General features: G+C 39.4%; 1 protein-coding gene and 1 long non-coding RNA gene across 4 annotated transcripts; one reads left to right on the top strand and one right to left on the bottom strand.

The window, feature by feature from the left end:
• Nucleotides 1-23,744: 23,744 nt before the first annotated feature.
• On the bottom strand, nt 23,745-44,594 carry LOC143882264 (uncharacterized). The gene is made up of 3 exons (XR_013252156.1): nt 44,222-44,594; nt 31,570-31,661; nt 23,745-24,698 (listed from the first exon to the last, which is right to left on the bottom strand). It is a non-coding gene; the product is annotated as an uncharacterized LOC143882264 (long non-coding RNA).
• Nucleotides 44,595-55,842: 11,248 nt separating this feature from the next.
• Nucleotides 55,843-60,562, top strand: LOC143881141 (putative protein phosphatase 2C 27). 3 transcript variants are annotated; one of them, XR_013251872.1, is made up of 5 exons: nt 55,843-55,990; nt 58,677-59,010; nt 59,208-59,408; nt 59,819-59,956; nt 60,367-60,562. XR_013251872.1 is itself a non-coding variant. In XM_077384137.1 (4 exons), the coding sequence occupies exons 2-4, from the start codon at nt 59,404-59,406 to the stop codon at nt 60,488-60,490; spliced, it is 267 nt and encodes an 88-aa protein (XP_077240252.1). In that variant the 5' UTR covers nt 55,843-55,990; nt 59,208-59,403; the 3' UTR covers nt 60,491-60,562. The 3 variants fall into 3 exon arrangements, 2 of the variants coding, with proteins under 2 accessions (XP_077240252.1, XP_077240251.1); XM_077384137.1 differs by lacking the exon at nt 58,677-59,010; XM_077384136.1 differs by lacking the exon at nt 60,367-60,562 and having other exon boundaries at nt 59,819-60,134.
• Nucleotides 60,563-72,089: the final 11,527 nt, after the last annotated feature.

The following is a 72,089-nucleotide window of genomic DNA, read 5'->3' as shown; positions in this document are numbered from 1 at the left end:
ATTGTGAAAAACTCACTCTTTAATGGTAAGAGGAGACATGTCAGGCTGAAACATGCCACGCTGATCTTCTAAAACAAGGTATTATCACTTTGGTTGATGTGAGATCACAGGATAATATGGCCGATGCTCTTACGAAGGGACTGAACAAAGATCGAATATTCAAAACTGTGGGGGAGATGGGGTTAAAGACTGTGTAGACGTGTCTTAACCTACATTCCTATTATTTTGAATTTTTCGAATCTCCCTATCTTGGCCAAGATAAGCACTTGATATGTTTCAATGATGTTTACAGTTATCTTTATGTCATTCCACATTTGATGACATGTCCTTCTTGGGAAAGGTTGTTTCATTCCAAACTTGATGATACAGCTTAACTCAATTTGGATATGATGCCTGTAACATTTCAAATGGAAACATGGAATGGTTCTTTGTAAAAGAAACTATTTAGGTCTTGTTCTTGATTGAAACTTGACATTGATGCTTATTGATATTAATATTTGTTTTTCAGCCATTATGAAATTGTACTAAGTTCTTCTGGTAGAACTAGATACTTTTAGTAAAATACACAAATGATTGGATTCATTTTTTAATGAAATTCATATTTGATAATTTACAGGAATTGGCGAAAATAGAGGAGATTGCCTCAATTTGGATCGTGATGAGGATGACTTACTTGATGAGTGAATCCTTATAGCGCGGTGGGAACTATTATTTTCTTTTCCGTTGATTAAATAGTTCACCTACATATGAAACTGCTTATGTTTGAGTTTAGATTATTTCTAAAACTTTTGGTTATTCTTTAAAGTATTTTGTTTTCAATTGGATTACAAATCTTTATTGATATGGTGATATGGGTGCTTCAATAATTTTGTTTGGACATCACATTATCTATCTATTGGATTGTGCTATATGTAGAACATAGGAGGAGATTGTTGGGTATATATAATATAATCCATGTATGTTCTAATATAAGCCCAATAGGTAATGGACCAGGTGTAGTGGGCCCATTTGGGCTGGAGCCCATTAACCTCTCATAACCCTAGTGTATCTCTATATATAGGGGCTGGAGGCAACAAACTTGGTATTCCAAACTAGATACCTTGGGTGTAATGCTTTAAGCATCCTTGCTTAAACCCTAATTGCTCTAACATGATGCCCCTGGATGCAACTTGGGTCGGGCTCACCCCGAACAGGCTGAACCCGAATTTTGAAAAGCGACTTTACACTTTCGTAAAGTGAAGAGCAAATGGCCATTACTTTGCAAACAGCCTCATGTTTTCATGGAGACTTTCGTTCTCATTATCTCCAAGGCTTCTTTTTTATTTTTGATGAACTTGGACAAAATCTGCAAATCATGGAAAAATTAAAATGGAAAGCCTTTTTCTTGGTTGAGCCTGAGAAATCAAGTTCACCACTGTCTTCTCTCTATCTAATTTGATATTCAACCTCTTTTTGTAATGTCTTTTGGTGAGAATCTGCAAATTTCTTCTGCTTCTTAATATCTTTTGGTGGGAATCTGCAAATTTATTCTGCTTTTTCTCCTTGTTTAGTTTCCTTTCCAGCAACTCATTCGGGTTGAGAAACTTTTTCCTCAGGTTGGGTCGGATTGAACATGAACTTCTTCAAGTTGAGCCCGTCTGGACAAAGCGTAGATCCTAATCCTAGGGATATACTTTTGTTCATTTCTACGTCCAAATTTCATTTAAGGGGAAGGCAAAAGCAGCATCAGGGAGCTCTTCCAAGAACAATAAGTGGAAGCCGGGGTATACAGATCCACCTATCCTATTGTGTCTGGTCGTCCGGCCAATCCATTTTATCTTTCAAAGCCTTGCCTACCGGGTCGAGAGATGGGTATTCCTGTCTTATAGGGAACAAGAAATTCGAAGCCTATAGAACCCTTTTTTCCCTTAATTCCTAACCCGCCTCATTTTAAAGATCGATTGGTTGAGACTCGGGTCGGGTCAGATTCGGGTAAGAGAAACTCCCTCAGGTTGGGTTTGGGTTTTCTGAAATCGAGCTAGCATGGAGGATGCATTCCACTGGGATAATGCTCCAAGTGCTAAGCCGGATTTCTGAAAATTGAGCCTGAAAAGGAGGAAAAAAAAAAAAAAAAAACCTCATCTCAAGTTAGGCAAAATAAATAAAGGGAATCGCTAGCTATTTACACCCCTTTTGATCACCAGGTACACCAAGAGGGACACCCAGAGCTAGACCTGGCAAACGGGTGGGTCGGGCCGGGTCAACCCGCGGGTGATGCAGGTGCGGGTCACACGGGTTGGGTGAGGAAATGACCGGCATTTTTGCGGGTCAGAATTTAGGTGACCCGGGCGGCCCCCAAGTGGGCCGGGTCAACCTGCGGGTCACCCGCAAATTCAAACAATTGCTTATTTTGGGAAATGTTATCACTGGATTTTGATGATGGCCGTATGGCCGGCTCCGTGGGATGATCCAAACCGTCCATTAGATGGCCCACAGGCTAAATAGGTGTTGCCCAAAAATCATGTTGATCCTAACCCTCCGATCTATAGAGGGTTAGGATCAAGTGATCAACCCTCTAACATTCAAATCGGAGGGTTGGGATCAACCTATGGTGCTAGCCATAACCTATTCAGGCATCAAACCCTTAAAAAATAGATTAGCATGACAAAATCACCATCCTTGGCATTAGAAAAAAAAAGCCATCTAACAAGATTGACATAACAAAATCACCACCCTTAAAAAAGTGGGTGCCCGCGGGTTGACCCGACCCGTGTTTTTGCGGGTCACCCGCGAGTTTTGACGGGTCACTAAAACTCAGACCTGTGCCCGCAAAATTTGCGGGTGGGTCGGGTTGACCTGCGGGCACGGGTCACGTTTGCCAGGTCTACCCAGAGCGCCATATGTGGCAATCAAACCCCCTTTAGTCATTGATACAGTGGAGGTGCTGGGTGTCCCTGGTGATCAAAAGAGCATAAATCACTTCCCGGAAATAAAACAGTAGATAAAATTTAAACATTATATATACCTTTTTTTTTTTTCCTATATCACGTATTCCATAAGCGAATGTAAGTCTGTAAAACAAAAACACACATATATATATAAGAAGAGCAAGCAATATGAAATAAAGTATTCCCACCTTATCTCTTAATCTAAATGGTAGCAAAAAAAACTTACTTAACTACAAGACCCTTATCAATGAGACGAGGTGGAGGTGGTCTGCAATTCTGCCAGTGGAGACAACAAACCATAAATCTTACATCATCGCCCTGCCTGTGGCAACAGCACAACATTGATGGAAATTACACTAACGAATAGATGCAACCTCTATCTACAGAAGTCCACATAAAAAATCACATATCAAAAAACCAAAACAAAAGAGGGAATAGATCTTCTTTAGAACACATCCAAAAAAATAAAAGATATTCTTTAGAACACAATAAGAGTAAGTAGAAATTAAAGGGAAAAAATGATTATTTCATAAAATTGGAACAGAAATCGCATAAGAAACGATTATTGCCTATGTACCAAATTCCAAATGGGTAGAAAAAACCATTTGGATTGTTGGAATTTTCTAGAAAAGTTAGGAAAGGAAAAATGTTTCCAAAATTTCCAACTTTTACTACACCCTAAAAAAGATAAAATGTTGCTGGAAACGTTCATGCAAAGTGGGAATCGTGAAAACACTAAGATCCATTCGAAGAACTAAAAAAAAAAAAGAGAAAATACCAAAAACTCACTTCATGTAGGCTTTCTTGGCCGTCTCAGCTTTCTTGGCCTGAAAGAGGTGTAACGAAGGAAGGAATAGGGCTGGCAATTTCACCCGAAAAAGCCGGGATCCGCCCCGCCCTGCCCCGTTTGGGGCGGGGATTCCCCGATTTGAGAGGGGAAGGGGAAGGGGATGGAGCTGTCCCCGCCCCGCCCCGTTAATCAATGCCATTTTTTTGTATATTTTTAAGTGTTTTTTTTTTAGGAAAACTACTAGAAACTCTTTGGCTCGGCTACAAGATTCCCCCAAACATAAACTTAGCTTGTCTTTTCCTTTTAATTAGCTTCTGAGAGCATTTTGGGAACTATAATAACCTTTTGACAGATGTTGAAATAATAAAGACAAGCTGAGTGTCTGCAATTATCAAAAAATCGTAGTGCCAACATCGGTAGCCAAAATAAATTGCATTTTTATTTTGGTTAGGGTTTCCTTAATTCCTTCCCACGAAAGAAACTCTATCGTTCCCTCTTTTTTTCGACCTCCTCTCTCGCAGAAGAGACCTTCGTCGAGCTCGAGCCCTCCATCGGCCTCTCCTCTCCGGCAACCACGCTATCTCTGGCAAGGTATGTGGTCTCTCTCTCTCTCTCTCTCTCTCTCTCTCTCTCTCTCTCTCTCTCTCTCTCTCTCTCTCTCTCTCTCTCTCTCCAATGATCTATTTGGGTTTGTAACGCCTGTTGGTGCAACTGCTACGAGGGCACTCAAGTCAGTACTTCAAGGGATTTTGCTATCTTCTGAAGAGTAAGAAATATATCTCCTTCGTCTATAAGTATGTTAGTTTATAACTAGGGGTGTAAACGGATCGAATTCGGAGCGGATATGGCTATATTCGAATTCGATTACAATATACACTATCTGAATTCGGATTCGGATTCAACGGATATTTAATATTTATTACCGAATTCGTATCCGCCGGATATTGTTCGAATTCGGATATTATCTGTATCCGTTTACCCGGTAAATTCGAACATTTTATTGCAGCACTTTATAGTTTTTCTCCTTCTTACTCGAATGAATTTTCCTAACCCTAAAACTAGACCTCTACATTCTCTTCACAAAATTAACTCTCAAACACTAAAATATATGAGATCATCTTCTTCCTTTTAAAACAAAGGCAGAGAGAAAGAGGGAGGCGGTGGGCATGGATGATAGTGTTGGTAGTGGTCTTTGGGTTTTTCCTTCTTTTTTTTGTATATGATGAAATGGGTTTGGGCTATTTATTTTTTTTCTTAAAAAGAAAATTCACTTTTCTTTTAGAAACAAAAGATAGTGTGTCATTACTAAAAATAAATATTAACGATATTATTAATAATAAATAAAAAGGATTTACTTATCGGATTCGGATGTTAAACGGATCGGATATACCATTTACCAGATTCGCATCCGCTAAGAGCCGGATATCTCATAAACGGATTCGGATAATATCCGCTTAAAACGGATTCGGATAATATTAACTTTAAACGGAGTCGGATGCGGACGGTAATCGAATTTCCGAATATCCATTTACACCCCTATTTATGACATTTTTATATATTGAAATTGCATCAAGTTGATTAGGGACACTCAGCATTAGTGTATCAATGGCTAAAGAGGGGGTGATGTTGGGGCAGGGCGGGGCGGGGATTTTGTCCCCGAAGGATGCGGGGAGGGGGGAGGGGAAGGGGATTAGATATTCCCCGCGGGGAGGGGAGGGGGATTCCAAACCATCCCCGCAGAGGGGAGGGGAAGGGGAGGGGGGAAATTCCCCGCAGAGGGGAAGGGGTAGGGGACCCCAACATCCGGCCCCGACCCGCCCCGTTGCCAGCCCTAGGAAGGAAAGGTACCTTGGGTTAGGGTTTGAAGGAAAAAAAGAGAAATGCTTCTTTGTTAGGTTGTGTGGAAATGAGGAGATAAAAAGAGCTTAAAAAGAACAGGAAAAGTAAACTCAATCGCGAAAGAAAATGAATTCCAGGTTTGGTGAGATTTGAAAATATATAATGCCACTGCCACGTCATCGATCCATGTGATTGAATCTCATTCGGTCTCTTCTCTCGTTGTGTTTTCCTTGAGTGCTTCTTTCGTAATTTCATTCTCTCCTCTTTTTCATTGAAGTGGGCCGAAGAAACGCTTCTTATGGGCCACCCTAACACAGGATGATACAGTGAGAAAAGACTAAGGTCATATTTCTTTTGGATTTTGAGAAGTGATTTTGATTTTTTATTTTTTTATTTTTTAAATTGATTATTGGACTAGAAGTTTCATTGAGTTGTGTCCAATAATCAGTTTTGGAGATGCAATCAATTCTCAAAATCCAAAACAAACAGGGCCTTGGTCCGATAATCAGTTTTGGACTCAAAATTGATTCTCAAAATCCAAAACAAACAAGGTCTAAGAGGGCGTTTGGATTTATGGAAAAATATACATGGAAAAAAATTGAGTGTCAAAGTAGGTTTGTAATTTGCATGTCTAATATTTAGGAGATTTTATATGGTGTAAGGGCTTACAACAATACGGTAGGGGCACCGCCCTTGATATTTGATCCAACAGCAGCTCACTTTTTGAGCTTTTGAGGAGCTGCTGTTGCATCAAATGTCAAGGGTGGTACTTCCACCTTACAAAGGCCTTATTGTGGTAAGCCCTTACACCATATAATTTCTCAATATTTAGTAGCTATAGAGTAGTTTACATGCTCTAGATATATAGAGATCTTATCTTATTATAGGTATTTTTGTCAGTTACTCCCTAGTTTGTATATTTTAGGGCTATGAAAACAACTTGGGTAGAAACAGTGAGGAAAGACTTGACGGTTAGGAACATAACAAAGAACATGACCTTGGATAAGATAGAATGGAAGAAAATGATCCATGTGGACGAACCCAATTAGTGTTAAGATTAGAGTTAGTCAATTTGAGTCAGGTAGATCCTTTCGCCTTCTTCATGAAAATATTCTAAAGGATTCATTAGCCGACCTTAACTAGTTTGGGACAAAGGCTTAGCTGAGTTGAGTTGACTCCCTAGTTTGTAAAATAATATCCAATTAGACAAAAATTTGCTATATTATCTAAAGAGTTAACATTTTAGATAATAATTTTCAAGGAATGATTTGGTAGACATTTTTGCGGAAATCCATTTCACGGTGAATGTGACCCGGCTTGCTTTCTTGAACTCTTGAAGCATTTTTTGTTTTTGTTTTTTGGAAGAGTGTGTTTCAGCTTTCCAACCCAATTTTTAAGAAACAAGTCAATTTTGTCTTGAAAAATATAGGTTCTTCAATTAATCTTACAGAAAATGTAACCAAAAAAAAAAAATCATCCATTTTCCTTGAATTATCGCCATAGATTCGAGTAAGAATCAAAATGGAGAATCTTGATTTACCCAATGTGAGGGAAGAGCGAAGAGGCTTTCCTGGAATTGTCGCTTAGATTCAAGTAGGAATCAAAATGTAGAATTCTGATTTACCTAATGTGAGAGAAGGGCAAAGAGGCGAAAGAGAATGAGAGATTTCAGGAGGCGGTCAGTGAGGAGAGTATGTGGTTGGGCTGAAAATAGGGGAAATAAAAACTTTATTCTAAAACGGAGTTTTTATTATCTTTGTTTTTCAGCCACTTCTCACCCTCTTCTCAGTCATGCACTCTCAATTCTGACCGCTGACCCTCCTTGCTTCTCTCCCACCAGTGGATATACTGATATTCTCAACTCAACTCAACAAAGCCTTTGTCCCAAACTAGTTGGATAAATTGATATTCCCTGGAAATATTTTTCATGGCTCCCAAATATGGTCTAGGTAAACAACTACCCCATGGATTTTTATTTTTTTTTCACGTTAGCCAAACTTGCCCTTAGGGACTCTTTGGATGAGAGTTTGAATCTTTATCTTTTTACACTGCAAGAATGACAGAGAGGAAGCACACAGATGGTGGGTTCACATGATATGAAAAGAACAAGAGAAGACAACAGGGTTTGAACTTGGAAGTCTTGTGGGGGCATTCTGCGTCAAATCATTTTATCGCCAAATTGCCTCTTTCTCCTATAGCTTTGTCTGTAGCTAGAGTGTGGGACATTCCAGCTACGCCTCGAGTACAAGCCTTTGGTTGGACAACCCTGCTAGATAAAATACCGATAGTGGATAACTTGAAATGTTGGAACATGTGGATTATATGTCATTGTGCTCTCTGCATCAAGTCAAGTGAGTCAATAGATTTGGAGTAAAGTTTTCTCTAGATTTGGCATCTTATGGGTCATGCCCTCTACCCTCTCAGATCTACTAGAGGGGTGGCAGTTAGGGCCATGGCACAAAAAAGGAAGGATCCTTTTGAAACTGATCCTCTTAGCAGTACTTTGGGTCATATAGAAGGAAATGAAGGTTAAGACCTTTAGGGGATTGGTTAGAGGTCTCCACTTCTTATTCTGCGAAATCTTAGCATCAAGAACATTGCCTTCATTTAGATTTGTAATATCCTATGATTTATGGCATGGATGGAGGGAGGTTTGTTGTAGCTCGGAAGTGGCTCCGTCCCCCTCCCCTGAGTGGGCACATCCGACTTCAGGTTGCTTAAAACTAAATTTTGATGCCTCCAATTTCGATAATCCAGGGCCGACAGAGATAGGAGGGTGATGTAGTTCTACAGTGCGGAAGCAACCATCACAACTCAGGTGGTATGAATGATAACTAGTTTGAATAGGGCATTGTCACTTTTGCATTTTAGATCTCCTAGAATCAAAGAATGTGATCAACTCTTTCAATGAAGGAGTATCAGATCCAATGTTCGGACATTGATCATAAACGATTATTATTTTGAGGGCTCAAGCAATTATCATAAGCAAATAAAGCAGTTGAACTTTCTTGCAAGGGGAAACCCGTTTTAAACTTGTGAATGTCCCAAATGCAAAATTGTGGTTCAGCCACTATTCACATTAACCACCTCTGAATGATGTAACTTATGAAATGAACCTTCTTCAAGTTGGATATTCCTAAGGCTAAGGTTTAGGGAAACTGAAATTTAATGTTGGCCTTCCTTCAAAATTGTTTCCAAATTGTAATCTAAGACCTCAATTTAATCCAGTAGGATTTCACGTTTTTTTTCTCTTTCGAATCACACCTTCTTACGATCAGCCACAACACAATTTGGCAATGAATTTGGACAGTATTCGAAGAGGAATTTCTTCCGATCTTGGCCTTTTCTTCGTGGCTTCTAATTCAGTCTAGAACTAGGTTAAATTCTTCATACAATTGTGCAAGGGTTTTATCTTAAAGGATCCGAACATGATAAGAAGAATTCAAAGAAATCTCATATTTCTATTATTTATTTATTTTATGAATATGTATAAGAATTTTCAATCAAACATGCATGGATAGAATAGAAATTCAGAAATCACACTCCAATCGATGGGACAAATGGAGCTGACCGATTCCCTACAGTTTATGAAGTCCTTGTCTACAACAAGGATACATAGATAATTTCTAAGAAGGTGAGGAGCTATGGTTTCCCTCCTCAACTAAGAAATTCACTGAACTAGAAGCTCCTTCCTCAGCTGGACAATGGAAATCCAAAAAATCGACATTTCGTTTGTCTATACCGAATTTCGGCTAAAATTTCTGTTTCGGCTAGGTCCGAAATTAACCCCGAAACCGAAATTTAAAACCTTGATTGTAACTACCACTCTTCTGACTCATCTGATACGATGATCCTACGGTTGTGATATCACGTCTAACAAGCAGGAAAGTGGGATTGGAGATTACACATTTGGAGCTTATATATTTAAGAGACTGAGAATTCTCCATAGGAAGAGGAATTTGCCTAATCTATCATCCAAACCGTTCGATTTGGTTAAAATGGACGGGTATAAACCTTCACAAATATGTCCATTTTTTACCTCCACAGTTCAAAGGGTCAGGATGATCCTAAGGAGCTGATTTTTTGGGCACACCCTATTTATGTGAGGGCCTATCAAATGAATGCTTTGGATCATCCAAACATTGTGGGCCCACTGTGTTTCTGGCCGACGGAGTAGATAAGTTATCTACACGATCGTGTAAATACACTTTTCTATTTTAACTTTTAATGATATCCCTAAAATTTATCATTTCTCTCTAAATTGTGAAAATCAAATACAAATTTTTAAGAAAAATATGTTTCCTACAATCCAAACAGGGCCTTACTTTTACAAAAATATTTTTCCTACAATCCAATCATGGCCTTACTTTTTTACAAGATAGAAATGGACCGAGAGCTTAAAAATATACAAGTCATTAGGATGCAAGGATTTTATATTCCAGGATTGTAGAAACCTGAATTTTACAAGCTAAAATCTGGATTTTATTAGGTTCTAGCTTGTAAAATTCAAGTTGTAGCTTATAATAGGTTTTAGCTTGTAAGATTAAAGTATTAGCTTATAAAATCTAGGTTTTAGCTTGTAAAAATCAGGGTTTTACAATCTTGGATTTAAACCCCATGTTTCCAAACAGCTAAATAAGGTATTCAATAGCTATTGAGAAATTTGTATGCATAAGAGATCCAATAATAACCATAAAGTACGGCCACAGAACATGTTTTGATAATGGGGCGAACTCACACTGTCATGTATATTCTAGTCGGTTGTCAAAGTCCTATAGCTTTTTAGGAAGCCTAACAGCTGCTTACAACATATATGACAGTGTGAGTTTGCACTGACCATAAAAACAGGTTCGTGCCAATATTAGTTGCCCAAAGAAATTACATTTTACAAGATTTTTTTTGTAGTAAAAAGAAATTTTAGACCATCGCATAAGGCATTTTGCGGGCCGGTTGTTGCATGAGAGAGCAGCCACTTCAGATGAATTAAATGAACAAGACAAAATCTGTTGAAAAGTGAGCCTATGTGGCTGCTCTCTCATGCAACAGCCGGCCCCGCAAAATGCCTTTTTCCGAACCCAAATTTGCTTACTCGAACACAAATTATGTTCGTCGAACCCAAATTTGCTTACACGAACCTAAATTATTTTCATATGAACTCAATTTTGCATACTCGAACCAAAATTATGTTAGTCAATTTTGCTTATTCGAACCAAAATTATGTTAGTCGAACCCAAAATTGCATTCCAAATTCTTTTTTCTGAACCAAAATTTGCTTACTCAAACCCAAATTATTTTAGTCCAACCCAAATTTACTTACTCGAACTCAAATTATTTTAGGTAGAGAGAGAGAGACTAACCAAGGGGCATTTCAGTCCTATATTTTCAATTTTTAGCTAAGGTAACATTTATATTTCAGTCCTATATTTTCAAATTTTAGCTAAAGTAACATTTACCAAGTTTTCTCAACAACCTACATTTTGACGTTATTTTTTCAACACTTCCAAATGCTTTTGTACTATAGCCTAAATCTTATAGAAAATGTAAAATTCCTCCATTTTTCTTGAATTGTTGCCTTAGATTCAAGAATCAAAATGGAGAATCCTGATCTACGCATTGTGACTTGTGAGAGAGGCAGAGGCAAAAAAGACATTTGATGGGGCAGAAAATAGGGAAAGTAAAAAATTTATTCTCAACAAGATTTTTTTCCTCTGATTTCTAGGCGACACACACTCACACAAGCTCTCCATGCCCTCTCTTACACTAGGGCCATGTTTGTCAACCATGAAACTTTTTTTTATGGAATATTAGGTTCTCAAGTGGTGAGAGAGATGTAGGGAAGAGTGGGAGGAGGAGAGAATTGAGAGGAGTAAGGAAATAGTCCCAAGTGGCTAAGAAATAGGGGAAAACAATCCATTTTTACTAGTTTTTCTTGTCCCTGTTATTCCACCACTTCTCACCCTCTTCTCACTGATGCACTCTCAATTTTCTCCTTCTACCGTCCTTGCCCCTCTCCCAAATATTTTTTGGCAATCTCCAAGAAGAATGCCAAAAACAAATCTGCCTCCCCTCCATGAATCTCCTCTCCTTTCTGCCCATACTATTGTTCTGTTCAACATATCCTTTCCCTATTCCTCCATAGATTTGCACCAGATACAAAACAATTTCAGAACTTCGTTTCTGGATTAGTGAGCACATTTGTTCAAGCTGATCACTAAATTCTTTTCTCTAACTTCTGAGCAATTAATTTTTTTTTGTGGAGATCTTTGCCTCTAATACAAATAAAACAAAAAAGGTAAAAAGGACATAGATTAACAATTCAATTCAATCCTTTTTGCAAATCCATAAATTGTTTCATGTGAACAATAACTCCACACACACAGGGGTGTCTTGAACTCAAACAAAGCATTTTTATTTTTTTTTGAAAATTGACAAATATATTTATACCACCAAAATTTACAATGGGGACTAGCAGTCCCACCAGATTTACATAGTATGAATTGCCCAGAAGCATTCTCCTTAGCCCAAAAGAGAAACGCATTCCCCCTTACATTACCCAATAGCCTCAATTGTATCAAATCAAACAGAAAGTGCCATATTTGTGGGCCCTACAAAGTCAAGATCGTGATCTGTCACGTCACACAGACTTCTCTACCACATTCCAGCTAGCGACTTCGATTTTCAAAAATCCCCCTCAAAGACCTAGAGCTATTGTGCGCCCCTAACCGTGCACGAAAGCAAACAAAGCATATATAAATGTAATAGAGATCAACAATTCAATTCAAACCCAAATGTAAATCCAGAAGCTGTATCATGTGGAGAAAAAATAATCTACATCCATATGATAGGTTACAACTTAGAGGGCAATTATAGATCCAGCAACTGCCATAAATTATCCACAAATCCTGCTATTGTTAGCACAAACATGTCAATGTTCCCACTTTTTAGTTTCTGCCACATAACAAAATCAGGCTCCTCAAGCAAAGGTCTATTACATAGTATGTTTCTAGTCGGAATGAAGTAGCCATGGCTACCACATATTTTTAAACCAGTAGACACTCAACTTCTTTATCCATGCTCTAATGGCATTTAAGGCCATGGCAATGAGAAAGATGAGGCATATAACGGTCAGTTAGCAGTGTTAAATGCTTATGGATACAATCTCAGTGACTTGTCACTTGTCTCCATCACTGGGCATATTATAGGCATATTCCATGTAGGGTATCCTCACCGTAGGGCTGGCAATTTCACCCGAAAAAGCGGGGATCCGCCCCGCCCCGCCCCGTTTGGGGAGGGGATTCCCCGATTTGAAAGGGGAAGGGGAAGGAGAAGGGGAATATAAAAATTCCCCGGTGCGGGGAGGGGAAGGGGAAGGGGATGGAGTTGTCCCCGCCCCGCCCCGCCCCGCCCCGCCCCGCTAATCAATGCCATTTTTTTGTAAATTTTTAAGTGTTTTTTTTAAGGAAAACTACTAGAAACTCTGTGGATCGGCTACAAGATTCCCCCAAACATAAACTTAGCTTGTCTTTTCCTTTTAATTAGCTTCTGAGAGCATTTTGGGAACTATAATAACCTTTTCACAAATGTTGAAATAATGAAGACAAGCTGAGAGCCTGAGACGCTGAGTGTATGCAATTATCAAAAAATCGTAGTGCCAACAGAATTTTAGGGTTGGATTGCAGGTTTTAATTTTCAACAAGAAAAATTTAGCTACTAGAAATTTGTTTCATGTCAGCACTAGACTGAATTGCAGTTAAAGAAATAAGTCATTTGTTGATTTTGTTCTCTTCTCCATTCTCATTTCTCATGCTCATCTGGGGTTAACATGCTATACAGAATGAACTAATGAACATTATTTGGCGTGTGTGAGCGCCCACTTATGGACTTTTAAAGTTCATTGTGACTACTGAAATAGTTACTTTTTGCACATTGGCTGCCTGTTAATGAAGGTAATCCTGGTGCTCATTTCCTATTTATCATTCCATAATTTATGCAGAAAATTGCTGAAAGATGAGGTCCTGTTGTTATTTATGTTTGTTGTCTCATCCATGCATTTCTGATTTTGTCCATCTGTTTGTTGATCACATGAATAGAATCATAGCATTCATCACAATATTGTCTGTAATGGACGTAGAAGAAAGAAGCTCTGTTTGCTGGTTTGGTTGGGTTCCAAAGAGGGGACGGGGCGGGGATTTTGTCCCCGAAGGATGCGGGGAGGGGAAGGGGATTAGATATTCCCCGCGGGGAGGGGAGGGGGATTCCCCACCATCCCCGCAGAGGGGAAGGGGAAGGGGAGGGGGAAAATTCCCCGCAGAGGGGAAGGGGAAGGGGACCCCAACATCCGGCCCCGACCCGCCCCGTTGCCACCCCTACCTCACCGTCCTAGCTACGCATATTCCATGTAAGGTACCCTCACTGTCCTAGCTGAATGTGGGATAATTATGGGTCTTTCATAACTGCTTTCGACCTCGAGTAGACTTTGGAAAGAGTATATACATGACTTGCATCTCCACAATTTGTATTCATTTCTCAAGTCATAGGCACACGTATGAGTTGCACCATTACACCACTAATGAAGACAATTATTATTTTGTATAGATACACATATGAGCTGCACCATTACAGTGCTACCGAAGACAATTATTATTTTGTACCCAATAGTTTATTTTAAAAAAAAAAACCTCATTTCTAATAACAACAATGGTTCAACAATGGTTCAATAAACAATAGTGTCGGGTCTATTGTAATCATTATCTTTTCTAGCTATGGTAAAGACCTTAAATTCAGCATATAGGGCTTGGACCCAGACACACGACAACCCCTAGGACAACACTCCTAGCTCATCCGGCTATGTCAGGAGAGGCTGGTAGTTGGAGGAGTATGGTCTTTTTCCACCCAAATTACTTAAGGCTCTGTTCACTTATTTTTTCGGAAAAAGAAAAGAAGTTTCCCGGGAATCTGACGTGGCATTAGGAAAAGAAATTCATGGCATTAGGAAAAGAAATCCAGGGAAACTGTGTAGGAAAAGGTTTCCCCCGCCTGGTCACGTGCGTAGGAACTTTGCAGGAAAAGGTTTCCTAAGAAATTGCTTGCCCACCTTTTTTCACTAGTTTTCCCGGGAAAGCAAATCCGACTAAAATAGTGGGATTTGGTTTCCCACACTTGTGAGAAAAGAGACATTTCCACATATTTTTGGCAATTTCCATGTCATTATTTGACATTTTCCACCTAGGCTTGTTACTTTCTCAGCAAAGCAAGTGAACACCAGAATTCTGTCTTGTCAAGGAAAAAAGATGTTGTTTTCCAGGGATTTGCTTTCCCGGGGACGCAAGTGAACATAGCCTAAGTTACTTAAGTTTAAGGGTATTTTTAATCAGCTCCACACATCTATTATGAAACTTTTAAGTGGGGAGAAAGTCTTTAAGTCATTAGAGGTATTTTTATCCGAACACCCTTGAACTTCAAAAGTTAAGAGACATGCCTCAAGGTGGCAACTGGGCCGTGCCGGCCCGCGGCACGCCCGGCACAGCACGCCACAATTGCTACAATGGGCCGTGGAGGGCTGAGGGTTTAGGCACGCGGCACGAAACGGCACGGCAAGGGCCACGGGCCGTGCCGTGCCTGGCCCAAGGGCCATGTGGGCTGCAAAATTTCGTGCCGTGCCGCGGCCCGTTTGCCACCTTGAGATATGCCTCTAAATATTATGAAAAACTCATTTGATCGAATATCTAATGCTGAGCTTCTTAAAGTGCAAGGTCAATACTTTAGCCAACATGCTAGTCTCATTTACCCCAACCTGTCCCATAACTTCAATATATTCTATCTGCTTTTGCCCATTGGTTGATGTGGCTGGCTTGACTTCTCCTCCATCAGGGGGAATAAATACTGAAAAAGATTACAAGTAGAAAAATACTGATGAGTTTGGCTGGAGATAGTAGGATCAACACATCAGAACGTGAGGTGTAAAATGGTTGGCCCGACCTGATAAAAGGATGCGGATTGAAATGGTAGGCCCAACACTATGCACTATTTGGACCCCATCCAATACAATCAAACAAATGGAAAGTGACATATTCACCCTCTTCTTTTTTTTCTCGCTAAATATATTTATGCCTCGTTTGGTTGCTAGTAAATTTTTTATCATAGGAGCTTTTTAATCCCAACAGTGAAGTCAACGGGATTTGCTAGGGTTTTTTTTCCCTACAATTTCTAAAATTCCCGCCAAAATTTAGGGGTGTCATTACCAGATATGGGAAGGGAGGAGAGAGAGAAAGAGAGAGGACAACATTCCCTAGGAAAGAAAAAGAGGGGATAAGGAGTCCATGCCATACTCATAAGCAATCGTTACAAGAGTGGGGTTAAAAAAATGCTAGTGCTAAAAGGCAACCAAACATGGGATGTGACGAAAATTTTACTGAAAACTTCTTTAGTTTTAAATTTTACTGGCAACCAAAGAGACCTGGATTCTCTCTTTCCTACTGGAATTAAACACTTGTTTATGTTTTGGGACGAAGATATTGACACCTGGTATATTCCCACCACATACAGAGTGATACATCCACTGATTCCAAATGCATCCTAAAACAAATGAATTCATGATACATCCACTGATTCGAAATGCATCCCTAAAACAAATGAATACAACCAATCTAATCTAAATCTAAAGAGGAAGCAAAATATAATTCTATTTAGCTACACTGCCAATTCATCATAAAATGTAAAGTAAACATGACGAATGATATCACTTCAGATTTTGAGCTTTCGACGTGATCTTCCGTGGTATAATGTTGCTCTCCTCTTTACTCCGCTCCCATAGGCACAACTGTAAAAAATTGAGCCCGAAAAAGAAAAGAAAAATAAACCTTATATCAAGTTCGCAAAACAAATAAAACAGTAGATAAAATTTAAACATTATATATACCTTATTTTTTTTCCTATATATCACCTGTTCCATAAGCCCATAAGCGTATGTAATTCTGTAAAACAAAAAAAACATGTACATAAGAAGCAACCAATATGGAATAAAATATTTCCACCCTTATCTCTTAATCTAGATGCCAACAAAAAAAAACTTACTTAACCACTACACCCTTATCAATGATACGAGGTGGAGGTGGTCTGAAATTCAGCCAGTGGAGACAACAAACCATAAATCTTACATCGTCGCCCTGCCTGTGGCAACAACACAACAACATTGAAGGATACATAAGTCTACATAAAAAAATCACATATCTATGAAAAACCAAAAAACAAAAGGGGGAATAGATATTCTTTAGAACACACCCAGGAAAAAAAGATATTCTTCAGAACGCAATAAGTGTGAGTAGAAATTAAAGGGAAAAAACGACTATTTCATAAAATTGGAACAGAAATCGAATAAGAAACGCTTGATACCTATACAGAGGGGAGGAAATGGTTTTGAACGGAGTAGGAAATCTGCTAGTGATTAGATGTTGTAGGGAGAGGTAATGAGGAACTAGGGTTTGTATTGCCTTGTGTACCAAATTCCAAATGGGTTTATAGGGCACTCGTTATGAAAAACCATTTGGATTCTAGGAATTTTCTAGAAAAATTTGGAAAGGAAAAATGTTTCCTTTCAAAATTTCCAACTTTCATTACACCCAAATTTTTTTAGGAAACGGCTATAAAAACACTAAGATCCATTCGAAACCGCTATAAAAACACCCTAAAAATTTTAAAACGGCTATAAAATTTTTGGCAAACACTAAGATACATTGAAGAACCCGGAAAAAAAAAACACTGATTTGATGTAAAAGATGAAAAAACAGCTAAGAAAACACACTTAATGGTTGCTGGGTTTTTTTTTTTCTAAGGATTTATGTGGGAGAATATTTAGTGGTCACATCATCTTTTTCTTGGTGACATTAGCAAAATCTTGTCTTGAAAATGGTGGTCTCTCTTTCTCTCTCTACCCTCTCTCTCCACTCATCATAATATTTTTCTCTAATTAATGCTTGTCCCTTCTTTTGTCTCCGACCTTTACCCACATAAATCCCAGGAAAAAAAAAAAACCCGGCAACCAAACGGAGCAAAAATGTCAGCTTTCTTGGATGTATCTGCCTTGAATTTGGCTCCTTTCATCTCAAGATCTGCCGAAAAATGATCTTGAAAACCGATAGAAAATGGGTCGGGAAGAGTGGAGAACGAATGAGGGAAACGCATCTAGGGTTTGGTGGGATTTATAAATATAATGCCACTGCCACGTCATTCGGTTTCTTTCTCTTCTCCATTGCCCTTTTGGGCTTTTGATAAGAGTGCAGAATAAACGCTTCTTATGGGCCCCCGGCAACACCATAGCAAGACGAGATGATAGATACCTTGGGGGGGCCTTCCTTGGATTTTGAGAATTGATTTTGAAGAAAAAAAACTGATTATTGGACAGACTAATAAAAAAAAGACTGATTATTGGATTTTGTGAAGTGATTTTGAGTAAAAAAAAAAAAAAAGACTGATTATTAGACTCGAAATTACATTGAGTTGAGTCCAATAATCAGTTTTGGAGATGCATTCAATTCTCAAAATCCAAAACAAACAGGGCCTTGGACCAATAATCAGTTTTGGACTCAAAATTGATTCTCAAAATTCAAAACAAACAAGGTCTAAGAGGGCGTTTGGATCTATGGAAAAAGAATTATGGAAAAATTTCCATGGAAAAGATTGAGGGTCTAAGTAGGTTTGCAATTTGCATCTATAGATATTTGGTGGCTATAGAGCAGTTTACATGCACTAGATATATAGAGATCTTATTTTAGGGAGTTTTGTCAGTTTGTCCCTAGTTTGTAATATAATATCAAATTAGCCACCAAATATCTAAAATGTTAACCTTCTAGATAATAATTTTCAAACAGCAATTTGCTCATTTTCGTGGAAAGCCATTTCACGGCGAATGGGGACCTTCATGGCTTGATTTCCTGCAGCATAATTTTTTTGGAAGAACTGTGTTTCAGCCTTCCAATCCATTTGTTAAGAAACAAGTCAATTTTGTCTTCTAAAAACACATTTCTTCAATAAATCTTACAAAAAATGTAAAAAAAATCCTCCATTTGCGCACACGGTCAGCTCCGTTCGACTCCTTACGGGGACGAGAATCCAATGAACCTAGTTACGTGCTTTGAAATGGTGTACGCAATTTTTGCTCGTTTTTTACTCAAAGCTAAGTTTAAGCGAAAGCTATGTAAAAACAAGTTTTTATGGTTGTGCTGTAAAAGGCGGGTGCCGTGTGAAAACAGGTTTTTGGGTTCTAACTTTGGGACAAGTCTTTTTTTTTAGGAGTGTTTCCTATTTCGCAAACCAGAGAGAGATCAAGAGAAAGAGACTAGGGGCCTTGGACTCGTCATAGGACTCATCCTCGCGACAACCTATGATTCGTACCACCTTGACAAAATTGGGTGTCTGCAGGGACTCTTTGGATGAGAGTTTGAATAGCACACAGATGTTGGGTTCACATAATGTTGGGTTCACATAATATAAAAAGAACATGAGAAGACAGGAGGGTTTGGATCTGGAACTCATCCAGGGCGCTCCGTGTCAAGTCATTTTATTGCCTCTTTCTCCTATCAATTCACCCGTAGCTAGAATGTGGGACATTTCAGCCCCGCCTCCGGTACAAGCTTTTGGTTGGACAACCCTCCCAGATAACTTGCAATGTCGGAACATATGGATTATAGATCATTGTGCTCCATGCATCAAGTCGCGTGAGTCAATAGATTCCATATTCCTACATTGCGGCCTAGCGATTTGGAGTCAAGTCTTCTTTAGATTCGGCATCTTATGCGTCATGTCCATTAGCCTCTCACATCTACTTAGAGGGACGGCAGTCAAGGCCATTGCACAAGGAAGGATCCTTTGGAAACCGATCCTGTTAGCAGTACTCTGGGTCATATGGAAAGCCACATCGGCTGTCCATTGGACATGTTTGACCTGCAGATTCATGTCGAGAAAAATCAAAAACATATTTTTAAAATCTGTAAGGGTGGCATTTGGAACTTGGAGTCTTAGATACAAATTAGAGATTTAGGGCATGTTTGGCAGCAATGAAAAAATATTCTATGGAATATTAGTGGGGCCAGTTGTGAGGTATGGACAGAAAAGGAGAGACTTAGAAATGGCCGTAGTGAAGGAGCATGAAAAGCCACCGAAAAAGCAGGAAAAATACTCAATTTGAAGTATGGTATTTTTTTCACTGTTCTTAAGGAATTCTCATGATCTTTCCACTCTTGCCCTCAAAAGTCTCTACCCCTTCCATCTTAGGTGCTATTTCATTGTTGGGCCCATGAATTGTTTTTTGAAAATGGTAGCCGAATTTATTAAAGCCAAAGCAACCAAGATGGTCGATACAAAGAGGGAAAAAGAAAATACAAAAAACTGAAGAAGCATAAGAAAAAAACAGAAGAATCAAGGCAGAAGCGGGTCAAAATGCGCTAAAGAATCCTTGAGGACTCTATCTCTAGCAAGACAATCTGCTACTTGATTATCAGAATGCCGAACATGCCGGAAAGTAAACGCGTAAGATCTCGCCCAATCAAACATCTTGTCAAGTCACCTATCAAACCTCTGAGGGAGACAGTGAGATTCATTGGACCAACAGATAACATTCAACGGATCTCCTTCTACCACCACATTATTATGGTGAAGTTGGGCCTATGAATATTGCATGAAACAATTTTTCACGGATGGTAAACATGCCCATTTTTATGCATGAATATCAAAGCAGATTCATTTTTTCTTCCTGGATTGCCATTTTGAAGCATGCCTGACAGTATGATACACATGGGTCGACTAAGTGGGAGATTGGCGGTTCAAAAGTAAAAAAGCCTATCCATTAGCTACTCTATGGGGCATTTTTACAAACAAAAGGTGAAATGGAAACAAGGGGGCAAAATCAATTTGGATTGGGCTTCACAGGATCCAACACAGCTTGATTTTAGATTTTATGTTTACTCATGTTTATACCAAATCACAAGATTTATATCAAATCACTGCAAAAGGAATCAGAAACTTCATTAGCCTAATCTGATGAAGAAATTGATTGGTCTATATGGTTAATTTATCTAATAATAGATTTTATCTTTGCTCATGTTTATAATGATGGATTGCATTAATTTGATTTATAGGAATTATTTTAAATTATCCGACCATTTTTTGACTGTTTTTTAGGGCATATCAAGTCAGATTGACTTGAAATTTTTTCTGTGAAATCTATCGATCATGATTGAATTTATGTGACTTATTTCATTTTAAAATTAGAGATGAGATCTAAGGAAATTTTTATACAGATTAGTGATGTGTTAGAATTTGACCTAAAGTGGTGCAATATTGACCATTCCATCTTTAGTTGTGCTCCAAGTCTAGGAGGATTTTTCTAGGTGGTGCATATTGATCATTCATCTAATATGTGTAGGCCACGTTTATTGCCCAGCGGAGCAACAAGGACATCAAGATCATGGTGCAGTAGAACCAAAACAAAGATGCATATGGTAATGAACATACTGAAGCAGCAATATCCCTAGGCATCAAAGTAAACGGTGGTGATGGCACTTTGACCTCCGAAGCTCGATTTGTTCTTTTGGTATAGATGCATATCTCTAGTGTAACTGTGTTTACTAAAAGCTTATAGAAATTCCCATATTAAATTCCTTCCATGAAACCAAGTCTTCTTTTATAACCAGCCTGACATTAGGGTTGCATTGTACCAGATCAAGTTAGCATACAAGGCTTGGACCAGGCACACAACAACCCCTAGGACTACACTCCTAGCTCATCCAACTATGGTCTTTTCCCCCCAAATCACTTAAGTTATTTAAGTTTAAGGGTGTTTTTAACTCAGCTCCACACATCTATTACGGAAATTTAAAGTGGGGAGCAAGTCTTTAAGTCATTAGAGGGTATTCTAGTCCGAGCACCCTTGAACTTCAGAAATTAAGAGATTTGCCTCTAAATATTATTAGAAACTCTTCAGTTGATCAAATATTCAATGCCGAGCCTTTTAAAAGAGAAGGTCAATACTTTGGCCAGCATACTAGTCTTATTTACCCCAACCTGTCCCATAACTTTAATATATTCCCTAACCTAGCAAGACCATATTTGACTCAACTTAAAAGGAATTTTTTTTGTTGGCTGTCCTATGTCAATTGGTATCAGTGGCACTTCCGCTATCCGCCTCTGCGTCATTTGGTATATGCAGGAGTTCCATCTACTTCTGAGCCCACGAGATGGCAGGAAGAACTTCGGATTTCTTTACCCCGTTTGCATATTCCATCTCCTTTTTGCCCCTTGGTTGATGTGGCTGGCTTGATTTATCATCCATCATAATTATTCTCTTCCACCTGCCACAGTCTTGAGTTTGAGTTTGGTCTCGCCTTTCGTGGTGGGATATATATTGATACAGATTACAGGTACAAAAATACAGATTGAAACAAATTGTTCTTACAGTCTAGAATCCTCATTATAAGAGTTTGTGAAGGTGAATAGTTTGTATCCATAAAACATAGCAGAAAATATTGAAAAAAAACTTAATATGGGAAGTCCAATTTTATTTTTTTTAAATACAATAATTTCAAACAAATGAAGAATTGATTTATCTACATCATCTTGCCCATTGTATTTCTAGTTTCAGATGCTAAGAAGTAATTAGGAGGTAAAGCATATCCAGCTAAGTGTGTTTGCTTCTTCCACATTTACTTCATCTGCGATAAAAAATGACTTCTCTAGATAATCTTGCCTTCATTTTCTTTTGTATTTCTAGTTTTTGGTGCTAAGAGTACGAGGGCGGGTTAGGATGTTATACCCATGGGAGATATAGCGGGTTAGGATGTTATACCCATGGGAGATATAGTGGGTTAGGATGTTATACCCATGGGAGATATAGTGGGCGCGTTTTAAATTTTGACCGAAATCCGAAATTTTGGGTTTCGTTTGAGACTGAAATCGAAATCACAGATGCTCAAAACAGTAACTTATTTCGATCGAAATGTCGTTTATCTCCTCGGTCGAAATTTAAGGGATTTCCTCAAAAAAATCTGGATTTCTATTAATATTTAATCTTATCCGAAATTAACGAAATTAACTTCAGTAATTTCGAACAAAATTTTGTACGTCTTACGATAAACATTGATAAGATTTCATCGGATTTCAAACGAAATTTCGGTTTCAGTGAGGACCGAAACGCATTCAGAAACTGAAATTTGAAACCATTCCCATGGGAGATGACGTGGGGAGGCTGCTGGAGTGTTGAATATGGTAATCCGAAAATTGAGCCTTAAAAAGAAGAGAAAAATAATGGGAGATGATATTTTCACTCCCCCCTGCATTACGCATGCGCCTCCCTTATGACATGATTTGACGTGAACAGTGGGCAACTTTAACGCTTTTTGACGTCAAATCACGTTATAAGGGCAGGTACTGCAGCGGGATAAAATATCATCACCCAAAAACCTATATCAAGTCAAGACAAATATTAATCTGGAATGTCTAAAAATTTTCAAAAAGAAACTACAATTTCAAACAAATGAACAATTGATCACTCTGTATAATCTCGCCTTCATATCCTTTTGTAGTTCTTATTTTTGGTGCTAAGAAGTAATGCTATTAGATCATGTTAATTCTTTCATGGGTGGGGAGGTTGCCGGAGTGTCGGGTCTTGATCACTTTCTATGTTAATTCAGTAGGGAGGCTACAAGAGGGGAGGCTGGCTATATTTGAGTACTTACAAACTCATGATACCAAAAATTGAGCCTTAAAAAGGGAAAAAAATAAAACTTATAACAACTATTCAGATGATCATATTAATTCTTTCATTACATTCTACCCATGGGTGGGGAGTGTCACGTAATCGAGACACTACAAGAAGCATTCCTTTATGTATCAACGTTCCAACAACTAAGTCTGTTTTTTCAGACAAATATAGTGAACAATATTCTGAAAATTGAATCACATCATAAATCAGTGGGATGGACAGGATTGTGAATAATAAGTTTTTGAAAACATGGGACAGGATTTTGGTTAAATCTTCTAAATAAATTAAGAAAAAGAATATCAAATAATCAGCAACATGGGGATGAAAACTATTAAGCTACCATTGATGTTTCGGCTTTCTTTAAGTGTTTTTCAGTACGTGTTATAGAGCCAGGCAAATATTTCTACAGTTGGTAATGTTGTAGTGGCTTACTATATTTAAGAAATTGCAACTTTGTTACCAATTTAGCTCTAAAAATATATGTTACATGTAATTATGGAATGAAAGAGCCGATCATATCCTTAACCTGTCTCAAACGTAAGAGCTGAAAAACAAATTCTTTTCTTTGTAATGAAAGTTACCTAGACAACCAATTGCATCAATAGTGGAAGAACGAGAAATTTTTTTCAAAGAAAAAACTTATTATTCACCATGGACAGGATTGTGAATAGTAAGTTTTAGAGAGACTGATATGCCATGTACAGTTGCCGCCATCTCTGCGCCTGTAATATCACTGCCTCTCAACGGTGAAGACAAAGGCAAATTAGGGCTGCCCAAGATAGTTTCAAGTCTCAACACTTCCCAATCCCATAACGTATCAGAAAATTTGAATGTATCTATCTCCCATATAGATGATCCAGTAATATCAGCACTCCCCAATCACACAACTTTGCTTCTTTGAAGCTGTAGCGCAATAGTCAGAAAATTTGAATGCATCTGTCTCTCCCATATAGATGATCCAGTAATATCAGCACTCCCCAATTCTACAACTTTGCTTCTTTGAAGCTGGAGCGCAATAGTCAGAAAATTTGAATACGTCTGTCTCCCATATAGATGATCCAGTAATATCAGTGCCTCTCCACCGTGAAGAAAAGGACTGCCCTAGACCCCCCTCGCACAACTTTGCTTCTTTGAAACTGTAGCACCATAGTCAGAAAATTTGAATGTATCTGTCTCCCATGTAGATGATCCACCAGTAATATCAGTGCCTCTCAACGGTGAAGAAAGGGGCTGCCCAAGACCAGTAGCAAAATTTGAATGTATCTGACTCCCATATACATGATCCATCAACGCTTAATTTAAATGTTCCCGAATCCAATGGTATCCAGTGCTCGTCCTGATTACAATATTCGACTACCAGTTGTTTGATTCTGTCAGGAATTTCGATAACCTGCAAATACCAATTTAGAATTAAAAGATCATGACACAACAAAACAAAACGTGTGGATATGCCAATTACTGAAATTACCAATTACTGAAAAATTCAAAATAACAAAGAAGGATAGAGATGAAATTGGGATATAAAGATGGAAAAGAAATTCATGTATCATCGAGCATATTTGTAAGCCCTAAAAGGAATTGGGATATAAGATACATAAGACACTTAATAGGAAGAATCCCTAAGAAGCCAAATAGCAGCCAAAATCTCAAGGTTCACAATCCTATCCATGATGAAATTTAGCTGTAGAGGACACCTCTTGGGAATTTTTATCCGATATGCAGGCTTTGTCTCCCCATTTCCACCTTGAGGTCAAGATGTGTTTTGGAGGGCAGGAAAATGATAGAGAGCTGATCCAAGGGGAGGCTACAATGAAGGATTCAACTCCACTTTACAAAGTTAAAAGAATAATAGTTGAAACAGACTGTTACGACGTGTACGTGTACGTCAATTTAACCGGAAAGCTTACTTCTAAAAGGTTCACAGGTATGATAGAGTTGTTATAGAGTTAGGAGAACTATGATTCTGTTGAAGTATATTTTGTCAATAAGAAAAAGGATTTTGTCGGTAAGAAAAAGGAGGAAATTGACTTGGCCGGTAAGAAAAACTTGGGTGATTCTCTCGCAGGACATGGACTTGTCATACTGATTTACACTCCTGTGTATTTTCATTACCATTAGCGGGCTTGGGTTTGATTCACTTGATATGTCTATGAACACGAAAATAGTATGAAAACTTCGATCCAACTATGAGGCTTGGCTGTGATTTTTTGGAGTATAGAAGAAGAGGAGAGTGGAGAGAGGTTGGATGTCAACCACAACTTCATTGGAGATTTGTTTTTTGGTTTTTGTTTTTGTTTGTGCTTGGTTTGTAGGATTGAAATGGAAGAAAGGGAGATGAAGGTAGAAATGTCAGAAGACAGTTTCATACATATCAGCTATGTCTGTTTATCTATACAGGCAAAAAAGGCAAATAAAGGGTCGTTGTCTGACTATCCTTGTCTTCTTTATAATTTATGATCTTACTATATAGTTACATTGTGTTTCGGGTGGTAAAAATGGTCAATCTAGAGGTATCCACTTGGATTGGTTGTCTGAATATGTATTTTTTCAGACAAATATAGTCTATTTTTTAATACATCATCAGCCTCTCTTCCACCTATTTTAGGTTTTTCATCCTTTCATCCTCCATTTTTGTTTTCTTCAAATCCACCCTAGATTCAACTCACAAAACCTCTCCAAATCCCCTTTTTCCTCCATTACTTCACTCCATTCTTTTTCTCTCCAAAACTATAATCATAATCTATTCACCTTCAAATCCTCTCTTTCCTCTTTTTTCCTTAAAAAACCCTAATAATCCCTATGCTAGGTTCTAATGGCTCCTCAGAATCCTCACTGCCTCGCATTTTTCCCTAGATTCTAATGGATTCTCGGAAGAGTCTCCCCCCACTGCCTCACATTGTTCCTCGTTTGTAAACACTATAAAGCCACTCTTAATGAATAAGAGTGCAGATGGTGCAGTCTTTCCTCTTTTTTCCTTAAAAAAACTCTAATAATCCCTTAACCCTAGGTTCTAATGGCTCCTTAGAATCCTCACTGCCTCGCATTTTTCCCTAGGTTCTAATGGATCCTCGGAAGAGTCTTCCCACTACCTTGCATTGTTATGACTACGACTCTAGATGGTGCAGCTCCTGTTGCTGGGAGTTCCAAAAATTGAGCTAGAAAAATAAAAGAAAAATAAAACTTATATCAAGTTGGAAAAATAAATAAAACAGTAGATAAATTTTAAACATTATATATACCTTTTTTTTTTCCCTAGGAGTTGGCCATGGACTGCTTGCCAAAGGACAAAGGAAGAGCTTTGCTTTTGGCATACATGGCAAATCCTATATTTGCTTTTCTCAATTTAAGTGAGACGGAAAGTGAGCATTGAGGTAGGATTGGGGATACTCATTTAGAGTTTATAGGTTTAAGAGACTAAGAATTCTCCATTGGAAGAGGAGTAATAGGAAGAGGAATTTGCCAGATTTCATGCAAAGTAGTTGCATTTCATCTCCCTGTGTTTAGTCTTTTACAAGTGCCAGTAAGACTGTCCCAGTATAAATAGTATAGACTAGATAGAGATGTTAATCACTAAAGGCTATATTTGTTTAGGATTTTGAGAATTGATCTTGGTTTAAAAAAAACACTGATTATTGTACTCAAAATAACGTTTAGTCCAATAATGCGTTTTTGAGACGCAAGACACAATCAGTTCTCAAAATTTTTAAAAAAAACACGGCCTTAATTATTAGTTTTGGATTCAAAAATCTATTCTCAAAATCGAAAACAAACAAGGTCTAACAGGGCCTTTGGGTACAGGGAAAAAAGAATTATGGAAAAATATAGATAAAAAAACAATCCATAGATGAAATCTAGGGTCTAGCAGGTTTGCAATTTTCATGTATAAATATTTGGTACACGCGCACGAAATTCCGGATTTGATGGGATTTGCTAGCATCCACCATGGGTTCGGCTAAAATTTCGGGCGAAATTTGGTACACGCGCACAAAATTCCGGATTTTTTTGCACGAATTTTTTTTCCGAAATTATTCATTCGAAATTCTGACGCTATAAATATTATTATTTTAATATCAATTTCTACGAAATTCCAGAAATGTCTTAAATTTTGAACGAAATTTGGTAAATTTTGGTTTCGGTACGTTTCGGTTTCGGTCCTCACCGAAATCCAAAATTTCGAATTTCGGTCTAAATTTAAAACCATAGGGTCCACCGCAAAAGGCATTTCGTATATGGGCTGTCACATGTTAGAGCAGGCAGGCGCAGAGGCTCACTTCACTCTGTGGCTGCTCTGACATGCGACATACCATCTGCGAAATGCCTTTTGCGATGGACACTAGCAAATCCCTTATTAGATATAAAGAAATCTTATTTTAGGGATTTTTGCCTTTTAGTCCCTAGTTTCTAAAATAATATCTATTTAGACAAATATCAGCTATATTAGCTAAAGGCTACTAATAGTTGAACTACCATGTTTTAATAATTGCACAAACTCATCTCATCTTTTATTATTTAAACAGCTCTCAAAGGTTATTACATTAGAAAAGTACGGAATGAGGGCATTAATTACCGAAAAATACGGATTTCTTGTACTAATTAGAACTATCATGAAACTCGGGTGATTTTCAAAAATCGGTGGAAAAAAGACCCCAATACCCTTCTGACATGATCAGAGTCCTCGTATGTTGCCCTTCCTGACACATTCACAGCCCAACGTCAATGATTATCTTTAAAATAATATTTTATTATTTATCAGGTCTCTTTTGGCTCAATTATCAAGTACGCCGCCAGATTCTGTAATATGTCGCCGGAATATTAAGTACGCCACCGGAATATCAAGTACGCTGCCGAATTTTCTAGGTTCAAATATGTGTTCTAAACGTATCGAGTACGAGCCGGATTCTGGAGTACTGCGCCAGAATATCAAGTATGCTGTCGGATTTTCTAGGTTCAAACATGTGTTCCAAATGTATCGAGTATGCCGCCGGATTCTAGAGTATGCCACCGAAATATCTGAAGTACACCGCCGGAATATCAAGTACGCTGTCGGATTTTCTTGGTTCAAACATGTGTTCCAAACGTATTGAGTACGCCTCCGGATTCTGGAGTACCTAGCCAGAATATCTGAAGTACTTAAAAATATTTTCACTTGTGAAGGATCCAACGGTCTCTGCTTATTGCATACAACAAAGATTAAAACGAACCCAAGTCTTTTTTTTTTGTTCAAACATATGTTCAAATGAACCAAATGAAAACATGTGTTCCAAACGTATCGAGTATGCCGCCAAAATAACTGAAGTACATAAAAATATCTCCACTTGTCAAGGATCCAACTGGTCTCTGCTTATTACAGACGACAAAAATTAAAACGAACCCAATGCTTTTTTGGGTTCAAACACATGTTCAAACGAACCAAATGATAACAGCTAAGGTCAAATGCATTAAATGCTACCCTAGTTTCTCTCAAAGATAATATTAAAATATAAAAAAAATGGTTACAAAGAGACGTGAGAAATAATAAAATATTCAAATCTAATTTTAAAGATAATAATTGACGTTGGATTGTGATCATGTCAGAAGGATATTGGGGTCTTTTTTCCACCGATTTTTTAAATCATCCGAGTTTCATGATTGTTTTAATTAGTACCCGAAATCCTTATTTTTTTAGTAATTAATGCTCGCATTCCGTACTTTTCTCATATTACATTTCCCAAACAGCTCTCAGAAGCCAATGAAAAAAGAAAAGCCGAGTTTGTGTCATTCTCAAAACATATTAGTGCCAACATTAGTAGCCTATCTAAAATGTTTAAAATCATAAATAATAATTTAAAAAAACAGATTTGATAGGCAATTTTGCGGAAAGTCATTTTGCATCTCACTGCTTGCAATAGAGGACAACCACCTCAGATGAATTAAATGAGAAACACAAAATCTGCCTGTGTGGTTGTCTCCTCTTGGAAAAGTGAGCCGCGACATAGCTGTCCGCGAAATTGCCTAGCAAATTCCTTTAAAAAATATCTTAAGACTAACTTCCATTACTTTAATGTGTGTTATTTCATTTTCAATGAAAATTTTATCCTAATTTAATAGTCTTAAACTCTTTAACTCGAGGCCTCTATTCTCATCATTCTGCTCACTCAAAACAAAACAAAACAAAATCCCAACTCTGCTCGTTTTCATGGAATCTAGGTGGTGCATGCAAGGTGACAACAAGTGTGGCTCAATTCTCAACGATGAATGTGATCTTCATGTATGTATTTCATGAAGAATAATTTTTTTGGAAGAACTGTGTTTTAGCCTTTCAACCCAACCATGCAATGTGCACTAACATTGCATTTGGGGGTTGATCACATAGCACTGACTGTGTTTTAGCCTTTCAACCCAACCGTAACACTAATTTACATTACATTGCATTGGGGGGCCGTGGCCCCCTACATGCTATACGTGGCCCCGCCCGTCTCGAGGTACTAGAGTACTTCACCGAGCCAAAGAGGTTCAAACACAAAATCACTAACGGAGCAGAGGAAAATTCCTCACTGAAATGAAGAGAATTAAACCTATAATATTAGAAAAAAATCAACAAGAAAGTTCTTAGCTAAGCTAACAATGGAATAGAAAACTGTGTTATTCATAGACGGTTAAAAAAGCAAAGAGTGACTAAGCAGGTATATAAAATGTGAAGCATGTAGAAATTAACCACAAGTCAGAGAATATGACAAAAGAATGCACGAACATTCATATGAGACACATGTCTTCGAACTCTCGTCACTGCGGAGCTCTGCCCATTTCTTCATTTCACTTTTATATATTCAAAATTACCCTTTTAACAAACTCATCCTAAAATTTAGTTTAAAAACACCATAATTCCCTATAAAAGAAGCAATTGAACCCCCAAAATTTTAAACTAAACAAAGCAGACTAGGCCCCTGTTCTTCTTAATGGGTGGTCTTGAACTTCTGATCAGCTTCTATAAAAGATTATCCCCAGTATTTCAAAAAAACTTGTCAAACATCTGTGAACACCACCTAATATCATGAAAATGAACCCTAAATCCAGTTCTCTCTCTCTCTCTCTCTCTCTCTCTCTCTCTCTCTCTCTCTCTCTCTCTCTATATATATATATATATATATATATATATATATATATATATATATATATATGTATGTGTGTGAGAAAATAAAGTATCTGCAGCTGCACAGATAAGCTATCTGTGCATGGGTGTAAAAATCAGCCCTATTGGTTCATTACTTGGGGATCCAAAGCATTCATTTGGAAGGCCCATCCATGGATAGGGTGTGTGCCAAAAATCAGCCCTATAGGATCATCCTAACCCCGCCATTTGTGGAGGGAAAAATGGGCAGAAACAGTATCTGTCCATTTTCCCCTCTAACTTTGATTGGGTTAGGATGGTCCTATAGGGCTGATTTTTGGTACACACCCTATCCAAGGAAGGGCCTTCCAAATGAATGCTTTGGATCCCAACGTAATGAACCAATAGGGCTGATTTTTACACCCATGCACAAATAACTTATCTGTGCAGCTGCACATACTTTATTCTCTCTCTCTCTCTCTCTCTCTCTCTCTCTCTCTCTCTCTCTCTCTCTCTCTCTCTCTCTCTCTCTCTCTCTCTCTCTCTCTCTATATATATATATATATATATATATATATATATATATTGAGGAAAGTGTAGCTACACGATCGAGTAGCTAAATTAGCTACTCCGTCGGCTTAAAATACAGTGGGGGCCCACATTGTTTGGGTGATGCAAATCATTCATTTGATGGGCCCTCACAAAGATAGGGTGTGCCCAAAAAATCAGCTCCATAGGATCATCCCAACCCTACGATTTGTGGAGGGAAAAATGGAAGTGTATAAACCTTCACAAATCTGTCCATTTTTGCCTCCACAGTTTGAAGGGTTGGGATGATCCAATGGAGCTGATTTTTTGGGCACACCCTATCTATGTGAGGGCTTATCAAATGAATGGTTTGGATCACCCAAACAATGTGGGCCCACCGTATTTTAAGCCGACAAAGTAGCTAAGTTAGCTACTCGATCGAGTAACTACACTTTCCTCATATATATTTTGAATGGTGAAATCTAGTTCATTATATCATAAAAGAAATGATAGTTCAGTTACATGTCATAGCTCATTTAATAAAAAAAATGATAGTTCAGTTACATGTCAGAGCTCATTTAATAAAAATAATGACTAAAGTAATCTCAAAGAAGGTGCACACTCTCAATATTAATAAGGAACTTACACTTTGGAAGGAGATGAAGATTTCTTATATTCTAGTATCTCAGAATATATCCATGCAATAAAGATGGGGGCAATTCCAAGCAAAAATGAAACCTGAAATGGAACAAAAAATTAAACTTGATGAAGATAACATACAGATTTTGATTTCAAGAAACAAGAACATGACAAGATGCAACACGGAAAAAATCAAACGCATTTGTATATGGCATCAAGTGATTTGCACATCAAAATCACATCAAAACTTATCTCAGGATCCAATGAGCCAATAAACAATAAACGGATATGGGAAAACATCAAAAGTGCTCATAAAATGATATGTGGAAAGCCAATCCAAAATGGGCTTGGCATCATAGGAGAAAAGGTATAATAAGCACTCACCAATCTAGCTTGTGAAAGACTAAGGGCCCTATATGAGCGTTTAACCACAGTTTCCGTTATTCATTTGTTTAATGATTTAGTTTATACAAATTTTATTCATTCTATTTCTCACCCTTTGTTGAGGATCGTAGGGTTTGGATTCCAGACCCTGCTGGTTCTCTTTCAATGCGATGTTTTTTTTCTTTTCTATAGGTTAGCATCTCTGAATAGGGAAGTCTCTCACTGCATAAGGATATGGAAAGCAGTGGCCCCACCTAGGGTGGTGGATTTCTCTTGAATAGTAGTCAGAAAGAGAATAAACACGTGTGACCGGCTAAAAAGAAGAAAGTACAGAAGGCTAGTTAGTGTATCTTCTGTTGCTGCAGTGAGGAGACGTTGGACCACCTTCTAGTTCAGAGTCCCTTCTCATTTGGACTATGAGAGTAATAAGCAGCTTTGGCATTCAGTGGGCACTCCAAAAGTCAATTAAAATGATTACTCTTGAAAGGAGTTCGGTGCCGTTTGGAGAGGTTGGTAGAGCCATGTGGAAATTTGTACCTTATGTGTTGATATGGCACCTCTGGAAGGAAAGAAACAATCGCATATTCAGAGATGTAAAGAGTAGCTGGGGGAGAATAGTATTTGACATTAACGCTGTATTATAGCTTGGAGTAGCATTGGGAAGGACGGACCAAGTTACAGCTTCGGGGAGATTTTAAGAAACTAGAAGACCGCCATTCATGAAAAGAAGAAGCAAATCGAAGCGCCAAGGTGGAGCCCCCCCCCCCCCCACCCCCACCTAACAGCCGGATTAAATTGAACTTTGATGGAAGCTCTAAAGGGAACCCAGGACGAGCGGGGGGATTGGTGTCTTATTCATGGACTAAAGCGGATCTACTCTCCTTTCATACTCCGGACCGATGGGGCATTGCAATTCAAATGAAGCAGAAGCGTGGGCATTACCATAGGGATTGAGGTGGTTTACAAATCATGGAAGTGATCAATTGATCATTGAAGGATATTCATCAAATGCAAAATTGTAGGCTACTAATAAGTCAGTAGGTCCTTGGGCACTAGAGGATATCATGTCGGAAATCAGGGATCTAGATACATCCATATCCCCAAAATTCCAACATAAGCGTCGGTCCACCAATGAAGGAGACGACAATTTAGCAAAAGAAGGTGTGGAAAGAGAAAATATTGTCATTTTTCAGATGGAACCCGAAATGGAGGTGAGAGGTGATTGAAGGGGCAATGAAGGACTACATCTTTAGGGCTGGAAAAATTATCAAATTGGGTCTCTTGGGTTGGGATGAATATGTATCAAGGGATGATGTAGTGGCTGTTACACCAGTGGGGCACCTTGTCCCTGCGATGTAATACGATTACAGTGTTGATAAAGGGAAATGTTATCAGCACTACCATTTTTTATGATCGCACTCCTCACTTTACTAAAAAGTAAGGTATGGCCCGCACCATAGGATGATCCAAACCGTCTATTAGATGATGGGCCACAGCCTAAATAGGTTGTGCCCCAAAAATCATTTCCATAGGTTGATCCTAAGCCTATGGAAATGATTCTCGCTTAGGGTGCGAGAGGTCCCGAGTTCAATTCTCCGAATGCCCCATTACATAACAATTTTAGCAGATTTTTTACCTATCAAAAAAAATATATAGGTTGATCCTAACCCTCCGATCTATAGAAGGACTGAATCTGAGAGGGTTGATCCTAACCCTCTACAGGTCGGAGGGTTAGGATCAACCTATGGAAATGATTTTTGGGGGACAACCTATTTAGGCTGTGGCCCATCCAATGGACGGTTTGGATCATCCTATGGTGCAGGCCATACCGTACTTTTTAATAAAGTGGGGAGTGCGATGGTAGTGCTGATAACATTTCCCTTGATAAATTTGTTACTTTTCCAAAATAAAAAATAAAAAAACATTGAGCGTATGCAAAAACATATTTATGAATAAACGTATGTGTGCATAAAAGTAAGCCAGTTAGAGGTATCATATTCCCAAACAGAATCATGAAAAATAACCAATATATTTATGAATAAACATTAAATGAATCACTTGCATCACCCAAACAACATAGGGCCCAAATATATTTCTGGTCGATCGAGCAGAAACACAGTGGGACCCATGTTGTTGGGTGATCCAAACCGTTAATTTGATGGGCCCTGACATAGATAGGGTGTGCCCAAAAAATCATCTCCATAGGATCATTCTAACCCTTGATTTGTGGAGGTTTAAAATGGACAGATTTTAAACCTCTACACATCCGTCCATTTTGAACCTCCACAAATCAAGGGTTAGGATGACTCCATGGAGATGATTTTTTAGGCACACGCTATCTATGTCAGGGCCCATCAAATGAATGGTTTGGATCACCCAAACAATGTGAGTCCCACTCTACTTCTTGATTGGATAATGTATACTTTAGTTACAATGCCCAGCTCATGTTTGGATCCCTATGCATATGCAAAATTGGAAATAAAAAATAATTCAAAAATTCTATATGGAAATGGACATGAAACAAAAGAAGCATCCGCTCCCCTCTTACATCATCTAATCACACTAAGAGATAGAAAACAAAGCAAGGTAAGCAAAATCAAAATTCATGCTTAATGGCCTCTGAGTCAATAGCTAAAGCATCTGTAACATCAATTGATATGCAAGCCTAACATGACCAAAACTAGGACCCATAAATCCAACTACCTTCATTTCTTACCATTGAAGTTGTGTTTACCGGAAAGGTGTAGCCGTGTTGGAAGGAAATATGAGCTAAAAGGTGATAATATGTAAAACTAGGCATTATAGGTGGTTAACTAGGCCATTGTAATCTTGCCAAAGCAAAGAAAAAGCCATGCTAACTCAGAGACATCCATCAGTTCCTTATAGATCAATCTTAAGAATCCATACCATTTCAACCATGAGGCTCTAAAACAGTCACTTCCACAAGATCAAAGTGTACAAAGAATATCAAGCATCAAAATGCCACCTTGATTCAACTAGAGAGCCCAATATCAAGCATCGAAATGCCATCTTGATTCAACTAAAGAGCCCAACATGCTCACATATTTCCTAAGGAAAGAACCATATATGCAAACAACAATTACCATACAAAATAAGAACTAGTGTCTCCTTTCCGAATCAAAATCGCATTGCTTCATAGTTCAAAACTATACCAGAGAATATCAACGATCACAACGAAACCTATGTTAACTAGAGAGGCCAGCATGTTTACACATTTGCAAAGGTGAATAAGTACGCCAGCATGTTCACATATTTGCAAAGTCTGCATAAGTACCATAAATGCAAAAGGAAAACTAAAATAGCCAAAAATAAGAACTATTATCTCCATTTCGAAACTTTGAAGTCTTGAAAATCATTATTATGACTCCTTAGCTTTACTAACCTTGCTATTGTTTTTATGTTATAGTGGTCCACGTAATTAGTATAAGCAATTCCTTTTGCCGCCCAAACTCATCGCATGACACTCCCTATGACCAGCCATATACAAAGTGAATCTCGCATATCATTTTCAAGTTGAGACAAGATATAGTGGTTCATCTTGTCAAATGTTCTTATATACTCCATGTTTGTCATCACCCTGGCTCTAGTAGTTTCCTGTCACATTTTTTTGAGTGGTGCAGTAACAGTTTTATTAAGGCATAGCCCAGGAGACCGAGATGGTCGAGAATTCGAGCTACAACAAAGATAAAAACCAACAAAAACAAGGCCCCAAGGAAGAAAATAGAACTCGGAAATTGGCAATCGCACACAACTGTGAGCTAGTTGATCTGATTCGCTATTAGAAACACCGTCGATCTTATTCACTATTAGCCAAGTGTCTAGCGTGTTGAAACACCATCTGGTGACACTCAACACAATCCAAGATCTCTTCTATAGCATCATCAAATCTTCAACAAGCAATGATCCCCATGGATCATCCATTTGATAATCTTCAACGAGTGTCCTTCAACTATTAGCTTGTTGAAGTCCCTCAGATCCACCTTAAAGCTTGCATTTCAGCCTAATTAGCATCCTCTTCACCTATAGGTCCAGAGAAAACACACTTGGTTTCTGCAACCTCGTCTTGAAGACCTCCCATTCCTGCTGGGCCCGGGTTCCCCATACTAGAACCATCAAAGCTCAACTTGATCTGACAAATAGAAAGAGTGGACCATCGAGGAGTTGGGGCTTGAACAGCGAGTTTGCTTGTGCAAACCTCTACACAGGATCGCCTCAAGGTAGCTTTCGAAATTCCATTAAACTAGGGAGAACTTAAGCCCAATGGATAATCATCGAAAGGACCTATTGGTAAATTGGATATGAATTTCTAACAATTGTCCTTTGAAGAAACGTATATTCCTTTCCTTCACAAATTACAGCAAGAAAGGCGGGTGTATGACTCCTCATAGGCCATGGGACAAAGTTCCACCTGTCAATAAGAACGTTAAAATTATTTGGGAAATCCCAAGAATGCCTAATAACCTCGGAATATAATACTAGATCACTTTCGTGAACCTGCAATGGATGAAAATATGATCGATTGATTTTCCCACCCCTATGCAAAGGGTGCAATGATCGACGATGATGACACGGCAGCTACAAAGATGATCAACCATCCGAATCTTGTTAAGGTACATAGTCCATCCAAAAGCACATACTCTTAGCGAAGCAGAATTCCTCCGAATAATATTTGTTGTTGGTTAATACATTGTCCCATCACAAGCTCACTTCCAAATCCTCTTATTATTACCCTCTTGTATGATAAAAACCGACTCCAATGTTTCCAAGAACAATGAAACCCTCTCTATTTCCATATTAAAGAAGTTTATGTGAAATTCAATCTTCTATCCTCTTTGTCAAAGGAATATGTAACATTAATATCTCTCTTCTAGGACACCAAGAATAGGTCAAGAAACATGTCTTTCAGTGGAGCCTCTTTGCACAATGGATCACATCAGAACTGATGATTTGTGGACACGGACACGAGTGTCACAGGTCGACAAGGACACAGAGTGTCGGACATGGCAAACCCCAAAAATTTTGAAACGGGGACACGGTTAAAAAAGAAAGTATATATGATCATGATTCGTACACACAGATATGAGGTGTCTTGACATGACAACTCCTAAAAATCTAGAAATGGTGACACGCTCATACCATACATATAAAATTACTTATTAAAAAAAAGGGCGGCCCAGTGCGCAAGGCTCCCGCCATTGCGGGGGTCTGGGGAGGGCTAGATGTATCATAAATTGCAACAATATAAATATGGTATTCATTTAGGGCACGTTTGGCTGCCATGAATTTCTTTTCATGATAAATCGGAATCTCCAAGTGGAGGTGAGGGTGAGATCGCTACAAAACCGGAAACAAGATCCCGGAACCTAGCGTCAACGTGGCTAAAAATTAGGAACAAAAAAACTCTACTCAAAATCGGGATGACCTTTTCCAGACTTTTAGCGCCCGGAGACACTAGTCGCCGGGATTTTGTTTCCTGATTTGTAGAGATGTCACCCTTATCTCCACTTGGAGATTCCGATTTATCATGAAAAGAAATTCATGGTAGCCAAACGTGCACTTAACAAACATATAAATCTTAGAATTAATCAGCTATAATCTAAAACAAACAGGAGATAAATAAATAAATAACAACGCACTCATTAATTTAACATATCCTCTTTAGTCTCCAATATGCAGCAAGAAAGGGAGACCAATAGGATACAATGAATAAAGTATTGGAATAAGAGTTTGTTCAGGGTTTTAGGTGTATGGGAGGGGATATAACAACAAATATTAGTTAAAGAAGAGAAGAGTTAATAACAAGAGGTAAACACGACATTCAATAATAAAACAGAATGTCACACTTGACACGGTACACAAACATCCCACATAAAGTCTGCCACTTATATTATAGTAGTACATTTAAAAGTGTCGAAAGGAGTGTCAACACGTGTGGACACGCGTGGCGTGGTGTGTCAGACACGGTAGGACACGTGTCTCAGCAAAAAATTCGAAGTGTCGGGTAAATCATAGGAATTGTATCTCCTTTAGTCACTCTATATCAAACTCCCGTTAGAAAGGAGATCTTTAAAGTAAGAAAATCTCTCCCCGTTGTTACACTGGTGATCCTGTAGTTATCGAGCGAGTATCAGCCTCCAAAGCTCACTCCATTTTCTCCTCAATCCCCTTCGTCCACAGATGAAATCCTATCTTCCCAAACCGCCACAACCACTTGCCAAACAATGCTCTATTCATTACTTTTTACGTTCCAGATGTTCTACCCCCAACTTTTTTTAGGCCAGCACACCTCCTTCCAATTGACCAGATGGAATCTCCTCTTATCATCTAAGTCAGCCCCAAAAAAAATTACAGTGGAGTTGTTCTATTAGCTGAGGACCCCAAATTGACATTTGAACTGAGATATGTAATAAGTGGGGAGGTTCAATAGAACTGAATTGATCAACGTGATTCTGCCTCCCAGAGACAACATAATCCTCTTTTAGGTAGAGAAACATTTATCCAGTTTTTCTATTATAGGATCCCACATTTGTTTCTTAGCCCGCCACATAAAAGCAGCCTCAAATGTCTAAAAGGGGGCTGACCCTTACAATATAGGCACATCTCTCACTATCTTCCTCACCGAGATTAATGCCCATCAAAACTGATTTGCTGGAGTTAGTTCTCTGGCCAATCACCACGTCATAACTTCGGATAACCGCTTACAGATTCTTGATTTTATCAGCCTCGGCACTACTAAAATCCAATGTGGCATCAACTACTGTAAATGAGTAACCGTTCCTGGCTCTCCCAATTTAAAGCCTTTAATGAGAAGACAACTCCTTGCCTTCTCTGACATTGTACTTATAGCCTTTGCCGTCAGGGTGAAAAAGAAATGAAGATAGCAGATTTCCCTGACGACGACCCCATGTGGATTTAAAGAAACCATGAAGCAACCCATCAACAAAGAACACAAAACTAGGGGCTAGGCCTCTAGCTCTATTGGTAAAGACGGCGTTCATCGACCTTGAGGTCAAAGGTTCAATCCCAGCTTACCTACCCAAAAAAAAGAGAAAACCAAGCAGACAAGATGCATCTGCACATTCAATACAGCCATCCATTGCGAAAACCAATCCTCCCCATCATGTAATCTAAGCTGACCCATTCAACTCTGTCATATGCTATCTCCATTTAAAATTTGCAGACCACACCTTTAATTGCATCACAATTATAACAATGCACTGGCTCACTAACGATCAAAGCACCATCGATGATGTGTCTCCCTTGAACGAAAGCACTTTGATTGTGCAAAAAATGTTTACTAAGAACTTTCTTCATCTGGTCTCTTGAGACCTTGGGCAACAGTTTGTACACACAACCCATCATAATCACGTATTTTAGTTGCCCCTTTTGTCTTCAGCATTAACGCAATAAAGTAGCCACGATAATTTTGTCTAGTGACATGTTGCCATAAGAGGCCTCGAATAAAGACATCAAGTCCACTTTCACCGTCTCCCAACACACCTGAAAAAAAAAGATTGCATTGTTTGGACTTGGGCAATATCACCTTTCAGGAAAAAAAGACTAAACATAATTTCCTCTTCACTGAATTCTGCCTCCAATCACTGTCCACTTGGTCAAGCTGATCGAAGAAAATCCCATTCGGGGGGGGTAGGGAAATGATTTCCCCTTGTGGAACACAGATATTTGTAAAATTAAAAAACTCACCGATGATGGCATCCTTATCTTCACTTCTGATATCCCATATCAACATCGATTGGATACTCCTGCCTCTTCTTCCAGCACTGGCAATTTCATGAAAGTAAGAGGCCTTCTCATCTTCCTCTTTAAGCCATTTGGTTCTAAACCTTTGTTCCAGAACAATTGTTATTTTAAAATCACCCTATTGTATTCTTCATAAAATCTCGTCCTATCTCGTCTCCTCCTTCAAGAAAAAGGACCTTCTTCTTTCTCATCTATATATTTGATAAACTTAAGTAAATCTGCTTTTTTTAGGGTGACTTGGCCACTCTAACAGCTTCATGAGCTTATCTTTGACATATCTCAGCTTTTGGTCTATTTTCATGTCAGTTAGTCGGAAGCTTGAGCATCCTTCCACTAATCAACGAGCCTCTCTTTCATCTTCGGTTCCTCCAACCAGGCATGCTCAAACCTGAAAGGACACAGACCCCAGGACTCCGTCCACCCGTCCAATCTAATTGGACAATGGTTAGAAATCAATTTGACCACGGCACCTTGTCAAGCACTATGGAAAAGAGAAATCCATTAGTGACATACAAGAAAGCGGTCCAGTCTGCTTCTACCCTAATTCCTAGCCCACGTAAAGTGAGCACCAATCAAAGGAAGGTCCACTAAAGCATTAATGCTAACAAAGTTCAAGAAGACAAGCATTCTTGGTGATATTCTTTCGCTTCTAACTCTGTCCTCAATGGGTCTAATCACATTAAAGTCTCATCCAGTACACTAAGGCTCACTCCATCGTCCCATGAACACCTCAAGTTCCTCCAAGAATCCCCTATGTTCAGCCATATTAAGGGCCCATACACACTCGAGAAAATCCACCAAGAACCGTTAAGGTTCGTCTTAAGCAACATCGACACCAATAAGATGCCAGTGTGTTCATTTACCAATGAAAAATAAAAGCCATCCGAGGCAATCAGGATACCACCATCCGTTCCCACAAAGTCGAGAGAAGAATAAGCAAAATTGCCTCTCTACCCCATGTCCCTAATCACCTCCTTAGCATGAGAAACATTTTCTAGGTAGCCCAAACCCTGCACGTCCCACATAAAGATCATTGAACAACAACAAGTTGGAGAGCCCTACCCGTCTTCCTACTTCCACTACTTTCCGACGTAGAATTTCCACTTCATTCGCCGAAAGAAGATTCATCATAATTTATTGACAATTGAAAGCACACCATCTCATGAATCATTCTTCTTGAACTTTCACTTCTCGTTTGCTCGAGGGGGTCTTTCGCATGGCTGTCTCTATGTTCATATCTCAGAAAAGTCCCCCTGATCTCTTTTTCCATCACTTACAAATGACAAACCCGAAGTTTTGCCAACCACGATAAGTAGATCCTCCTCTATTCTATTAATATCTTTTCCCAACCAAACCCTCTGGTGCTCCCAATTCAGATTGTCTACTAAAATCATCCTTCATTAGGATAATGGCTAAATCTCTATCGCAGCAACCCAGCTCAAACTCTACTATCTACTGCAACGATTAATTCTTGTCTGAAAAAGACATGTTCTCTCTCTAGCTAGACATCTCTCTATCATAGTTTGCTTCCTCCTCTACCCTACCTAAAATGTCAATTCTTTCTATGAGGATCTCATTTCGAGTAGCACTACCTTGTGGCAAACCAGAACTAACAAGATAAACTGATGAAAATAAAGTCATTGTGTGCGTACCTCGATTAGTCGGGAACCTGTCGTGTCACCCTCACGACCAGTGTTTTAAAACTCGCTGACTCGGCTCGGAACTCGGCCGAGTCGACGCGGATCTGTGGCGGCCGCATTTGGGAGCCCCAGACTCGGCGAGTTTTGGCCGAGTACTCTATGCCATCTGAAACACCAAGCTAACTTTCTGCCCATTTTTCGCACAAAAAACCTCCTGAAACCCTATCTCACGAAGAAGAAGATGGAGAAATGATATTTTCACCCTTCTTTTCTATAGGGACAGCCCCAGTAAAAGTATAAAATAATTATAGATACACTAGAAGGGGCTGTCCCGAGTAATACAAAGGGCAGTCTGGAATAAAACAAAGGGGATAATACTTAACTTACCCCTTTTAAATTTCTTGTGCAGAGTGATGTACAGTGAAAGGACAAGCAATGTAATACACGGTGGGTTTATCTTGTCATCACAGCCTAGCTTAAATGACAGGCATAAACTCATCACTACTATGGCAGCCTACATTGACTTGTTTTGTAGATTCGTCTTGTCTTTTAGTATTTAAATAAGTATAAAATGTTGCTATAGTTCCCATGAAGCTCTTACAAGTCAATTAAAAATAGAGGACAAGCTGAATTTGTGCAGTTACTAAACATTGATTGTGCTGATATCGTTCGCCTAAATCCAATGCCCAATTTGAAAGTGCATGAATTTTCTACAAAAGTTTAGTAAGAAAAATTATTTTTAAATCTTTTTATATTTTTAACACTTTAAAAAACATATAACTTGGCCGCGTCAACCGCGTTATTGGCCGCGTCAGCCGCGTCCGCGCCGAGTCAACAAGGTTTCTCTTCGGCCGCGTTCCGCGTCACATCCGCGTTTTAAAACACTGCTCACGACTACAATGAGTATAGCTCTGAGGTCCACAACTTCTATCACAGTCTCCCCCAGACTCAGTACGTCCACATCTACCACCATAACCACCTCCACCACATCCAAAATGACCACCACCAAAACCGCCGCCGCAGTTAATACCATACTCCTTTTTTTTGGGTAGGCAACCCGGTTTGGCAGGGACCCCACCGGTTTATTAGATAAAAGAGAAAGATGCTACATTCAAGGGCACAAGGCGCCAAGGGATTATTCGTCTGGAAAAGTAATGCCTGAACCGTGTGACAGTGGAGGGTGATACCCTCAATGCCATCCGTTGGCTTAGATGATCTTCGGTCCCCCCTTGGAGATTCGCTCAGTTCTTTAATGAGATCCATGATAGAATTGATGGTTCATCAATTGTTTTCATGGCTATCAGAAGATCAAACAATAGTATTGCAGATCGTCTAGCTAGGGAAAGGTCAGGAGAGCAGGGTTTGAACTTTGGAGTTGTTTGATTTTCTGCCTCTTGATTCAGGGCTCATGTTGTATTTTCTTCTATTCTTTTTTCTGTGTTGGATTTTTTTGTACTCTTTGGGTTGACTCCCTCAGTCGTCCCTTTTGCCTATGAATGAAGCTTGCTATCATTCAAAAAAAAAAAAAAAACGACACCATCTGTAACTCAGAACACATTAGAGAGGGAGATCCAAAATCTAAGAGTTCAAATTGCTCAATAGTCAATGGATGAGTGCTAAGTAACACAATCAGCTAGCTCAATAACCCTTAGTTTCCCCCTCAAGACCTGCTTGGGAGGGTGACTCCACTCCTCCTATCCTTTCATTGCCATTTTTCCTGTAATTCACAGTGTGATACATTGGGTTACTCCATTTATGGGCCCTCTTCTTCACTGTCCTCAAATATTGAATCATAATTTTTCAGTTTAATATCTTGAGGGGCAATGTTTTCAGCACCTCTAATTGTGGTGTCTTCTACAACCTTCTTGGTAATTCGAACTGGTCGTCATTCCTGTTTGTGGATTTTAACCTGGGCCGTTGGGGAGCAATGACATGTTAATCCCTCATAACAGCCCAGGCAAATCGATCCCCAAGACCCAAACAATGAGAACACCAGACTCAGACATAGATGCACACTAGAGTCTACAAAAGACATCTAGTAAGAGAAGAATTTTAGGATTACTATGAATTTGCGACAATGACTGTTGAAACAAGAATTGCGATTGTACAAATATTTTGCGATCAGAAAATGCCACGGGACCATAAAATGCCACCACGAACAACATCTTCACTGAAGTCACCCCAAAATCCCTTTTATGATTGCATGATTGAAGCAAAATTCACATGATACTTCCAATCTCATACAACCCCTCTTTTGGTGTGTACAAAGGGAAAAAAGAAGAAGAAAAATACGGATATAGGGAAGAAGATATAGAAAAGAAGAAGAATGATCAAACCATAGAGTACACTCTTATAGCAAATTAGTGGTTGTGTATTGGGGCTATAAGCAAAAGAAGAAGATAGAGGAAAAAGGACAAAAGAAAAGAGGAGACAGTAGTGAGAAGAATCAAACCCTCACACACACACACAAACACAAACACATTGTGTATTACTATTTAGATACTAAAAATGTGATTGATACTAATACCCTAACGCCTAAAACGATACTCTAAAATCCTTAAGTAAAATCATCCAAAAACAAACAAGGAATAAAAGCAACGAATCGTCCATAATAGAACTTAGAAAAAGAAATCCAATGTTCAATATCACAATATAATCCAAAACGACGAAAGATCAAACAGACTGTCACAAAAATCAACCAACGACATCATAGCAACTAATCCAGCTACAATCCCAGACAAAAATCTCATACATTTAACAAAAACAAATCAATATCACAAAATAAGAAAAGATTCTAACCCTAAAAACTATCAATTCATCCAAAATGCACAAAAAAAGAATAAAATCTCATACCTGACCAGGAGTCAAAGGCCCCGAAACCACCATTCTTATCTGAATCAACAACAAAAACAGAAACAAAAACAAAGAAAACGAATCAAATCGATCTGAATCCAGAAACGTGAGATCTCTCAATCGAGAAAACGAATCAAACTGATCTCAAATCAAAGAGCAGAGATCGAGAAAAAAATCCTGGGAATGATGATCTTTTGCACTTTATTTGTGAAAAGTATTCATGAATAGGAAGATCTGGGGAAGATTTAACCCTAGAAAAAGAGGAGAAGAGGAGATCTGAAGCAAAAGCGTTTTGCTTAGAAAATGGGAAAAATTTCGGAAGAAATGTCGCTCTCTGCAAAGGGGCGGTTGGGGGTTGTTGTTCAGCTTCTGCTTATAATTCGTTGCTAAAAAAATGAAGGGTGATGATTTATTCGCACCCCTCTGTAGATGATTCGCACCCATTATAATAAGGAAAAATTGTCAACTGGTGACACAAAAATACGAAAATAGTGAATGGGTGACACCCTTTTGAAAGTTTGTGAACGGAGGTCGAAACACCTTTTTCTGACATAGCCTTTTACCCAAATACCCCTCATTGCAAAAAGAACACGTTAAACTAGATTTTTCTCTCTGTTACTTTTCACCTACCAAAGTTTACCGCCTACCTCTTGCATTTTCCTCCATTAACGCCTGAAACCCACGAAGTGTAAGTGAAGTAAGTGAAGGTTAGTAGCTTATCTACTCTCTTAGGATTAGTGCTTCCATTAATGCGTTTGAACCCTGTCTTTTGTGTGTGATAATAACCCTGTCTGTATTGTGTGTGATAACCCTATCTTTATTGTGATTGATAACCCTATCTTATAACCCTTTTCAAATGATGACTTAGGGCTTGTGCTTCTATTATCTCTGAAATGGGGATTATCCCCCTTCTCTAGTGTTGAAAACCCCTGAAGGGAGGTTGATAATCCCTATTGCTAGTGTTGGGAACCCCCTGTTGAGGGTAATAATCCCCATTCTCGTTCGTCTGTTGCGAACCCCCTGTGGTTGATAATCCTCCTTCTCTTCTGTTGAGAACCCCATGTTGAGGTTGATAATCCTCATTGTCCAGTGTTGAGAACCCCCTCCTGAGGTTGATAATCCCCCTTCTCAAGTGTTGAAAACCCCCTCAAGGGAGGTTGATAATCCCCATTGCCAGTGTTGAGAACCCCCTGTTGATAATCCCTTATTTGCTGTTGGTAAGTCCCATATATTTACCTGATAAACTTGTTTTGACACTAGATACACCTCGGAGAGGCTTGGTTACCCCCTTGGAGAGTGTTGAAAAGCCCTTCTGCATTGTTGGTAACTCCCCTTCTATGTACTTGGTAATCCCTTTAGAAACTTGAAAACCCCTCAAGGGAGGTTGATAATCCCCATTATAATAACGTGAATTTGACTTCAAAAAACTTTAGAAGAATAAAAGTCTGCCGCAGTTCACGTTATCTCTCAAAATGAAAGTCTTTATTTTCTTAAAAGGCTAGAGTACCCTCCATTCTTGTGCTGACACGTAGCGAGCGTAATCTTACTTGGTAGAAAAATCATTAATAAAAAGGGGTTTGGGTAAAGACTAAAGAGTGGCCTAATTAAAAAATTAATGCTTTGGTGGTAAGGAAGGTTTGAGTGCTGTCTGATTAAATGTGTTTTTGTTTTCTAAAGATTCTACCGCCAGACGCCAATCATCATGTCCAGGCACTTTACTGCTTTTATTCTCGCAATGGGCCCATCTCTGTTAAGAGATGCTTCAGTGGGCCCGACCCCGCTTTGATTGATCTGAACCGTCCATGGGCCCGACCCCGCTTTGATTGATCTGAACCGTCCATTTGATAGACTAATGTAACGTTATTGGATGTTTGGATTACTTAAGTGGTGTAATTTTGGGCCGTAGGAGATCCAATGCCAAGTCGATCTGTCAAATGGAGGGTTCATATCAATTAGAGGTGGACCCAAAGCCAAGTCTTTTAAATGGAGGGCTCAGACCAATCAAAGGTGGACCCACTATAACCCACTATACGGTGAGGTCGGGAAGCATTCCTCCAAACTGTTGGGGGCTTTTCTTTTTCTAAAAGGGTCATGCAAAGTGCAAACAGCTGGGCTACTCTAATGATCGACAAGATTTTTGTCTTTAGTAAAGCAAAAGGAAGGTGGATATTTATAAGGGCAGATGATTAAAAAAATGCAAAGTTTATGCTAAATTGTGAATAAAAGGTAGATATTTAAATTTTGTAAAAAAATGGTTGTCAAGTGAGAGAGAATGAGTTTTAAGACAAATATACCCCCACTTTCATTTTCCCACCATTTTTTATGCTCTAATCCCTATGTTCACGTTTTTCTTTCTTCTTCCTCACCCATCCAACGTGAAAAACACCCAGTGCCGCCATTGGAATCATTTGGAAGCTTCAATCCCATTGTATTTTGTTAGAAAAAAACACCATTACTTGTGAGAAATTTGAACTTCGGTGACAAACATAGCTCCAAGTAGGTCTATGCTCTTCTACTTGAATAGGGTTTAACAGTTTATGAAGGTTTTCATATTTTGTTGGGTTTTAACATTTTATGAAGGTTTTCAGTTTTGTTGGGTTTTAACATTTTATGAAGGTTTTCATTGTTTTCGTTGTTTTGTGTTGAAAAAAACAGATAAATTACCCAAGTTGTTCTATGTTGGTTGTATAATTGTTTTTATTGTTTTTTCTTGGGTTTTAAAAGAAAGTTAGAACCATCATTTTCTATGTTGGAAAAAGACCATTACTTGTTTGTACCCAATTTAGTTCGTACTGGTTCCGGGGTAAAAAATGTCGCTCCGTACTGGTTCCGGCGTATAAAATGTGGTTCCTCAGTGGTTTCGAGGTATAAAATTTGGTTCCGTACTAGGTTCAAGGGTATAAAATGTGGTTCCCTAGTGGTTATGGGGTATGAAATGTGGTTCCCTAGTGGTTCTGGCGTATAAAATGTGGTTCCCAAGTGGTTCCGGGGTTGAAAATGTGGTTCCCTAGTGGTTCCAGGGTACAAAATGTGGTTCCCTAGTGGTTACGAGGTATAAAATGTGGTTTCATAGTGGTGTGGGGTATAAAATGTGGTTCCCTAGTGGTTCGGGGTAAAAAATGTGGTTCCCTAGTGGCTCCGAGGTACAAAATGTGGTTCCCTAGTGGTTCCGGAGTATAAAATGTGGTTCCCTAGTGGTTCCGGAGTAGAAAATGTGGTTCCCTAGTGGTTTTGGGGTATAAAATGTAGTTCCCTAGTGGTTCCGGGGTATAAAATGTGGTTCCGTAGTGGTTCCAGAGTATAAAATGTGGTTCCGTAGTGGTTCTGGAGTAGAAAATGTGGTTCCTTAGTGTTTCCGGCGTATAAAATGTGGTTCCGTAATGGTTCCTGGGTATAAAATATGGTTCCCTAGTAGTTCTGGGGTATAAAATGTGGTTCCCTAGTGGTTTCGGGGTATAAAATGTGGTTCCGGAGTATAAAATGTGGTTCCGGAGTATAAAATGTGGTTCTGTAGTGGTTCCGAGGTATAAAATGTGGTTCCCTAGTGGTTCTGGGGTATAAAATGTGGTTCCCTAGTGGTTCCGGAGTAGAAAATGTGGTTCCTTGGTGGTTTCGGAGTAGAAAATGTAGTTCCGAGGTATAAAATGTGTTTCCCTAGTGATTCCGTGGTAGAAAATGTGGTTCCCTAGTGGTTCTGAGGCATAAAATGTGGTTCGGTAGTGGTTCGAGGGTATAAAATATGGTTCCCTAGGGGTTCCGAGGTATAAAATGTGGTTCCATAGTGGTTCCGTGGTATAAAATGTGGTTCCGTAGTGGTTCCGGGGTATGAAATGTGGTTCCGTAGTGGTTCTGGGGTAGAAAATGTGGTTCCCTAATGTTTCCGGCGTATAAAATGTGGTTTCGTAATGGTTCCAGGGTATAAAATATGGTTCCCTAGTAGTTCCGGGGTATAAAATGTGGTTCCGTAGTGGTTCCGGAGTATAGAATGTGGTTCCGTAGTGGTTCCGATGTATAAAATGTGGTTCCCTAGTGGTCCTGGAGTAGAAAATGTGGTTCCCTAGTGGTTCCGGAGTAGAAAATGTGGTTCCTTAGTGGTTCCGAGCTATAAAATGTGTTTTCCTAGTGGTTCCGGGGTAGAAAATGTGGTTCCCTAGTGGTTCCGAGGCATAAAATGTGGTTCGGTAGTGGTTCGAGGGTATAAAATGTGGTTCCCTAGTGGTTCCGAGGTATAAAATGTGGTTCCATAGTGGTTCCAAGGTATAAAATGTGGTTCCGTAATGGTTATGGGGTATAAAATGTGGTTCCGTAGTGGTTCCGAGGTATAAAATGTGGTTCCGACGTATAAAATGTGGTTCTTTAGTGGTTCTGGGGTAGAAAATGTGGTTTCCTAGTGGTTCCGAGGTAAAAATGTGGTTCCCTAGTGGTTCCGAGGTATAAAATTGGTTCCCTAGTGGTTCCGGGGTAGAAAATGTGGTTCTCACGCAGGGCCCGTACGAGCTGGGTCGACCCGCGTGTCACCCGGATTTTTGCCGTATTTTTTAAGATGTTTTTGGGAAATGTTATCCGCACTACCATATTTTGATGAGGACACTCCTCACTTTATTAAAAGTACAGTATGGCCCGCACCATAGGATGATCCAAACCGTCAATTAGATGGGCCACAGCCTAAATAGGTTGTGCCCCAAAAAGCATTTCCATAGGTTTATCCTAACCCTCTGATTAGAATGTTAGAGGGTTGGTCCTAACCCTCTATAGATCGGAGGGTTAGGATCAACCTATGGAAATGATTTTTGGGACATAACCAATTTAGGCTGTGGCCCATCTAATTGACGCTTTGGATCATCCTATGGGGGCCATACCGTACTTTTAATTAAATGAGGAGTGCCCTCATAAAAATACAGTAGTGTGGATAACATTTTCCTTTTTTTGTATGGGAATTTGGTAGCCACCATTGCCGAGGCAACTTCTCGGCTTGTGGCCCATCCTTTGATGCAAAAATTGGCAGAAGTGATATGGGTGCAAAGGTGGCTAGCAAAAGCATAATTGCAAAAAATAGTAATCATTACGGACTTGTGGCTGAAGTGCTAAGTTTTAAATGAAAAATTATGAAAAAATAGAAGCAAAGTATTAAAATTACGAAAAAAATACCAAAATAATGCACTAACATATGACAATTACCGAACTACAAAGTTTGACTGTCTTCCGTCGGAAGTCCGGACAAACCTTCGGACTTCTGAATGGAACCAATATTTTGGTTATGTATATTGGCTTCCATTCGGAAGTCCGAAGTTTTGTTCGGACTTCCGACGGAAGCCAGTAGAATAGGGATAATTCCAAAGATTTTTATTTTCAAATTGAGTAAAAATTTGAAGGATAATAGGGATATACATTGTGATCTTAGTGTCATGCAGGCAACCATAAATTGAAGCTTGATTTTGATGTTTTAGAATAAAAAAATGCAAAGAAAATGGATTTATCTTGAAAATGGGGAAAACAACAAAATTCAGTTTTAAGCTCAAAATTCATTTTCTTTGCATTTTGTAACACTCCTTCGATAAGTTTATCATGAATAAACCCTCATGATTACCAAACCCTGTTGTAAATGACAACCTTCAAAACCCTTCCACGGAGTTTTCCACGTTATAAAAGTCTTGAGGAAGAAGAAGGTGGTAGGTGAGAAGGTAATAAGTGCATAGGGATAAGTGCAAAAAGGTGGAGAGAAAAAAGAGGTAGGAGGGGTATATTTGTCCTAAAAGCCTTATTCTCTCAGTTGACAATACTTTTTTTATAAATTTCAAATCACTACCCTTTATGCACAATTTAGCATAAACTTTGCATTTTTTTAATCATTTGCCCTAGATATAATGCCAATGCCACATCGTCGATCCATGTGAATGAATCTCATTCGGTCTCTTTCTCTTCTCCGTCATGTTTTCCTTTTGTGCTTGTTTCCTTCCCTCCACTTTTGCATTGAAGAGGGCAGAGGAAACGCTTGTTATGGGCCCACTATATCATCTTCCTCTTTTTTTCTTTTCAAAATGACAGAAATATCCTTTGCTTTCTTGTATTGCATGATTTTATCCCTAGAACTTAGCCATTTTGTTGCGAGGGCAGTGATAAATCCACCCCCATATATCTTAAGTCACACCCATATAGGGCAGTGCTTAGAGACAGAGGAGAGAGAGATATGGGGGTTCGATTTAATATATTAGGGGTCGATTTATCACTGCCCTCTTGTTGGAATAGTTTTTGTTTTTTTAAATGGGTAAGCTGCGGTTAGGCAAGACCCCAACCAGATGTATTAGATTAATACAAAATAAACATGAAGCTTGAAAAGCCAACTCCAAGAAGACAGAGCAATACAGAAACTCCCACATGTAGGGGGAGTAGAAGGAGCAAGAATTAAAACAAACTAACAAAGCTTAAATAACAAAAAGGGGAGTCAATCCAAAACACTGAAGCCAAAGCAAGCAATTCCCTACGAGGAAAGGCAGATTAACTCCCTGTGGCATCCAAAACCCCAAAATTTGCTTTAGGGGATAGTTTGGAGAGGGATGGCAGAATGCATGTTGGAGAAGGACGAAGGAGAAGTACCAGAGACTTTCCTTTTTTCTTTTTAACTGTTTGCCAAGAATCATCATCATCCATACTAGGAGTGGAAACATTTTCAAGGGCAGCGAAGCGATTAGCATTAAACTGGATTTGAAAAGGACTGCTGGGGCCACCACGATCCAATTTTGAGTCAGGGTAAGTATTTATGAAATTTTATATGTTTTGTGCACTTAAAGTCCAAAGTCCATTATTTTTCAAAAAGTATTTGGGGTCCACTTCATAGGATGATCCAGACTGTTCATTGGTTGGGTCACAACGTAAACAGGTTGCACCCTGTAAATTGTCTCCATAGGATGATCCTAACCATCCGATCTACAATGGGATTGCCCGTTATAGAAACCTTTATTGCTATGGAGATTATTTACGCAGTGCATCCTATTTAGGTTGTGGTATAACAAATGATCAGTTTGGGTTATCCTATGAAGTGGGACCCCACATACTTCACGCGCACACAACATATAAAATCTTGGTTAAATCACTAACATTCTTGGGCCATGCTATGTATGGGTGTAAAATAGTGGGTCTTACCCATAAGAACATGAGTTATGCCCCACAGCAAAGGTGTAAATTGTGGGCTCTCACTTAGGGGAGGTGGGTCCCACCTATCAAAACATGAAGTGTAAAATGGTGGTTGCCAACATGCTATAATAGCCATTCTCTGCCACCTTTGGACCCGCCCCTGGGAGAGAAAAGAGAAGAAGCTGACCAGCCATCTTTTTTGACTCGTTTTTTACTTCTCGCCCTTTTTTCCGTCAGCAAGAGAGTAGCAGATCCTCCTATATTTCCAGGTTTTAGAAACCTCAGGATGCATACAGCTGACCAGGATAGCATACAGCAGCTTGATCATGAACCCTCTTTTACACTGTTTTCAAACTAAAAACTTGGATTCTAAAATCCGCGTATCCAAACAGCCCCTTAGTGATTGAAACATGGAAATCTCTTTGCAATCAGAGACTGATAATCATAATCTTTCTATTGAAATTTCTAGGTGCGATAGTGTGTTCACAATGCCAAGGTAACGGAGTAAATTCTGTTGACCACTTTAATGGCCAGTTTAAAGCGGGTGGATTATGTTGGCTTTGCAGGTATATCCATCAACCATTTAAAGATGTGTGTATGTTATCTTTTCTCTTTATTACAAGTTTACAAAACTAAAACGGCCTTTGACTCCAATCCTAAGGTAGATAGCAACTAAAAACGCAAAGCTTGCGTATGTAAGTTGCTTGTACCAGTGCTAATTAACTCCTTAGATGCGTCCATTGCATTGCAAAGTTGACAGGTCACTCATTACTTATCACTGCCAAAGTTGTTTATGGCTCTACTTATCATTGCCGAACCACTAGCGAATCAATGAAGACTATTATCTTCTTTGTTAAAATACTTTTTTTTTTTGAAAAGCGACATATTTCATTAGTAATAGATTAGCAGTCGGGACCAGCAGTCCCAGCATGCTATTACACTTAATCAGGAATCCTAGGCATACCTAGGGCAATACAGGGTACATATGCTGAGAGAAGTTTACATTAACCACAATGCTTGAATTCTTCGAGTACATCTTACAGAGAGGTAATTACTTTCATTTCATCCTGTTGGGCTCCAGCCTTCACCAAAATATCTGCCACCTCATTCGCCGATCATCTTCGATGTTCAATTCTCGTGGATAGGACTCGCATTAGGTCCAGTATTTCAACCACTTGGTCCTGTAGCTTCTAGGATCCCTTCGAGGAACCAGATGCCCAACCCACTGCATTCGTAGAATCCCCTTCAATAATCAATGGACTTTGATTATTCACAAGTGCTCACCACTGTAGACACCCCATTTTGACCGTACCCTAAACCTTCCGTGTTTGAGCAAAAACCCAACCAAATCTAGGGCCTCAAATTTCACCCTAGGCTAGTTTAGGGTCCCAACTAGGTCCCCATAAAATTTCGTTAAAGTCCGAGCGCGTTTGCCTATTGAACAAGATGGGAGAGTGTCCGTAGTGTAAACCGCAGGAGGGGGATGAATCACCTCAAAATGGGCTGTCCATGGAAGATATAAAAGGGCAGATTATATGTCATTTTTTTTGGAACCCCTGTTCTTGCTCGGACTACCTTAAGAGCAAAATTGACTATGAAATGCATTAGAGGGGGTTGTCCTAAGTCAAAGAGGGGGGAGCATTAATATATCATTTCCCTTTACAAGGGATCGAAGTAGAGAAAAAAAAAAGAAAAGGAAAAAAAATTCGCAGAGAGAACAGAGAAAATCTGAAACCCTAGTTCCGTCCGAACCTTCTTCTCCGCTCAAGCTCCGGTCGAGCTCCGGCGAGCACCGATCTGAGAAATCGATAGAAAAGACAGAGTAAAATAGCAGATCTGAGAGAGAGAGAGAGAGAGAGAGAGAGAGAGAGAGAGAGAGAGATTTTGGGGTTCCGATGGAGTTTCTTCCTTTGTCCGAACATCGTCTCCATCATGTTAGTCGGAGCTCCGGTTAATTTCCGACGAAATCCCCTTCTCAGATGTTATGTTTCATAATCTTCATTCCTTTCTTTTTTTCTTTTTTTTTTCTCTTTTGATTTCAAGTTTAAAACCCAAACATTTTGTTTCTTCTCCGATCGGGATCTGAGAGATTTCCGATCAATCAGGTCAATTTTTCCGACCGGATTTGCACTCCGATTATGTTTCTCCTTGCTGTTACCTCCATTTCTATCATCTTTTTCCCCATTTTTCTTCTCAAACCCTAACTCCCCGGCTGGTCATCCTTTCCGATATTCTCCGGCTAGGTCTACCGGAGCTCCGATCGATCTCCGGTTGAGCTTTTCTTCCTTCATTCACCAGCCTTTGATGCCGTTACTCCTTTCTTCCAAAATTTTAGACTCAAGCTCCCTTTAAAACCCTACATTTTTCATCATTTAAACCTTAACTCCCTTCTTCAATCGATTCCCACTCATTTTCCAGCTAAATTTCAGCTGAGTTCTGGAAAAAACCTAGACCTTGTTAAATCTCAGAGCTTTGGAGTTTCATCACTTTTAATCTGGAAAGAGGAGACCAAAAGATCAGATTTTTTCTTTAAGTCAGGTAACATTCTTTCTCTCCTTTGTGTTAATTTAAGAGATTGTATTTTTTTTCCCACTTGAGTTGATTTTTGTAGTGGCTTCGGTTTGATTTATATTATAGAAATATTTTCATTTTTTTGTGAAATTGTGTTGTGGCTGAGATGTTTGGCTTTAGATTTGTTTAAAAATGTTACAAGTAGTTAAAGCAATGATGTGCAATTAAACGATTTCAATTTTTCGTGCTTGATGGATTGAGAATGACTAGTTTTGAAGCAGGTTTTTAGTTCATGATGAATGTGCTTAGGAACTCATTAAAGATGTTTATATTCTCATGCGTTATCGAATATTTTAGCTGGGAACAGGAGACCAAGCAAATCTGTGTGGATCCAATTTAATTCCAAAATCTCTTGATCCAGCCATGTCGAAAATTTGAAAAATTCTTGCTGTTTGGAAGCTATGAATGTTACAAGTATTTTGTTTTTAAGAAAAAATAAAAAAAATGACATGGAACCTCATATGTAGTGTTAAAATCTCAGAAACTCTTGTTTCAGCCCCTGTTTCTTGAATGAGTTAATGAGGTTTTTATATAGTCCTTGTTTTAGCTTCTGTTTCGATACCTATTTTGGATCAGCCCATGTCTCTTTATATGGCAATCTGTCCACACACTTTTGATATTGGCAGCCCATGTACCCTCATGATATTTACAGGCCCTGTTGTGTGAATTGTTTCTCATGAATATTCGTATGGTTTTTCATTCTGCTCAGTACAAATATTGTTCATAGTATTGAGGCTGTTGTGCTTCGTCTCCAAGAATGATATTGTGATAATTAGGGTATTAAATTTGTGTGAAAGAATATTTTTCTATGAGATGTGTATATACAAATGTGTACGTGTCTGTATATGTCCATGTATGTATATATGTGCCCTTCTCCCTTCAATGCAAGGGCGATGAAGGCGTTAGCCCAAGCCCATTCTTTTAGAGAGACTTACCTAGCCATGGTAGTACTCTTTTCATTCTCTTTCCTTATATAGAGAGTTTCTGGTCTTTTAGATATCATTCTTAGTTATTTGTCTTTCCTTGCATATCATATGCGACTGATTGGAGAGGACTGATTGTCATTTAAGCTTAAGAAAAAAGATTTTGCTGTAAAGTCACCGTCAGGTGTTGGCATCCATATCCTATCATCCTCACTAAATTGGGTACAGTACTTCGACTGCAGTAGTGAGAGAAGTCTCTGAAGATCAAGTTGTTAAAATACATATTATATATACTTTAATATAGAATCGGTATTGACATCCTAGATTTAGTCATTTGCACCATGCTAGTTGTCTTATTTGATTTGATTTTACTTTTTTACAAATTGGGCAAGCTAGCTTTATATTAGTGAGTAAGCATGGTTGAATTCAAAGCAAAAGGTGGCAGATTCGTCCCTTACTGTGGTTGGCTATATATTTTAGATTTCTGTTGTAAATTTCACCCATTGAGTCATTCGAGGCTTTGACTCGATTTGCTGTCAAGTCAGCTTGGCCAAGCTTTGGATTGCTTCAAAACCATATTCTCTCTTACTCTTTAAGGTCATTCAATTTCCTCAGGTTTCCCTTTTAAGATTTTGAATTTCCGTGGTTATTATTTAAATCCATCTTGTATGGTGCGTATCATCACATCTTTTCTCTCCATTATCTATTATGGTTCATAATTTAGGCTCTGTTCGTTTTAGATTGTTGCAACCGATTGTAGGCCCAAACCGTCGGAGTCCAACAATCACTTTGGCCCCACAATCGGTTGCAACAATCTAAAATGAACAGGGCCTTAGTGTTTTAATGCTGATTATTTTTGTCATCCGTGAATTTAGTATCTTATACCGTTTTACTTCCATTTCTAGACCAGCTAGTGCCTGATGTTCCCATGTATTGAGGTATTTTTTTTCTGACGAAATATTGTGGTATTTTTTATTTCAATTTTTCTGACAGGGGTAAAAGGGAGATCTTATGTGGGAACTGCAATGGTGCAGGCTTCATGGGAGGTTTTATGAGCACTGCTGATGCTTAGTCGGTTTTCCCATCTGTTCATCAGTCTTCACGATCTAACAAGAGAGAAGACAGGGTTTAAATTGGTTTCAAGGTATGATTACTTTAGGTGTTTGTAAATGTATCTATAGACATTGCTTTTGACTTCAAGAATAATATTTTTTTTTACTTCAAGATTAGATGCTACATCTTATTTCTTGAAATGATACAGTTCTAAAAAGCAACAAAGGAGGTTTTTTTTTTTTGTGTGAGTTTTCATGATAGTTAAAGGTATCGACCAATGTACTATGCATTAATACCAATAGCTTGCCAACACAGTAACCTTTCTCTATAATCTCAAGGTCTGGGAATGCTTTTTTTGTTTGAATGGCAAATGAGAATTCTTATATACATAATCTGATTGCAGTGTAGCATAAAAGCCCTTCCATACATACCATGGTTTTCAAGTGATACAAGTACAGGACTGAAATAATTTTACTGTAACTCACAATAAATCTCAGGATTGATTGATTTCTTTTTTCTGCAAAAATTTTCCAACTTAATTCTTTGAAATCCAAACATTTCCGTAGTTCACAAATCTCAAGAAAGACAGAGACTGTAAGAGATAACTCTTAAACCGGGGAATCTTTAGGACAGGTTGGGAACATTGGTAATACTGAAAGAACACAGACCCAAGAAATGTTCAGAACACCACAAGAGTAGTGAAAGAAACTCAGTTTCAATATATAGATCTACTATCTGGTCAAGATTAGGGTTTAAGGAATTGAACATGATGTTTATCTATATATGCAGTGTAGACAACCATATAAATAAAAGAATCCAGCAAAAATAAAGTTCGGTCCGGCAAAATATCCTTCTATTGATGTCTTCACATCTCCACACAGAAGAGGGACTTAGGATTTCAACTTCAGACTTGTACTCATTGCTTAGGATTTCACCTTCGGACTCTGGTTTTCCTCATCCTCTCCTTCATCTAGCTCCCCATCATTTCCGATTTTTCGGCCTTAACTAGATGCAGTGGCGCTCTTTGTGCATTCATTGAAACAGTGGCGAGGTTGATCATGGCGGTGGCACATTATTTTGATTGAGTGATGTGACTTGAAACAACTACATTAGCCTTTGATTTTCCCCTGATTAGAGTTTGGCTGGTGACTAGGTTTAGATGTTGTGATACCCGGCCTCACCATAAGAAATTGTATTCCTCAGTAGGTGTCTTTATTAAAACTAGGCATACAATTCTAAAGCTTGAATGGGGGTGCCGGTATCAAAATTTAACTCAAGTATTATTAGGACTTTGAGGTGTGTCGTTATCAAAAGAGACTTTATTAGTATTTGGAATTTTTGTGGAAGGTTTCTAAATTTTAGGATTTAGATTGACTTCTCTGTGTTTGACGACAAAGCTATTTTGGAAGCCACCCTATTTTGGACGTTTGAAATTTGGTAAGGAGTCCCATTAAATATGGGAACGTATATTTTATTAGTAAAGTAAATTAGTAATATTTGGAATTCTAATTGGAGATTGAAAGAGATTCTCCATGCCCTAACCTTTAGGGAGGGTGTATGGTGAATTATCCTTGGGATACTTGGGCGTGAAATACATCACTAATATTTAGGATCCTATGGCCTTTGAACCTAATTTGTAGGAAAGAAATCAATCTTAGTTGGGGTTTTCTCTTTGGGTTGGACGTTTCCTTTTCCTTTAGGAGAGCTCGAAGTTTACTTAGTTGGAAGGTTTTCCCTATTGCTGTGTTCTTTTAAGTTTCCTTCCCCCTCTTTTCTGCGGAAAGTCCGCTTTGTTTCCGTGGAAAACCGTAAAAAGCGTATTCTTTTAGTTTCTGCGGAAACTTTTTTTTTCCTACCTCATACATCGGAAACTCCCTCTTTCCGAGACTTTCACCCGACGATCGAAGCTCTCTCTCTCTCTTTTCTCGCTCAGACTCTCTCTCAAGACCTCCATTTTCGACGACTCTCTCTCTCTCCCTCGCAAGACCTCCATTGTCGACGACTATCACCTTCCAGTAATGTTCTAAATTTGAAGCGAATTCGGGTTTTATCTATTTAATTTTGAGTTTTTTTTTGTGGGATTTGATGAAACCTAGGTTTTTTTTTGGTTCGCCTATGGTTTGATTTTTGTTTAGAAGATTAATTATCTAGAATACTTTCGGATTGATATTTTTGTCAAATCCGTTTATTTCTAGGGTTTTTATTGTTTTTCTTGTTCTTATATTTTGTTAGGGTTTGTAATTTGGTGAATTTGCTGATTTAGTGTGTGGATTTGAGGAATTTGAGAGAGAAATTGTAGTTTGAGTGTTTAGATGGGTTTTGTGTGGGATTTTTGTATCTGAATTGGTGGATTTCAGCGAAAAATTGCAGTTTGTAAAGGGTTTGTGTTGTTTGATAATTTTGAATTCGGTTGGGAATTGAAGGATTATGATGTTTAATAGCGTATGAAGCATATGAACTGTTGATTTTAGGGATTTGGTCTATTTGTGGTTCTTGAGGGTTGGGGAATTGATGGGAATGGAAGGAAATTCAGTGGTTTTATGTTGAATTGTATGCGATTGGTAGGACTTATTTGAGTTGAGGATTGTTGTATGGTTTATCTGTCTGTGAATTCCTGTGGATGTTTGATACTGAAGCTATGTTATTTCATGACTTTTGAGGTTTGAAGATTATAAGCGGATTGACAATTTGATTGATTCAGTCAGCAAATCATTGTGCTTTTTTGGGATTTATTCTGTTGACATCAAACAATCGGGTCTCTGTCACTATTTTGGCAGGTTTTTTTTATTGGGACCAGCTTGGAATAACAGGATTCTGGAAAGGATCTAATCCTTCAAAGGGCTCTTTGGGTTTTCGGTTTTTGTTTTTGAAGGGATTGAATTTATGTTTTTGAAGGGGATATGATATGTCTGTAGGCGTACAGGGACTGATTTATCGCATCCATTTACTGTATTAGAAGGTGGGTATAGTAAGGAAAATGGGTCTTCCATGGATGATGAAAATTCTGAGGCTTTGGGAAGTTTGAAGCAGAAAAATGGGAAACCTCGACGGCACCTCTCAGTTATTCGGCATTGCATGAGAAGCGTTCGTTTGGTTGCTGAAAGTGAATTGGTGAGTCGTTGATATTTTCCCTTGTGTAGAGTTTCATACCTTTTTTCATATTAGTTGTCATGTAATTGAACTGTTTTATTTGAAAATCTTGATATGCCACAACATTTTCTTTTCTGTTGGGGATTAAAAGCATGATTATGTTCTCCATTTTCTGAAATATACTGCGACTAACATTTTTGCCCCACATCTACCTGTAGGAATTGGTTATTGGTGGTATTGGTGCAAAATCACCATCAGATGGACAGTCTGGTTCTGGATTTTTACCGGTATTTCGTTCGGGTAGCTGTTCTGAGAGAGGACCAAAACAGTACATGGAGGATGAACACATCTGTATAGATAATCTACTTGAACATCTTGGTGAATCTATGGATTTTCCATCTCCAGGGGCTTTCTATGGGGTGAGTGAGTTAGTTGTTGCTACTGAACTTGTGTAATTTAATCATCTTATAAAATTATGAGTACATGGTCTTTTTTCATTGTTTGGGTATATCTTTTTTTTAATCACCGTTGGTAATTATTTCTTTTCTAGTGAATGGGTTACCATGTCTTGTACTTTCAGTTTCTTTTCGATATTTGTCAACCGAGATAATGGGTGCCTCTCACATTCCATTATTCATGAAATTTATAGAGCTTATGAAAGGTGAAGTCCTCGGTCAGGTTGAAATTTGCTTGAGGATCGTATTAAATATATTTATTACCAAGATATGGTGAGGTAGTTCGCACATAGTATAAAGATAGACTTGTGGACATGGTTTATGTTGGTGATAAATATATGCAACACCTAATATTTAGTAGTTTATGCTGGCAGGTATATGGTGAGGTTCCCCACCTGTGTGGAGAAGGTCATTAAGAGTGCATTTGTGAAAGTGGATCATGCATTTGCTGATGCCCGCTCTCTAGACAATTCCTCTGGCACCACAGCACTGATTGCCCTTATTTTTGGAAGGTATGAGCCAGGATTTTATTATGAAATCTACCCATCTATTGTTAATTATAGCTGCTTAAAGTGGATATGATAATCATGATTGTTTCTTGTTGGTATTGTTTTATTTTGGGACAGTTGTACTTTAATCAATGTAAGCTGCCTTATTTTTTAAGGCCATGGATGCATGGATATTCCCCATGATTCTTGGCAGAATGGATTGCTAAAACCTATACAGTCTTTACTACTATTTTTGACAACATTTTGCTTTAAGGAAGCGGGGTCGTTCTGGTTATGGTGGAAAACCAAGCATTTGCTTGAGAAGAAAGTAGTAATAGACCTATTATTTGTGATGAAGGCAGAGATTAACTTGTCTGCTTATTATCCATGATCTTCTGTGTCATGACTTTTGGGTAATTTCTCCTGATGTTCAGATTGTGGATCATGGGTAGGAACATCCTCTTGGCTTCTTTGCTAGTGAAATCCACGAGTGGAAGGACTGCTGCGATTTACGGGTACTATTTTTCCATATTTCAGCCCTTTTTAGCCATGTTTTAGCCTTTAGAACCCCTTTCTAAGCACCCATAGATAACTATACTAGCCTAGTTTAAGCCTCTTATCATTTTTCTAGTAATAATGTTGATTTCCTTTGTGGACAGCAATATAACGACCAATAAAGTTGAATAGTTGAGCCTCAAGTCTTCTTCTTTTCGTGATATTTATGCTATTATATGCTTCCATGCTTAGTGTAGATTATTTTCCCACTCACGAGTTTTCTTTAAAGCTTACTGTTGAATCTTTAAGAGGCCATTAATCATCTTTTATTATTTTTTCATTGATTTTGGGTTTGTGTATGATTACACGAATGTGAATTTGGTTCCCATGAGCTCCTAAAAGTTCCTGTAGAAAGTTGCAGCCTCCGGGTTTACACCACTTTTCAATACAGTCCATAACAAATTCCTCTCCCGAGCCCGAACTGGTCCGTAGACCACACCGTAAGCATCCATGAAGAATTTGATACCTGATGGAGAAACTGAGTTGTAATTGTGTGATCCCCTCTTTACAGTTTTGTCATTGACAAGATACTCTCCTTCCATATAACTATGATTCCCCCTGCAGTTCCCCTAGCATCTTTGGCCGTCCAACTGTCTGTCTCTTCTCCCCAAGATTCCATTAATCAATGATTTTGATACTCCCGTTATTTTAGATTCGATAACGGCAATGACATCAGGATGTCTTAAGACATAAATGCTTGTCTGCCATTTGTTTTTGATCCGATCTCAGCCCCCTAACATTCCAAAAGATTAACTTCATTGATAAACACCACATAATTGCTCCATGTCCTTCCTCCTCATCGCAACTATTTCAGCTCCCTATACCCTCTGGTTTTTCCATTAGAAGCATATGGATTTGGTTGATCCCTTTCAACGATCTCCTTTAGCATGAAATGGGTACTGGAAATATCTTCTTCATACTGAATGCCCCGGAGCCCATAATCATCATGGCCACAAATTCATTCGCCATATTATTATCATTAGAACTTTCCCCTTTGTCTCCACAGTTTAAACAGGAAGTAATCTTATCACGAAGGTCTCTATCCAACGTATTAGAAGAAAACTCCATATTGAGAGGTATACAACCATTATCATTCATTACTTCATTCGTTTCAGCTGGAACAACTCCCTCGCTGTGCGAAACAAAATGTTTTGTGTGAATCACCGTGTTGCTCTACAATGCCAGATTGGATTTGGCTATGGTGACACCACGGATTCCGCCACCGGACAATCCTTCTGTTCCAAACTTAACCAATTTTCTCCATTTCAACTCCAGGTAGCCTTGAGCGATCTTGTCTCTTTCAATAAAATTTTCATTACGAACACCACCATTTTCGAAAGAAAGCTGCCACTTCCAACGCTTCCCGAATGATTTTCTCCAGGTAGTTACGGTGAGACGGTGCCCAACCATTCCAGCACGATTTCCGGACGACCGATCCCGCTTCCGAAGAGTGACGGTGTTGCCCACCGAAGCAATGAATTTTCTTCTCTTGTTTTGATTATTGAATATTGTTTTCTCCTTTTTACGCGATGGCCATCTGTCACGCTTCATGTTCGGCGGTGACACCAAGTCCTTTGGATAGTTATCGACTGTTCGCATCCTCTGAGAATGCTCTAAAGGCTACATCGGGTTATGGATAACTCTAATAAAAGAGAAATAGCCAAATTATTTGGTTGAATTGTTCGAGAATGCCAAGTTGGGTCAATGCAGAGTTATAACCTTTTTGATGATTTTAAATAAACAAATCTGCTGAGAGAAATTATCACTTTTTCATTTCCTCAGCAGAGTCGCCAGCCTGTGGGTGCCAATTTTTTCCCTCCCGCGTAGGACTACAGGGGATCACCACATCGGGTTCTCAAGGGAGTGTATATTTGATCTGCGTTACTTGTGGACTCGGGATCGAAATCCTAACTTCACAAAAATGAGAAACTCAGAGTCACCACCTAGGTTAGGGTCTAGGACCCGTGCCTGTTCTTCCAATGAAATGAGTAGTGATACTCGAATTTCGTTGGAAGAACAGTAACCGAAGGGGTTCTTTTGCACTGGGCCTTGAACTTTATATTTTGCTTTGTTTGCTTAAGGCATGGTCCTTACAGATATCTTGGTAAGGGTTATGGTTACAATCGGGGAAGGTGTTAGGCACCCCTCTTGCCCGGACGAATCCGGTCTCTTAACTTAGATTGGCATTTTTTGAAGAATTTAAACCAGGATAACTTATCTTTTTATCCTTTACTTAAGTTATGCTAAATTTCAGGAGGCAAATAAAAGTGAATTTATAAGAAGACCGAAAATAAGCAGTAGTTATCCTGATCGATGTTGTAAGTTGTATACGGATCTCTGCAAATCTCGCAACTAACTCGCAATCAGGTTAACTTAAAACTAACGGAAAAAGACAGTGCATAACGTAAAAGAAAGACAAAGGGATTTATATCATAAGTTCTGAGGGTCAATTCAGACTGGAGATCTTATGGTGTCACCACCTCATACCTTACTTTGTAAAGGAAAGTACATAAAGCTTGTTAAATAAATGTAATTTTACTGAAAGCTGAGGCAGACTTGGGCAGCGTAACTGCGCTTGTTGAGAAGAGGCGGGCTCCGATGTTGCAGAGTAATCGGCGGCTTAACGGCGCCGTGTTGACTAAGGAACTTTGGGTTTGCCATGATTTTGGCAGAACGACGCTATTTAGATAATAGGGCCTTCGAGTTCTCCGAAATTCGGCAGCGCAACGACACTGTGTTGGCAAAGGGGCTTTAGGTTTGCCGAGATTTCGGCAGAACAACGATGCTATTATTGAGAAATAGCTCGTGTTTCTGCGAAATCCGGCAGAACAACGACGTTGTTTGAAGGATGTCGCTCCGAACCTTCAGAATTTCGGCAGAATGCCAACGTCCGGTGTGAGCTACCTAGAGTTACTCTACAAGCAGACTAGGGTTTTTGGCTATAAAAAGGGGGTATGTGGGGCGTTGTAGACACCCCATTTTGACCGAACCCTAATAAGCGTCGTTAGGGTAGAAACCTTATTAAACTAGTGTTTTAATGTCCCAAATTTGTTCCTAGAATAGGTTAAGGTCTCATTTAGGTCCCCGTAAATTTTCGTCCGAATCCGTCTCGGTTCGCCTAGCAAGCGGACGATGTTTGTAGAGTAGTGTAGTGTAGGAATAAGGGTGGCGATTCAGCCAGAAGCGGGGGTGTGCAGGAATTTAGAAAACCAGTTCAAATTTTCTGTAATGGGTTGTCCAGGCAGAAGCAGGGGTATGCAGATTGGTGTGTAGCATAATTAGGGGGTGTATTATCCTGAAGCAGGGCAATTTCGTAATTTGCAAAGATGCTTTTCTTCCCCTCCAAGTCACCATTAAGGCCTAAGCTAGGTTAGTGAGAGCTTTAGGACTAGAATTAGCGAGAGGGGAATCCTATGTAGATTAGGCTTCCTTTGATCCCAGCCCTTAAACAAAAGCTGATTTGAAGGGCTAGGATCAAGGGGAGGGAGATATTTTCCATAAAATTTCCCCCCTCCGCCATTGCCCGAGGCCCCCCCCTGTAAGTTAGGAGATGTACAAAATGCATTGATGGGGGCTGTCCAAAGGAGAGGAAGGGGGCAGAATATATCATCTTTTTCTGGACCATTTCTTTCCTGGGCCCCCCTGTTGAGAAAGGAGTAGTCATAAATATGCATAGAGGGTGGTTGTCCTGGGGAAAGGGGGTCGAATTTATTATTACCCTCACCTAACGAATTAGGGCTACAGGAGGATTTTCTTTTTTTCGTTGGAAGCAGAGAACAAAAAAAAGAAAAACTAGCGAGAGAGGGAAAACGCAGAGAGAAAAAGAGAGAGAGGAGGAAGAAGAAGAGGGAGGAAACCACCTCCATACCCATTTCCCTAAAAATCCAAACCCATCTTCCCCATCCCCTTGATCCACCACCATCAAATCCATTCTCCTTCCTTTTCTTCTTTTATTCCCAAAACCCCACCATTATCCCCTCCATCTTCTTCTCCGGCCCCATTTTCCGCCGGAATCCGGCAAGCTCTCTTCCATTTTTTCGCACCCGCATCTCTCCATCAACCACCCATACCAGCCAAGCCACCATCCCCATCTTCAACCCTCTATCTGTGGAGATCCACCTCAAAACCCATTTCTTTCTTCTTGCGGAGAGAAGCAAAAGGGGTTTTTCCCATTTTTGTTAGAAAACAGAAAGAAGGAGAAATCGAGAGAGAGGAAGAGGAGGAGCCGCCATCCACCGCCTTCAATCTCAGCCATCCATTTCCACCTTCACCCTCTTTAAAACCACCACCATCTTCTTCCTCTTCATTTATTTTTTTTCCCTACAAACCCACCTCCATTTTTTATTTTAATCTCCTCTGCTACGACCCCACCCCATCTCCGGCCGGAATCCGGCCATCCACCATGGAATCCGGCCAAAAACCCCAATAAATCCGATCACCACCATCTTCTTTCTTTTACAACCACCAACTAAACCCATTCCTCATCCCATTAAACCCATTTCTATTCCCATTTGTATTCCAAACCCACCTCCCCCATCTCCTCTTCCATCTCCGCATCCATTCTCCATCTCAATCTCCACCATCAACCGACCAAACCCATCATCTCCTCCATCTTCGTCAGCCAGCACCACCGCCATCTCCATCGATTCCGGCAAGCTTGCCGGAATCCGACCTCCCTACCTAAATCAACCATCACCAAACCCACCTCATTTCTACCCCTAAATCCGGTCAGAATCCGAAACCCTCTTCTTCGGTCACCACCCTATTCTCGTTTCTCTTTAAAACCCAACATCCAAACCCATCTCATTTTTATCTCTGCAAATCCAGCCCCATTTTTGCCTCCATCGCAACCCCACTTCGCCCAACCCTTGTTTTTTCATCACAGCCTATCTCAACCAAACCTTATTCCAATCTCCATTGGTTCATTCGGCCTTGCCGGAATCACCACCATCAATATTCTCCTCGTCGGCCATCTCCACTACCTGAGCCATCGCCTCCAGTTGTTTTACAATCTATACTTCAATCGGCCTCTTCATTACCTGTCGGGTAAGCTTATTGCCTTTTAATTCAAATAGAAATCAAGGTTATTTTGCTAATTAGTGGGTTTAAAAATACTTCTGTTAGTTTCCATTCTTAAATATGCTAGTTTAGAGATTTGGATTGCTCCTATATTTCCCATTTTCTAACTAGACTAGCTTATGTGTTTGAATTGCCCCTATTGTTTTCATTTGCAAATCCTGCTAATTTGAGATTCCGAACCGTTCTTGTTGCTTATTGTTTTGGTATTTCGTTATAAATGGTTGATTCCTATTTTTCTGTCTATCCCTCTTGGGTGCCAAAGGTGTGTCCAAAGCAGGAAGTATACAGGGGATTGTGGTTTTGGTATGATGTTTGGATGATGTCAGGACTTGCAATTCATGTTTAAAGAATCGAACAGGGAGGGAAATTAGGTCCCTTAATTCGGTTTCAGTTCAGTGCCTAACACAAGCCATTATCTCTAAAAGGAAGCCTTAGAGCCTTTTCTTTCCTCAGTTGTTTGCGCCCTGAGATTGTACAAGTCTTCTTTCGTTCGCTGGTCTGGTTAACTCTTGCCTAAATATGGCTTAGTTCCCTATGTTTAGTTTTGTGGATTCTTTCGGAGCCTTTACAAACCACATATCTGTCGGTGGCGATGCATTTATGAAGGTATGGTGGTAGGGGTGTCCTCTCGAAATTTGGTATTTGAATGTGATCTAGTGAGGTTTTTTTTTGTTTCAGCTCTGATGTTCGAGCTAGAGTGAAGGGCGATGAAGGCGCTAGCCCAAGCCCACCCTTAGAGGACTTGCTCAGTCCAAGTTAGCGTTCCCCTCATTTGTATAGTAGACTTGCTTAGTCTTTTAGATGCCTCTTAGATATTAGTAGCCTCATTCATTGATAGGGCGATGAAGGCGATAGCCCAAGCCCATCTTTAGGGGACTCGCTCAATCCAAATAGCGCTCCCCTCTTTTGTTTAGTAGGCCTACCCAACCTTTTGGATTTCTCTTAACCATTTTTTTTAAAAGAACCCTTCTCTGGGCAATGATAAGGTTACTTGGAGCCCGTCTTTGTGTTTTGTGGCTCACCGTTTTTTGCACTTGAATCTGCACAAGTTGATGCCCCCTGTTATGCACCAAAATTTATAAAAATCAGAAATATCATTGCATGCATTTGTATAATTTGTTGAAAAGTTAAGATTCTTCTTTTATGTTAAGTTTTGAGTTAGGTTCTGAAGATGAATGGACTGTTCAGGTGAGACTATCTTGAAAGCTTATCATACTTATTTTTTATTTAAATAAATTGTTTAATTGAAGAAGGAAATCAGATGACTACTCTATTCGATGTTATCGACATGAGTAATGTTTGATTTCAAGGCGGTTTGTAGAAATATTATGTGTATGAAATCAGATGATTACTTTGGCATCATCTGATTTCGTTGGAGTCCCCGTATTGGGGTTTGTGGTTGGCTTTGAAGTGTTTAATATCATTTTTTTATTTCATTAGGCTACCCAGCGGCTGGTCTGGGCTAATTAATTTTATTTTAAATAATTGTTTAATTGAAGAAGGAAATAAGATGATTTGCACTATTCGATGTCCTTGACACGAATATCGTCTGATTTCAACGCGGTTTGTAGAAATATTATACGTGTAGGAAATCAGATGATTACTTTGGCATCATCTGATTTCATTGGAGTCCCCGTATTGGGGTTTGTGGTTGGCTTTGAGGTGTTTGATATTGTTTTTACTTCATTAGGCTACCTAGCGGCTGGTCTGGGCTAATTAATGTTGTTTATCATGCTATGATTGCTATTATTACAGGTTGTGTACTCTTTAGTTATAAGTCTTTCTTTGCTTAGTACTTGATTTGTTTATATAAGAATTGAATGGAAATTTGAGATTGCCTAGTAGCTCTTTTCTGCTCTCTTGGTGGACTAACGCAGTCTTCTAGACTTCTTTAGATACTAGAACCTGTACTAGGAGGCATATTCTGTCTCATTAGGAAATCCTCCTTTGGAGGCAAGCCTCATTTTTTTAGCTTAACCCATAGGAGGCATGCCTTGCCTCATTTAGAGAGCCTTTGAATCATTCGTTTGTGTGGTGATGTTATCGGGGGAGTCTTTGACTCATTTGATCTTTATTGATGTTATTAGGGAGTCATCTGTCTTGGCTTTGTAAGTAATTAGCCTTTAGAAGGCCTGCTTGGCCTCATTTGTAGAATCCTCTCTGAGGTTGTACCTCAATTTGTACCTCTGTTATTTAGAGACCAATTTGGTCAATTAGTTGTCTTAGCCTTGCTTACCCCTTGCAAGGGCAATGATAAGGTTACTTGGAGCCCATCTTTGTGTGTTTGGGAGACCCGCCCGGTCTCATTCTCTCGCTAGTTCTCCTCTTTGTGCGTCGTTTGGTTTTTGGGAGAACACCCTACTCGGCTTGGCTTCATACTCCTACCCTTATGGGGTACTGGGCGCACATTTGTTGCACCCTAGGGCTAAGTAGCTGTCCGGCCCGGCTGGGTGTTTTACCTCTGCCAAATGTGCAAATTCTTGTTCCTTTTCTTTTAGGGAGTCTCTGACTCATTTATACTTTAGTTAGTGTTAGTGGAGTCTTTGACTCATGTTCCTTTTCTTTTAGGGAGTCTCTGACTCATTTATCCTTTAGTTGGTGTTAGTGGAGTCTTTGACTCGTGTTTCTTTTTCTTTTAGAGAGTCTTTGACTCATCTATCCTTTAGTTGGTGTTAGTGGAGTCTTTGACTCGTGTTTCCTTCTCTTTTAGAGAGTCTTTGACTCATCTATCCTTTAGTTGGTATTAGTGGAGTCTTTGACTCATCTATCCTTTAGTTGGTTACGCCGTAAAAGGCGGGTGCTCTGTAAGAACATGCTTTCGATGCCGAAAAGGTAGGTGCTGTGTAAAAACTGGCTTTCCGGTTTGTAAACAAAAACGGCTTTCAGAAATCATTTTCTTCTGAAAACGCCCTAAAGAGAGATTGAGGAAAACTGAACTGGTGTTCTGGGACTCGTCATAAGGTTCTTTCTCGGGGCACCTATCATTAGTACTGGCTTGACAAAATTGGGTGTCTACATCATCCTCTGAATTTCATCCTATACGTTACAGCCTCCCCGCACGCCCACGGTCCAGTTGAGTGCTTTCACATACATCCTTTGCATTATAGCCTCGTCGCGCGGCCATGGCCCGACTGAGTGCTTTACACGCATCCCCTATGTTACAGCCTTCCCGAGTGCCCATGGCCCGATTGAGCGCTTTGCACATATCCTGCAGCCTTCCTGCGTGCCAATGGCCCGGTTGAGCACTTTGCACACATCCTCTACGTTACAGCCTCCCCACGTGCTCATGGCTCAGCTGAGTGCTTTACAAGTATCTTCCGCTAGAGCCACCCCGCATACCCATGTAGCATCGGATACTATTTTGCTTTCGGATACAAGGTCGCTTCGGATACTATGTCGCCTTCGGGTACAAAGTTGCCTCGTATACAATGTTGCCTCGGATATAAAGTCGCCCCGGATACAATGTTGCCCTTCGACTACAATGTCGCTTCGGATACTATGTTTCCTCCGGATATAATGTCGCCTCGGATACTATTTTACTTTCGGATACAAGGTCGCTTCAGATACAATGTCGCCTCGGATACAATGTTGTCTCGGATATAAAGTTGCCTTCTGCTACAATGTCACTACGGATATTATGTTGCCTTCGGATATAATGTCGCATCAGATACTATTTTGTTTTTGGATACAATGTCGCTTCGGATACTATGTCGCCTCAGATACAATGTCGCCTCAGATACAATGTCGCCTCAGATACAATGTCGCCTCGGATACTATGTCGCCTTCGGCTACAATGTCGCTTCGGATACTATGTTGCCTTCGTATATAATGTTGCCTCGGATACAATGTAGCCTCGGATACTATTTTGCTATTGTATCATCGGATACTATTTTGCTTTCGGATACAAGGTCGCTTCGGATACTACGTCGCCTTCAGATCCAATGTAGCCTTGGATACAATGTTGCCTTTGATATAAAGTAGCCTCGGATACAATGTAGCCTCGGATACTATGTTGCCTTCGGCTATAATGTCGCTTCGGATACTATGTTGCCTTCGGATATAATGTCGCCTCGGAAACAATGTAGCATCGGATACTATTTTGCTTTAGGATACAAGATCGCTTTGGATACTATTTCGCCTTCAGATACAATGTTGCCTCGGATACTATGTCGCCTTCGGCTACAATGTCGCTTCGGATACTATGTTGCCTTCGTATATAATGTTGCCTCGGATACAATGTAGCCTCGGATACTATTTTGCTATTGTATCCTCGGATACTATTTTGCTTTCGGATACAAGGTCGCTTCGGATACTACGTCGCCTTCAGATCCAATGTAGCCTTGGATACAATGTTGCCTTTGATATAAAGTAGCCTCGGATACAATGTAGCCTCAGATACTATGTTGCCTTCGGCTATAATGTCGCTTCGGATACTATGTTGCCTTCGGATATAATGTCGCCTCGGAAACAATGTAGCATCGGATACTATTTTGCTTTAGGATACAAGATCGCTTTGGATACTATTTCGCCTTCGGATACATTGTCCCCTCGAATGCAATGTTGCCTCGGATATAAAGTCGCCTCGGATACAATGTTGCCCTTCGACTACAATGTCGCTTCAAATATAATGTCGCCTCGGATACAATGTAGCCTCGGATACAATGTAGCCTCGGATACTATTTTGCTTTCGGACCCAAGGTCGCTTCGGATACAATGTCGCCTTTGGATACAATGTCGCCTCGGATACTATGTTGCCTTTGGCTACAATGTCGCTTCGGATACTATAATGCCTTCGGATATAATATCGCTTAGGATTCAATGTTGCCTTCAGATATAATGTTGCCTTCGGATATAAAGTCGCCTTCGGATACAATGTTGCCTCGGATACATTGTAGCCTCGGATACTATGTTACCCTCGGCTACAATGTCACTTCGGATACTATGTTGCCTTCGGATATAATGTCGACTCGGATACTATTTTGCTTTCGGATAGAAGGTCGCTTCAGATATTTTGTCGCCTTCGGATACAATGTCGCCCCGGATACAATGTTTTCCCAAATATAAAGTCGCATCGGATACAATGTTGCCCTTCGGCTACAATGTCGCTTCGGATACTATGTTGCCTTCGGATATAATGTCGCCTCGGATACAATGTAGCCTCAGATACTATTTTGCTTTCGGATCTAATGTCTCTTCGGATATTATGTTGACTCAGATACAATGTTGCCTCAGATATAAAGTCGACTCGGATACAATGTAGTCTCGGATACTATGTTGCCTTTGGCTACAATGTCGCTTCGGATACTATGTTGCCTTCGGATATATTGTCGCATTGGATACAATATAGCCTCCGATACTATTTTCTTTCGGATACAACGTCGCTTCAAATATTATGTCACCTTCTGGTACACTGTTGCCTCGGATACAATGTTGCCTCGGTTATAAAGTCGCCTAGGATACAATGTTGCCTTCGGCTACAATGTCGCTTCGGATAATTTGTTGCCTTTGGATATAATGTCGCATCGGATACAATGTAGTCTCATATACTATTTTGCTTTCGGATACAAAGTCGCTTTGGATACAATGTCGTCGCGGATAAAATGTTGCCTCGAATATAAAGTCGCCTTGGATACAATGTTGCCCTTCGGCTTCAATGTCGCTTCGGATACTATGTTTCCTTTGGATATAATGTTGCCTCATATACAATGTAGCCTCAGATACTATTTTACTTTCGGATACAAGGTCCCTTCGGATACAATGTCGCCATCGGATACAATGTTGCCTTCGATATAAAGTCGCCTCGAATACAGTGTAGGCTCGGGTATCATGTTGCCTTCGGTTATAATGTCGCTTCGGATACTATGTTGCCTTCATATATAATATCGCTTCGGATACAATGTAGCCTTAGATACTATTTTCCTTTCGGATACAAGGTCGCTTCGGATGCTATGTTGCCTTCGGATACAATGATGCCTCGGATACAATGTTTTCTCGGATATAAAGTCGCCTCGGATACAATGTAGCCTTGGATACTATGTTGCCTTCTGCTACAATGTTGCATCGGATACTATGTTGCCTTCGGATATAATGTTGCCTTGGAAACAATGTAGCATTGGATACTATTTTGCTTTCGGATACAAGGTCGCTTCGGATACTATGTCTCCTTCGGATACAACGTCGCCTCAGATACAATGTTGCCTCGGATGTAAAGTTGCCTCGGAGGCAATGTTGCCCTTCTGCTACAATGTCTCTTCGGATATTATGTTGCCTTCGGATATAATGTCGCCTCGGATATAATATAGCCTCGGGTACTATTTTATTTTCGGATACAAGGTCGCTTTAGATACAATGTCGTAATCGGATACAATGTCACCTCGGATACAATGTTGCCTCGGATATAAAGTCGCATCGGATACAATGTAGCCTCGGATACTATGTTGCCTTCGGCTACAATGTCGCTTCGGATACTATGTTGCCTTCGGATATAATCTCGCCTCTGATACAATGTGGCCACGGATACTAT

Source organism: Tasmannia lanceolata, unplaced genomic scaffold (assembly GCF_043159265.1).
Source record: "Tasmannia lanceolata isolate RefF3 unplaced genomic scaffold, GAP_Taslan_0.1 ptg000007l, whole genome shotgun sequence".
NCBI classification, from domain to species: domain Eukaryota; kingdom Viridiplantae; phylum Streptophyta; class Magnoliopsida; order Canellales; family Winteraceae; genus Tasmannia; species Tasmannia lanceolata.
Note: the sequence above shows the minus strand (reverse complement) of the source record. Positions and strands in the feature narration are given on the sequence as shown.

What these genes read in the sequence shown, in the direction of transcription:
- LOC143881141 (XM_077384136.1), top strand. Translation starts at nt 58,888, where the DNA reads ATGGATGATGAAAATTCTGAGGCTTTGGGAAGTTTGAAGCAGAAAAAT. An exon ending in TGGTTGCTGAAAGTGAATTG is followed by an intron (nt 59,011 to 59,207) that starts GTGAGTCGTTGA and finishes ATCTACCTGTAG; the next exon opens with GAATTGGTTATTGGTGGTAT. An exon ending in CTCCAGGGGCTTTCTATGGG is followed by an intron (nt 59,409 to 59,818) that starts GTGAGTGAGTTA and finishes TTATGCTGGCAG; the next exon opens with GTATATGGTGAGGTTCCCCA.